At 43.3% G+C, this 72089-nt stretch overlaps 1 protein-coding gene across 6 annotated transcripts; it reads right to left on the minus strand.

The window, feature by feature from the left end:
• Positions 1-311: 311 nt before the first annotated feature.
• Positions 312-46364, minus strand: KREMEN2 (kringle containing transmembrane protein 2). Of its 6 annotated transcripts, none has more exons than XR_015696476.1 (9): positions 45164-46364; positions 30932-31198; positions 29562-29686; positions 25357-25510; positions 14999-15331; positions 12751-12879; positions 6991-7063; positions 2539-3707; positions 312-726 (listed from the first exon to the last, which is right to left on the minus strand). XR_015696476.1 is itself a non-coding variant. In XM_087713767.1 (8 exons), exons 1-8 carry the CDS (start codon positions 45228-45230, stop codon positions 3410-3412), a joined length of 1446 nt encoding a protein of 481 aa, XP_087569893.1. In that variant the 5' UTR covers positions 45231-46364; the 3' UTR covers positions 312-3409. The 6 variants fall into 6 exon arrangements, 1 of the variants encoding a protein (XP_087569893.1); XR_015696475.1 differs by having other exon boundaries at positions 312-769; XR_015696472.1 differs by having other exon boundaries at positions 312-2421.
• Between the last annotated feature and the right edge of the window lie 25725 nt (positions 46365-72089).

Raw genomic sequence — 72089 nt, forward strand, 5'->3', positions numbered from 1 at the left:
ATGACAAGAGGAGTCAGCCTGATAAAGCTTCGGATATGGATTCAATTCATTGAAACGACAGAACAAACACCAAATATATTTGAATGTAGACTCTGTAGTGAATGATTCTAAAATAAGGCCCTGGACATTCAGCAAACCTAAAAAAAAATAATGGAGAAGGAATGGGGCATTAACCCAAGTCCCTTTTTGTGGAAAAGGGCCCATTCCATGCATGTTATTGTACGTCTTCCCCTCCCATAAGTTGTTAGCCGCCCTGAGTCCCCTCAGGGAAAAGGGCGGCCTATAAATAAACGCAACTCCAACTCCATAGTTTGGTATTTAAAACTGTCCGATGGGCTGCTATCAATACTTCCTAGAATACCATTTCAGCATCCTTTCAGGAAATTGGAAATCGTGGCTTGTAATCTTTTCCAGTCGCCACAAAATTATTCTAAGATTGAGAGTTAACGAACATTGGGTGGGACCCATCAAGAGACAAATCTGCCAGCCCTTGTTTTACAGTGCTGCCCTAGGCACTTGATATAGTTCCTAATTGTTGAGGGAGAGCACTTTACTGATGTTCAGAGGCACTCTTTATTCTTTCACATACTTGAGGGCTGAAATCACAGCTCCAGGAGTCATGGTCTTAAGGTTTAGATTTAGTCTTGTTCTCTTTTCAGTCTTAAAAATTTCTGGACTCGTCTTCTTACAAGTCATTGAAGCGTTCCAACAACTGGTTTCTGGTACCTAATATTGACAAAAGGCACGTGGGTAAACAAGGTCGAAGATCCTGAAATTAAAATGATTGGAACTGAAACATTCCGTACATTCTGTTCATGAATTATACACACACACACACACAATACACACACACACACAAAGACACACACACACACACACACGTTTTCCCTAATTAGCACTGTTCCTCTCCTGGGACACACACAAAGGATGCCCATTCGAACAAATCCTTTATAAGCTGGGATACTCTAGAATTACTAGGACTGTAATTCCTGGTTTCCCTTAAACTTTATTTACAAGTTTGGCTATTAAATTATCGATTAATTTTATAATAATACACCTTGGGAAAAGCATGTAACAACGAGGATGTCAGTTGGAGGGCACCTGGTTGGGAAAATCTAGGACAGGGGTGTCAAATGTAAGGCTTGCAGGCTAAATCCAGCCTGTGCAGTGCTTAGATATGGCAGCACCACCTTGGAAACAGCGAAGGACTGACTCGTGTTGCCTCTGCCAGCGTGCACTCTGCCCGAGCTCCGTTTTCAGTTGCAACAGCCTCCTGCAACCCTCTGCCAGTTAAAACAGAGCTCGGGAGAGCCATGCATGTCCCCCCTGAGCTTTATTTTCGCTGGCAGAGTACTCAGGCCAACACATGAGTGATGTCGAGCTGGCCACGCCCACCCAGCCCCCTGAGATCAAACACAATCCTGATGCAGCCCTCAGTGAAATCAAGTTTGACCCCCCCTGATCTACGGGATATTGTTTTGAAGTTAACAGCTGGAGCAAACCCCCCCCTCTCCCCAAATTCCATTCTCAGCTGAAGAATTACAAAAGCTAATGGATCACACACTGCAAAAAGCTGGCCTTTATAGATGTTGAAAGAATAAAGTCTTCGCTCTCTCCTAAAATATAGTATATTATTTTTAAAAACCTGATAGGTTACATCAGGTTTTTCAAACTTGGCAATTTTAAGATATGTGGGCTTCAACTCCCAGAATCCTCTGGGAGTTGAAGTCCAGTCATATTACAATTGCCAAGTTTGAAACACACTGCATTAAATCAATGGCATAGTTCTGGATCCTGTTTCACATTGTGGCTAACCAGATGCTACTGGGTACTCCAAACAGGAAATGAAAACAATAGGCGATTACGCTGTCCTCTTCTTTTAAACAATTCTGCACTGGCAACCATTTTGACTAGAGAAAGAACACTGAAAGAATTTGGCACAAGGATCTGCCAATAGCCTCATCATCATCACCAATCTAGTCTATGATTCAATAAAATAACACACTATTTAGATGCAGCAGGTTTTGTCCCCTTAGCTAGGATTTGCTATGTGACATGAAAAATGCTGGTATTTCCTCTGTCAGTTCAGCTTCACTGCATATACTCATGTTATATTATTGGGGATTATTCCATTCAGAATAGTTTTATGCAGTTATTGCCTATCTTGCTCACCTTCTCCTCCTCATGAAATTCATCCCAGCATTGTAAAAAAAAAATAACAACAACCTTATTTGGGAATTGCTCAAGGCTCCTAAGGATTTTGGTTGCCACCCTATATTCTGTACCTTTTTTTTTTTAAGAACAGCATAGAGGCATAGCCATTCAAGCCTTGGCTATAACTGCAGGGCTCAGATCCTTAGGGACATCCCCACCACACCTTACCTCCCAAACACATTGCAGGTCCAGTAGGAAACCAGGAATCTGAAACCAGATTAGCAAAAGTCAGCAGAAAGTACCAATGCTCCTCACTTCCTTCCAGAACCTGTCCTCTTATTAAAGATCACTTGGTTCCCCCTCTACTAATGGCAAAATACTCACAGAAATGAGCCATGTTCAATGAAAAATGGACAATCCAGTGTATCTCCTACTCAGTCCAGGAAAGCAGAAAATGTACCAAGCTCTGAATTACAACCCAACAGAGCTGATGACTTATAACACAGAAGCATCCTTGGCAAAATGAAAATAATTTAATGAAGGCTTCGAGTTCCAAAATCCATCCTGTACCTGTGGCGCAAAGGACAGCTTCCTTTTCCTCGTTCTTTGGTGTCTCTAGAAAATTACCTGAAGCCAAGTAAATAATGTTTCCATGGGTCTCAAGGAGGGTTTGCAGCTAAATATCTCACCGATGATACAACCACAACATGAGAACCGGTTTTCCCTAGTCAAGTGTCCAAAAATTCATCAAGCATACTATACCCAGGCCTCCATTCCTTCCAAAGTTTTCCCCCTTCCATCAGTGATAAGGAACAGGTATGTCATCACACAGATCTACATTACGCCATAATGCCATTGTGGAATATTTCTGGTCTGATGGGAGTTTCTACCATTCCTCTTTGTCCAGCAGGACCTTTTTACAAAATGCCAAGCGCCATGAAGGCTGCTTTGAGATTAAATTAAGCTGACATATCTTCCCCAAGGAGACATGGCGAGAGCGTCTCTACTCCCTCAGGCTTTTCCTGCCTCAAAAAAAGCTGTGATGTGGGGGATATTGTTACGGAGCCTTGCTACCCAGTGAACTTTGGCTTTCCGGAATGTGGTTCTCAGCCTAAAAGCTTCGACTTCCACTTGTCATAGAGTCACAGCTGCCCATCTTGAGTGGCTAAACACTGTAAGGCCCCCAGTCTTTTTGTCCCTAACGAACCAAGGAAGGTCTGGCAGTAAAAGTCACAAACTGCAGGATCTGAACTCCTCAGATGGTGGAGATGAGGGACTTGAGAGAGGACTGGTTGGTGGAAGAAAGGTTCTCATAGCTGTGGCACAGGCACGAGCAGTCGGAGGATGTCTCGTCGTCTGCCCCGGCAACTCCACTCCCATTGTTCAGGGGACGGTGATGGGGGGCCCCACGTGTCGTGCAGATCACCACACGGGTATGTCGGTAGGCTACAGCCCACGCCTCACCCCCGAGACACTGGCAGCGATTCCGTGGCCCTTTGGAGGAAAATGGGACTAAAGAATTCCCCGTCTTCTTTTGTACAAAAAGGCAAGTCCTGGAAAAGAGGGAGAAACAGGTCATGTGACCAGCTAGCTCTTATAGCAAGAAGTCAGCAATAGCCATGCAATCATGCCCAATGCCCCTCCCAGAACACAATCATGAAAAATAACTTTTAATCACTTTCCTGGGCAATTGGTAATACAGGTAGATTTGTTTAACAACTGTCTTATTTAGCAACCGTTCATGGTTGCAATGGTGATGAAAAAATAATTGGCACCAGTGTTTGCATTTTTTTTTACCTTTGCAGGTCTGTAAAGCAAAGGAGGGGGTTGGGGTGAGGGGGTGAGGGAGCGGAGTTTACTAAGTTGCAGGAGGGGTGTTGGATTTTAAGGTATTATGATTGTACATGTATACTGCTATTTTTTCTTTTTTATGTATATTGAAATGGAATTATAAATACCATCAACACAAAAGGGAGTTTGCTCAGAAGCTGAAATACACCAAGTGAATTAGAGGAAGAGTGGGAAGCAGAGAAAGATAGGAAGAGAGGGATAGGAGAGAGGGTGAGGGGAGAAGATGAGGTGTAGAAGGAGGAGTGGTAAGGGGAGAGAGGAGAAGGAGAAAGGAAGGGGAAGTAGAGTAGAAAATGATGGTGGGAAGAAAGGATGTAGAAAGGGGGAGGAGAGAGGGGGAAGAAAGTGTTGGATAAGGTATAAATATGGTGTATGGGCAGAAGAGCCAATAACTGAGTTTTTTTTTCTTTGGTACTTGATGGTAAGATGAATTGATGTAATTACTTAATAATACAACATGATATTGACTATGTAATAGTATACATGTGATTATATGCTATGAAAATGGAAAATAAAAAAAATTCTATGAAAAAAAAAGCAAAGGAGAACTGAAATAAGATTATAAGCACAGTGGTGATTTTAGTTAGAGACCACTTAGTTTAACAACTGAATTGTGGGTCCCAATTGCAGTAACTAAGCACGGAACTATTTGTACATTTCTAAATTGCTTTTAAGCTGTCTTTTTCCGTATAAACCAACCGGCTTCAAAATTGTGTAAAATTGATAGCTTTGCGTTTTCCATTATCTGGAGATAAGGTCAACTGATGGGTTGCAGCAACGGAAGGAGTTTGGGGGAGATGTTGATATGCCTCCTCCCCTCTGATCATTTGTCATCCTCCATCTCGGCCTTTAATGCTCAGTTCTCTTCATTAACGCTTAGTTCCTTGAACTAAGTAAGTTTGGCTATAAATTAAGTGTGGGGGAGTGAGATGTCACCTGTTGGGTCATCTCTAGGGTAGGTGGGTCTTTTTTTTTAATCCTCCCTGGCTTTTTTTTTATTCTTTGGCTTGTGATGACAGTGAGAACAATTAATCAGTGGAACAAGTTGTTTCCAGAAGTTGGGGGTGCTCCAACAGTGGAGGTTTTTAAGAAGAGATTGGACAAGCCATTTGTCTGAAATGGTATAAGGTCTCCTGCTGGAACAGGGGGTTGACTAGAAGACCTCCAATATCCCTTCCAACTTTGTTATTCTGAACTTCTTTCATACCCACTACTTCCTGGAGCCTTATCTGAGGCTAACCTCAAAAATGGAGAGTAGAGGACAGCCACCTTCTAGTATTTTCTAGGAAAGAGAAGGTGGGGATATGTTTATCCCTGCTTGTTTTAGCTGTATTCTGAAACATGTCTTTATTTTAGCATGTAGAAATCTTGCTTTTCGTCATGCAAAGAAGAAAGGAGGAGGCTGAACTGGGCTTCTAGTGTTTATTTGCTAGTTTCCCTGTATTTGTCAGTTTTAATCATTTCTCTTTTCTGGAGGTTGCTCGACAATTAGTCTATCAGATCTTTTCTCTAGAAGACATCACTACTTGCAGTTTCATCTCTGAAACTATTTCTGTCCTGGTGTCTTCCATTCATTCACTCATTTATTTGTTCACTTATTTTACATTATTTTGATTTGGGAGATGCCAAATGGAGTAGGGCAGAAGTACCAGCTCTTCTCTGCACTATTTCTAGAGTCTCAACATCTTATTTACATTGTGGTGACCAAAACTGGATGCAGTATTCCAAGTATGGCCTTACCAAGCATTATAAAGTGGTATTAATACTTCATGTGATCTTGATTCTATCCCTCTGTTTATGCAGCCTAGAACTGTGTTGGCTTTTTTTTGGCAGCTGCTGCACACTGCTGGCTCATATTTAAATGGTTGTCCACTAGGATTCCAAGATCCCTCTCACAGTTGCTACTGTTGAGCGAGGTGCCACATATACTATACCTGAGCATTTTATTTTTCTTTCCTAAATGTAGAGCCTTACTTTTTTCACCACTGAATTTCATTTTGTTAGATAGCGCCCAATGTTCAAGTCTGTCAAGACCCTTCTTAAGCCTATTTTCCAGAGTGTTGGCTATTCCTGCTAGCTTGATGATTTCCTCATCTATCCCCTCATCCAAATAATTGATGAAGATGTTGAAGAGTACTGGGCCTAAAACAGAGCCTTGGGACTACATGTTGAATGTGGTTGGTCAGCCAGTTACGAATCCATCTGGTGGTGATGTTGTCTAACCCACATTTTTCTATTTTATCAAATATGGTCTACTTTATCAAATGCCTTACTGAAGTCCAAGTAAATTATATTGCAGCATTCATCTGGTACACTAATTTGTCACTTTGTCAAAAGAATGTAATAAGATTAGTCTGGCGTGATCTGTTTTTGATAAACCCATGTTTGCTTTTGGTTATTACTTTGTTTGCTTCTAGCTGTTCACTGATTTGTTGTTTGATTATCTTTTTCCAGAATCTTCCCTGCTATTGAGGTCAGATCTGTAGTTTCCTGGATCTATTTTTCTCCTTTTTTGAAGATGGAAACTACATCAGCCCTTTTTCAGTCCTCTGGTGGTTCCCCAGTGCTCCAGGTTCTTTGAAAGATATAATTCAGTGGTTCTGAGATCTCGTCTGCCAGTTCCTTCAGAATATTGGGGTGTAATTTATCCGGTCCTGGTGATTTGAACTTGTCTAGGGTAGACAGGTGCTCACTTACCATTTTCTTCCTTATTTTAAGTCATAAGTCATAAATGATCGTAAGTCAAGGACTTACATGTTTGATGACAACTTTTCTTTCATGGGGCTTAAGGAATTAGCCTGTACCCATGCAGCCTTCACACACCTTATTTTCAATCTCTGAGCCTTAACTTACTTTCTCCAAAATTTATTCCCTTTCGTCCTGCAAAACTGGAAGGGAAGCCACCACTCCTACTTCCAAGCAGGGATGCCTGGACTTCCATTATACAACAAATTACACAGCATCTCCCAATCAGCTTGAACCTACCTCTTGCGCAAATGATATGAGACAATGATGATGGCTAAGATGAAGGTCCCTGTGGCCGTGTACATCACCCAAGCTGTGTCACAAAAGAACAGAAGAAATCAATGGGTGTTCAACAAATGTTGGCTTGCTAAACATTTCATGCTAAACGCAACAGCCCTCCTCAACCTGGTGCCTGCTAAATGTATTTGAACTCAAGACCCCTAATTTCCTGCCACAAAAAAAAAAAAAAAGAAGAAGAAGTGGTCACAGAACCCCAAGCCAGGTTCACTTTGGTTTAACTGGGCCAGTTTTAAAACCCTCCATTGGCCTATCTGTAATGGCAAAGCCTCTGCCACTAGGTGGTGCCAAATTTAATTTACAGAATAGTACCAATGTCTTCCAGATGGGGTAGATACAGTGGTGGGTTACGATTAGTATGCCCCGGTACGGGCATACCAGTGCCTGCCGGGAGCACTGGTTACCATTCCGGTATGGTGCTCTGGAGGGCCCATCTGCCTGCCCACACTCCTTACCAGTATTTTTGCGCACGCTCACGGAGTGTACAACACCTGCGCGACACTCCGCCGAGCAGCTGGAGCATCGTAGAAGCATTGCAGAGCATCACAGGCGGTAAGTACGCATGCGCGCACTGCGCACGTTCATGTGGTGGACGCTGGGCCCTATTGCACCGTACCAGTTGCAACGGGATCCAGAACCTACCACTGGGTAGATAATGCAGAGCAACAACCTCATTATTCTGGAGGAGAAAGAAGTCTAGAAGATGACACCCAATTATATAAAATCCCAGCTAGCCTGATTGACAACAGGAGTGATTTACTGATGCCAATGTTCCTAAGAACATGGCACAAACTTCAGAAATGGAGATACTCGCCATGAAAATATGTGTCACCCGGTATACTTCTATGTATGGTATGTATATACAAACAGTTGCAGGTTTGCATGAACACAAGCCAACCAGAAACGTAGCCAAAGGAAGGCCCCTTCTATTGACAGCATGCATTCCATTCTTCTTTGACTGCGTCATGGAAGTATATGCCAAGCTGAGAAATGTTGGCTTCGGCTTGGTGTGCTCTTCTTAGTCCCTCTGGCTTAACAGACAGATTTGAAACTGGCAGAGCAACACTTAGTAGAACTGAAGTCAGGTAAGACAGAGGCTGAACAGAAGCCAAAAAGGGAGTTCTCCAAACGACTTTTCCCATTCTCATAAAGGCAGCAGAAAAAGATGTGCCAAATAAGCATATACCTACAAACTTGCTAACTTTGCATTCACCGTGCCCTGTTTTCTTGCACAGAGATCTGATTTATCTTGCTGTTGTTATTTTCCCATGCAATAGATTCAAAGTCTTGTCCCAAATACGTAAGAGGTTATCTGCTAGGATCCTGGGTGTGTTCATTCACCCAATTTGGAGTACAGAGAGTACTTATATACATATATACGTATGTACTTTATAGGTATATAAAGTATATATGTATATATAGTGCACAGAGAGCCAGTTTGATTCAATGATTAAGACACAAGGCTACAAAGCAGGAAATCGTGAATTCAAGTACTGCATTAGCCGTGAAAGACAGCTGGATGACTTTGGGCCACTCACACACTCTCTCTCTCTCTCTCAGCCTAACCCACCTCACAGGGTTGTTCTTGTGGGAAAAAGCAGGAGGAAGGTGTGTTGAATATGTTTGCCACCCTGAGTTATTTGTAAAAATAATAAAGGCAGGATAGAAGTAAAATAAAACAAAATAAATATCAGAATGAGAGTAAGAGTTATCCTCTAGTGCAGGGGTCAGCAACACGCGGCTCTGGAGCCACATGTGGCTCTTTTATCCCTATGTTGCAGCTCCCTGTCCCCAGTCGGCACCACAATTTTGAGAGGATTTTTCGATTGAGGAGTGGAGGGAGTACAGCACTATGAAGAGACTCTATGGCAGCAATGGCGAATTTTTTTGGCTCACATGCCAAAAATGGAGGGAGCACAGGGGGAGCGTGCGTGGGTGTGCTGCACCCGTAATGCGATGCGTGACCCCAGAGTGCATACACACATGACAGGCGCGACCCCCCTTTTTTGCATACTTTTTTTGCCCTCCCCAGGCTCCAGAGGCTTTATAGAAGCCTGGGGGGGGTGAAAACAGCCTCCCCCCACCGGAGGCTCCAGGAGCTTCCCTGAAGCCTCCGGAGTGCAAAAATATGGCCCTACAGGCAAATCGGACGTTCCGGGAACAGACTTCCAGTTTTCTCGTAGGACCAGCTTAAACCTTCCAGAGCCTTCAGGGAAGCCTCTGGAAGGCTCCTGAAGGCTTAAACCAGCCCTACAAGCAAACCGGAAGTGACTTCCGGTTTGCACCTAAGGTCGTTTTTTGTCCTCCAGAGCCTTCAGGGAAGCCTCCAGAAGGCCCCTGAAGGCTGCGGAGGGCTTAAATTGGCCCTCCGAGCAAACTGGAAGTCCGTTCCCGAACTTCCGGTTTGCCCATAGGACCAGGGAAGCCCCTGAAGCCTCCAGAGGGACACCAAGGTGGGTGGGTAGGCTGTTTTCACCCTCCCCAGGCTCTTACAAAGTCTCTGGAGCCTGGGGAGGGTAAAAATGGCCTCAAAAAAAGGCTAAAGTTAGCTGGCCAGCGCGCGCATGCATGCTGGCCAGCTGCTAGGGCAACGCCTTGTGTGCCCTGACAAATGGCTCCACGTGCCACTTGTGGCACGCGTGCCATAGGTTCGCTGTCCCAGCTCTATAGCAAGAAGCGGGTTTTCTGGTCAGCTCCACAATTGATAGGGCTTTCAGTTAGGACAGGTAGAGGAAAAAGGATGCCACACTAGGAGGAGACTCTATGGTGAGGGAACCAGATTTCCAGTCAGCTCTAGAATTGAATGGGGGGCTTCCGGTTAGGACCTTTGTGGCTCCCGGTGTTTTCTTTTCAGTGGGAAATGGGTTCAAATGGCTCTTTAAGTGTTAAAAGTTGCCGACCCCTGTTTTAGTGCAATGTTTCTCAATCCTGGCAATTTGAAAATGTGTAGACTTGAACTCCCAAGCTGGGGAGTTTTAGGAGTTGAACAGTCCACACATTTCCAAGATGCCAAGGTTGAGAAACATTACTGCAGTGCAAAGCTGTGCATTGCACAGACAAACCATTGCAAGAGTGTGATGCCCCAGTTTCACCCTTGCATAAGTTGACCAGACAGTCTCAGAATTAGGAGAGTTGCTATGCTGGCACATCTGGAGAAAAACCGTATTAGGAAAACTTGAGCTGCATATCAACCTGTTTCTTCTCCATAACACTATTACCTGTTTACAATGACTTTATCCCTATTCAGTGTGGGTTTTTTTGTTTATCCTGTGTCTAATTTTACAGAGCACTAGATATTTAAATAATTACATATTTTCTTTCAAATATTCCTTTACAGGCAGTCCTTGACTTATGACTGTAATGGAGCTGCCCATCATGGTCATAAGTCGTGACGGTTGTAAAAAATAATCTGTCACAAAACTGATCCGATTTTATGACCTTTTTTTCCCCCCTCTACTCATTGAGTGAAACACAATGGCCATTTAGTGAATTAATGGTTTACTATGGGTGCATTTTGGCCAAAAACCAAAGGAAAATTACTGGGTTTTGGCAAAATCACAGTTGCGCAACCACAATTTATGCAAAAACCATAAATGCAACCTGGTTGCTGAGCACCCAAAGGTGGATCACATGACCATGTGCGGGGGGGAACAATTGTCAGAACTTCGGTCATAAGTAGCCCCCTCTGGTAGGTCTATTGTAACTTCAAACAGTTGCTAACCAATCAGTCGCAAGTTGAGAACTATCTGGTACGAACTCATCTAGAAAAATATACATTCCAAATGTGTGGCAACGAGGGAATACACAGGTAGTCCTCAACTTACAACAGTTCATTTAGTGACCGTTCAAAGTTACAACGGCACTGAAAAAAGTGTCTTGTGACCGTTTTTCCACACAACTTTGTAGCATCCCCATGTGATCAAAATTCAGATTCTTGGCAGCTGTTTCATACTTATGTTTCATAAGTATGAAACAGCTGCCTTGCTGTGTCCCAAGGTCACGTGATCACCTTTTGCAACCTTTTGACAAGCAAAGTCAATGGGGAAGCCAGATTCGCTTAGCAGCTGTATTAATTACTAACTTATCAACTGCAGTGATTCCCTTAACAACCGTGGCAAGAAAGATTGCAAAATGGGGCAAACTCACTTGACAAATGTCTTACTTAACAAGCAAAATTTTGGGCTCAAAATTTTGGGTCGTAAGTCGAGGACTACCTGTAGATAGCCTTGCTTCAATTCAGCAGAAGAAGGAATGGTTTGTATTAAAATGTGAAAAGAACCCATTCCTCAAATGTTTCTTTTCTCCATTTGAAAAATACGTTTTAGATACATTTGGAAAAAGTTTTAGAGTCCCCCAGTGGGTTTCTGTTTCTTTGTTTCAGCCTGGAACTATTTATGGGAAAGAGAAATTCTGCAAAGAATCAATAGGGAGAATGCAAGGTTGGGGATCTGCTTTCCATCCATACTTATTGCTCCATTCCAAAATTATCAGCCTTTAAAGTATCCAAACATCATCACTGTGGGAGAAAATGCTGAAAGAATGCCCTGCTTAGAACAATATTTATCAATCTCAGCAACTTGAAGATGTATGGACTTCAACTCCCAGAATTCTCCAGCCAATGCTGTTGGCTGGGGAATTCTGGACATTGAAGTCCAAAAATCTTCAAAGTGCTGACATTGAGAAACACTGACTTAGAAGATGGATGTATAAATGTATTAATCCGTATTCAGTTGGGGGAGGGGATAATATGTGTTAATGTGATGAGTTTTTAAAAAAAAATCTTTTATCGACTTTTTAAATGTATTGATTGTTTTGGGTTTTTTGTCAAAGTACCTGGAATGCCCCAAATATATGCCTAGGAGCCTTCCAGGCCAAAACCATTTTTTATTAAATTTTTTGCTGATCAATAAATGAAGGGAGACTAGTATAGATCTATTTGAAGCTATTTAGCTCTCATCAGCTAGCCATAACCTTACTGGGATTTGAACATGGGCTATTTTACATGTTAGGCAGTTATAATCTCTGAACCACAAGCTCTCCTTCCTTATCAGATGAGCCAGAGGGGAAGACCTTGTGGCTCAGAGTTATTATAACTGCCTAACATGTAAAATAGCCCAAGTTCAAATCCCGGTAAAGCTATGGCTAAACCTTGGCATGCCTCATCTATTATGCATATTTTGAGAGCAAAATCAGGCCGGGCCAGTTTTAAGCACTTTGATCTGGTGATTCTTCTTTAAAAAGTCTGAAGATGCATGCCAACCAGTGCAATGGTGGGATTCCATTTTTTTTCTACTGGTTCACACGTGCGCACTCACGCCGCTTCTGCACATGTGCAGAAGCAACCAGGTGGGTTGGCGGAGCCTCACGCCACTGCTACTTCCGGTTTGTCCGATCCAGGCTAAACCGGGAGCAACCCACCTCTGAACCATTGGTACATACAGTTGGTTCACCCTAGATTCAGCAGAAAGAAACAGATAGGAAAAAGAATTAAGTACGGTTCATCATACGAATGAATTCTCTGCTTTGAATTCCCCTCTTTCAAATATTGTAAATTTAAGGCCACCCTGGTTCTCTTAGCAGTTATAACTAGAATGGCTCCAAAGGTTTCTTGATCCAGGGCAAATCAACACTGTCATAGAATCTGTTTATATAACATTTAACAGCTTCACAGTATAATATGCCCTCTCCGATCTAGTCCTTTACCTCCTACCCCAATGGCAGAGTCATTGGCACTGTAGGTCCAGGTTGAGTTCAGCCAATCAGAAGAGGTAGGGGTCAGACGGGATCCATCTCCTGGAAGGGTCCGTAAGTTGACCGAGGAAGCTTTCAATCCTGGAAGGAAATCAGAATCATTAATCATGAAGGACTTGATTATAGTGGACGTTCAACTTCACTTCTTATCAAAATCGCAGGCTTTCCTGATATGTTAAACAGTAACACCAGACTCAACCATTCTACCATGATGAGAGCTGTAGTGAGGGCAGATTGCACAAAAGCAATAATTGCAACAAATGCAGCTTATTGGTAATTTTTTTTGAACCCCTAGAGTCTTCCCCATACAGAGACCCATTTTTCAATCCTGGAAGGAAATCCAGGAAGCTGCTGCTTTAGAGAAAGGTTGAATGAAATACAAGAATTTAATTCATTCAACCAAGCAAAAACTTCACTGTAAAAGGGGGTAGATCAAAGCATCTTTAAGATTTGGAGATGCTCAACAGCAAAATATACACTGACCTTCTCAATGCATGATATATCAATTTAGGTATTCTTCCTCATTGAAATTAATGACCCCACAAATGTGAATATGTAGAGATATATTTTTACTTATTACTCAGATGAAAACTACTGATCCAACAACCACTCATTTCAAAGACCAAACCATACCTTGGGAAAGCCTGACACAATTGTGCCTCCTTAGCTTTGCAAATTCACCTCTGGTTATCTCTTTTTAAATAAATCTGGGGACGCAGCCAGATTACTGATCTGGGGCTACAGAAAGATTCAAAGGGATGTCAAGGGAAACTGGCCTACATTAACTCTTTGGGGATATTACAAAAATTAATTAAACTGAATGTAAAACGTAATTTTAAAAAAATGTAATTAAAAAATTTGGGGACATTACAAGAAGGATGTTGAGACTTTGGAAAAAGTGTAGAGAATGGCAGCTAGAATGATTAAAGGCCTGGAGACTAAAACATATGAAGAACAGTTGCAGGAACTGGGTATGGCTGCCCTGGAGAAAAGAAAGACTAGGGGTGGCATAATAGCAGTATTCCAGTATTTGAGGAGTTGCCATGAAGAAGAGATGGTCAACTTATTTTCCAAAGCACCAGAAGGCAAGACAAGAAACAATGGACGGAAACTAACCGAGGACAAGAAGCAATCTGGAAATGAGAAACTTCCCAACAGAAAGGACAATTAAGCAGTGGAAAAGCTTGCCTTCAGAAATTGTGAGTGCTCCATCACTGGAGGGTTTTAAGAAGAGATTGGACACCCATTTATCTAAAATGGTACAGGGTTTCCTGCTTGAGAAGGAAGTTGGAGTGGTCTCCAACCTTGGCAACTTTAAGACTTGTGGACTTCAACTCCCAGAGTTCCTCAGCCAGCAAAGCAAAGCTGGCTGAGGAACTCTGGGAGTTGAAGTTCACAAGTCTTAAAGTTGCCAAGGGTGGAGACCACTGGAGTAGATGACCTTTAAGGTTACCCTCCAACTCTATTCTGATTGATTGAGAAACATTTTTCATGTAGGCCAGGTAGCAATAAATTAAATAAATAAATTTGGTAATAGATTTCTGGCATTTCTCAAGGAATCCTAAAATATGTTCCAAAATAGAACACCTCTACTCTCTACTAAATTTATGAGGCATGGTGGTTAAAGTGCAGTACTGCAGGCTACTTCTGCTGATCACCGGCTGCCAGCAGTTTGGCAGATCGAATCTCACCAGGCTGCAGGCTGACTCAGTCTTCCATCCTTCCGAGGTCGGTAAATGGAGAACCCAGATTGTTGGGGGCAATATGCTGACTCTGTAAACCGCTTAGAGAGGGCTGTAAAACACTATGAAGTGGTCTTTAAGTCTAGGCGCTATTGCTATTGCTACTCCTAACGCACATGGATCTATAATCTACTAATTGGGGAAACAAGCACAAGGAAAAAGATTACATTGGAATAAGCCCAGAGTGCAAGGGTAAGATGTTACTAGTATAACTTGAGTAGAATTCACCAAAAAGGCCAAAGGTATCTACGGTTACACTGCCTGAAAAGTTGACTTCATTCATCTTGCTAAGATGGTCTCTCATTTCCCCCTCTGTAAGCAGGGACCACTTGGGAGACAGAAGGCGAGGGGAAAAGAGAAAGAGCTCCTGTGGAACATCATCATATAAGTTTTAGAACTTTCCTCTTAACATTTTAGTCAGGCGACCGCATCATCCAGGAAGCCAATTCAGTGCCTACCTCGATACAAGATGGCAAAGCCTTGGGCTTGCAGAAACTGGTCTGATTGGAAGGAGAGAGAAAGACAGTCCGTGGGGAACAGCAGAGGTGCAGTTGGCCTTCGGCGCCCATCAAAGTGGGCCAGTAAAAGATTGCTGTGTCCATCCCGGACCTCTAGGCGGTCATTTGGATCACGCACATCAAAGATCCGGAAGCTGAGTTCTATAGAATCATAACCTGCAGGATAAAGGACCCAGCTGCAGTTGCTGTTGGCCTCATAGTCATCTGGGAACTGCGGAGAGTAGATCACTCCAGACAGATCACTGAAGTTCCCCTGACAGGCCCCCATGGAGACTGGAACGGGAGGAGAAAAATCAGAACAGAATTGCAATCAATATTAAAGGAAAAAGCCTCTGATGAATCGAGCTCATCTTCAGGTTATGAAATTTAGATATTTTTAATTTTTTTAAAAAAATGATCAAATACTGAAATACAAAGAAGTGCAACATCAACATAAAAGGTACTGAATACCTAAGTTACGAAAACTCTGTATGTTGTATAATGATGAAAATAAACTAAATGGAACCGAACAGAAAATAAAAAGAGTTGATTTTAAAAGATCCAAATGCACGTAAAATCCATTTCATGTTGATATGAGATTATTTCAACCTTTAAATTTATCATTAAATCTAGATTATGCAGAAACATATTGCTTTGCTTTCTTATTTTTGGAATAAAAAGATTTCAAAGATAGATAACAGACTCATACCCATATCCTGAATTCTTAATATCAGGCAGATAAGTTTTATTTAAATTATATAAGATCATCCACCTTACCAAACCCTAGGTTTAGGATACAGCCAAACCTTCTCATTAATCACCAAATTCCTTGTTTTAGGAATATAACAAATATTTCATTTACACTCCATTTCTTTTCAAAGTGATGTTAAAAATATTTATAATGCCAGTACAAAAAAAAAATCGAATGTCCAACCTTTTAAAAACTTTATTTGAGGAGTCCGGTAGACATGAAATAATATGTTATGTTGAATTTCTTAAATTCTTAAAAATAATAATAAGTATTACATTTTTTTAAAAAAAAAAAAGCTGCACCCTTTGATTTTTCCAAAATTGGATATTCCAATTCTTCATTCCACAGTACAGATAATATAATTAAAGCTAGTCTTCCTTCTATTTTTTTAAATTCCATATAAAAGTGAATTGTTGGGTTCACTTTAAGTGCTGCATCTGTTAAGGGTTCTTAAGACTCCAGGTACATCTAAAACTGCTAAAAGCATCTGGGTTGTGCTGTTTTGTCAGTACATGTTTCAACAATATGTACTGCCAAACAGATGTTATGGGTAAATCATTTTCAGAATACCTCTGAAAATATTTAAAACAACTACTAAAAATCAAGTGACTTAAGATATTTATCCTTTGTTTGGCCCAGACATTCAAGCTGAAGAGCCTCATCTCTGTTTTCAAATTTAGATAATTCAGCAATAGTTTCAACTTCCTGGTTGTGTGTCAAAATATAAAAACTTTCCTATCTTCCAAATGCGTTTAGAGAGAAATCCACATAATGATTTAATATAATTTGTTACTTCAGACAATCACTCTTAAACTAATTGAAGGATTTTGAGCAACTGAAAATGTCTAATTAGATTAGAACCAGGAAAATTTCCTCAACAGAAACTGACAGGTGATTCTCTTTCAGACAATTTTTGGTGACTGCTATGGAAGTACAGTAGAATAGATTCTGCGATTTTTCTGGACCTTGAGTTTCTGGAGAAAACGTGAACTAGCCTCTTGGCTCTTTCTTCTTTGCCTACTGGAGAACACAGAACTTTGCCCAGCAATTTTTTCTTTTTTGATCAAAGAAATACCTCTACAACAGTTTGCTTAGTGACCGAAGTTACAACGGCACTAAAAAAATGTGACTTACAACCATTTTTCGCCCTTATGACTCATGGTCACATGATTTATATTCAGATGCTTGACCATTGACTCACATTTATGACAGTTGTAGTGTCCCCATGGTCATATGATTCCCTTTTGAGACCTCCTGACAAGCAATGGAGAAGCCAGATTCACTTAACAACCATGTTACTAATTTAACAACTGCAATGATTCAATTTACAAATGTGGCAAGAGAAATTGTAAAATGGGACAGTACTCACTTAGTCACAATTCTACTCGATTGTACTCACAATTCTACTCACAATTTCTCGCTTAGCAACATAAATTTTGAGTTCAATTACAGTCATAAGTTGAAGACTACCTGTAGTCTTTTTATAGTAAATAGAGGTTTGTATGTAGGTAGTCTTCACTTACCAACAGTAATTGGAATTGGGAACTCTGTTGTTAAGTGACTCAGTTGTAAAGTACATTACATGACCACACTGACTTGTGATATCAGTTCTGGCAATCCCAGTTGCTGTTGTTTGATGAATCTTGCAAAAGTTATAACGTCACGTGGTCATGTACTCAGCATTTGAGATCTCCTGCTGGCTTCCCCATTGACTTTGTTTTTTGGAAGTCAATAGTGAAAATCGCAAGTAGCAATAATGTGACCACAGTATGCTGTGACATGCAAACTGGTCCTCCTCATTCAGCCCCATCATAACTTTGAATAGTTGAATGAATGGTTTTTAAACAAGGACTATCTATTATCTATTATTACAATGACAGAATCTTGCAACTCTGAATACACCTGCCCCTTCCTCCTTTTATCTTCTTGAGAACTAGGGAGCGATTTGTCCGGTTCCTCTTGCACACATGTGCAAGTCGTTCCCGATTCTAGGGGGCGGTGCTTATCTCCCTTTCAAAGCCGAAGAACTAGCGCTGTTCGAAGATGTCTCTGTGGTCATGTGGCCGAAGGCACATGGACCGTTGTTATCTTCCCATCAAACGTGATCCCTACTTTTCTACTTGCACTTTTACATGCTTTCAAACTGCTAGGTTGGCAGAAGCTGGGATAAGTAACGGGAGCTCCCTCCGTTAAGTGGCACTAGGAATTCAAACTGCCAAACTGCCGATCTTTCTGATCAACAAGCTCAGCGTCTTAGCCACTGAGCCATAGGGGTTTATCTGAGACATTTATGCCCACTACATTCTTGATCTGGGCTGAGTCCTCTTTTATCTGCCTGTGGCCTTGGTAGCAGCTCTTCCTCCTTTCCCTCAAAGTCATCCCCTCTTCCCCCAATGGCCAGCAGGTTGCATTATAGAATTTAATTTTTTTTCATGATTGCTATTGCCAGCAACACAAGATCCTTTCACACACATAACAGGACTGTGAAGATGTCCATAAGGTATTGCTTGGGAAGCAGTGAGAATTGCCCAGCCACTATAAGTAGCAAGAGGTAAAGTCCAGGTATGAGTATCCCAGGAGAGAAGATGAGATTTCTAACATTTCCATGTTTCTGCTACACCTCTCTTAATAACTCTGTTGAGTTCTCATAAAACTGGAGAAGGGGGTTCCTCTCATTTTTAAATTTGCCCTGCCTCCCATTAGTGTATAATCAATATTCTTGCCCTGACATATCCTACTTTTTATTATTTATTAGATTTATACCTGATTTCACTCACATACAATTCCAGGAAAAGGTATTCACAACAAGTGCTATGGGCACCACCCATGTGTGCTCAAAATTCAGTGTAGACCTTTGAACCTGGATTGTTGCACAGCCTTAATGATTATAGAGGGCTGGTGAAAGCTGAATGGGAGCAACTTGCCTAAGGCTAAGCAGTAAGCACTTGGCTGAACTTAGATCTGAATCGAGCTTGTCAACAGCTACAGTACTACATCCCACATCGTAATGCTAAAAGCAATTAACAGGGAGTATTAAGCATTGCATCCAACTAGCGTGGAGTTGTTATAACCTGGCCAAAGGTAAGCGCCACCTACATGAAGAGTTGGATCTTTTCCTATGTAAGCAATATTCTTACATCTTGCAGCTGGCTCAGATTTAACCATTATGCTTCGTAAGCTCCATCAATTTCTGTGTGCAACCTCAGAGATAAGAGGGAGGTGGAACCCAGGAATGCAGGTGTTTAGAAGAATCATACGCATAAAATAATACTCTACATAGTTAGCTCTCTTTGGTGGGATGTACAGGTGCTTGATTAAACTACCTCAATTTTACAGAACTTTTGCAGGGGACCAATTCTACTTCCCAGTCCCATTCTCCCATACCCACCAAATTTGGAAAACAGACATGAGATTGTTCCACTCCTTGGAACTCCGAAGACAAGCAGGAATACAATAAAGCCAATCCAGTGGTGAGATTCAGTTTTTTTTAGTACCAGTTCTGTGGCTTGGTGGGTGTGGCTTGGTTGGCGTAGCAGGGGAAGGCTACTGCAAAATCCTCATTCCCTCCAGCTGGGACTCAGGAAGCAAAGAATAGATGGGGGCAGGGCTAGTCTGAGGTGGTATTTACCAATTCTCCAAACTACTCAAAATTTCCACTATCAGTTCCCCAGAATCGGTCAGAAGCTGCTGGATATACCACTTCTGACCCAATCCCTCAAACTAACCAAAAGATGAGCACAAAAAATACCATTTGGTCTTGATCTATGCCCTGAGCTAAAGCAGTTCCAGGAGCCACAAACTCCCCTTGCTTCTAAGCCAGGCATGTCCAAAGTCCAGCCAAGGGGCCCATTGCAGCCCGTTTTCAAATTTCAAGCAGCCCACTTTCTCCCCACCGGAATGATTTGTTTAGTCTTTCATAAAATAGTTCATTTGCATTTAATGTTAATGGTTCAAAGAATGTCAGGTTGGATGGTCGGCTCCACACATTTTCACCTCACCAAATCTGGCCCTCCTTGCAAAAAGTTTGGACACCCCTGCTCTAAGCCAAACTGAAATGGGGGGATTGCTAAGCCCACCCCAGTGTTTTCCATATCCAGTGTGTACTTTTGTGGTTTGGCATTTTTTGTAAAAACATCCTTAAACTCCTGGCATTAGGGAAAACTCCTTTTACAGGTAGTCCTCAACCTACAACCACCATTGACCCCAAAATCAATGTTGCTAAGTGAAAATAATTGTTAAGCAAGTTTTCCCCCATTTTACAACCTTTCTTGCCACCATTGTTAAGTGAATCACTGGAATTGTTTAATTAATAACACATTGCTAAGTGAATCTGGTTTTCCCCATTGACATTGCTTGTCAGGAGGTTGCAAAACAGCATCATACGACCCCGGGACACTGCAACCATCATAAATATGAATCATTTGCCAAACATCTGAATTTTGATCACGTGACCATGAGGATGCTGCAATAGTCAGAAGTGTGAAAAATGGTCCTAAGTCACTTTTTTTCAGTGCGGCTGTTAACTTTGAACGGTCACTAAACAAACTGTTGTAAGTCGAGGACTACCTGTGTATGCCTTTTTTTCCCCTCTGTCTATAAATTCTCAAAGTCAGCATAATGTTGTAGGGTGCTGCCTGCTCTTGTGTGGAAACTTCTTAAAGAAGGTGGAAAAATGTTGCAAGGCAGTTTTGAAGTATGGTGAAACTTGCTAGGAGAATTAAGATTGGGTTTGCTGATAAGGTTGGAAAATCCATTAGATCGTGGTTTCTCAACCAGGAGGACACATACCAACGGTGGCATGCAGAAGCAGTCAACATGGGATGCAATTCTCCTCCCCAAGTTGAGAAACAGCCTACAAGATAAAGGGGAGGATGCCGAAAAAAGAGCAAAACAGCCAGGCTCTAGATAAGATGAGGCAGGCTACCTAGAACTACCTTTAACGAATGTTCATAAGGAGAAGGGTTTCCAAGTAGCATAAAAGCTAAAGCTCTTGACAATTGGAGCCATTCTCTCCCAGGCAGTTGACTTGTTGAACTCAAGGGCTAGCAGAATGAGATTAAACCTGGCTAAATATCTGCAGCCATTGCAAAGTGAGGCACAACTAGATTGTCTGATTGTGGAGAAGCTGGACAAAGTTATGTTCTACTCACGCTAATCCCTTTTGGCTTCTTTTTAATCCCCCATGCAGTCACACAAGTATATTTGTGTGAAAATCAGAATGCTGTCAGAGATGATGGCACTAAAGAAAATCTACTCTTCTTTAGGATATCACCTAAGAATTGGCCATTAATTCATCCTGAATTTAGTTCCATGGATAACAATGTCCAGGAGGAGTTATTTTAATTTAATCTAATGCTAATCAAATCTGGAATTATTTAGAACTGGATCACCTTAAGCTACCTTTCCTAATTATATAGTAAGCAACTCATGAGTCCCTAATGACCAGGCAAAGGAATTGATCGAATATGTGACTCTCCCACCCCCAATATTTATGCCAATATATGCCAGATCTTGAGACAAACCTTCAAACATGGTACAAGTAGTCCTTGAGTCACAACCATTCATTTAGGATCTATTCAAAGTTATAATGGTACTGAAAAAAATGACATGACCAGTCCTCACACATACAACATCCAGCATCTCTACAATCATGTGACCAAATTTCAGGTGCTTGGCAACTGGCATGTTGCAACAATGCATTATCCTGAGGTCATGTAATTGACATTTGTGACTTTCCCAGCTGAAATGCCAAGTCAAAGCTGGGTGAATTTAAAAAAACTGCTGTGACTTGCTTAACAACTATAGCAAAAATGGTCCTAAAATAAAGTGTGACTCACTTAACCAACTGCCTTGCTTAGCAACAGAAATTCTGGTCCCAATCACAGTTTTAAATCAAAGACTATCTGATTGGGAATGGGATGACTCACAACAGTCAGGTGGCCATGACTGGGTGGGTGCAGCCATCTGGGCACTACCAGGTGGGCGTGGCTGGGTGGGTGTGGCCATCTTGATGCAGAGGATTAGGTGCAGCCAGCTCAGCATAGATGACTGGAGCAGCTGGATGGCACGGCCAGGTGAATGCAACCAGGTGGGTTCCGAACAAGTGGCCCCAGGAAATTGGACATTGAGCCAACTCGGGGCCCCACCAGAAAAAAAATCACCTGGAGACATGCTGGCAAATAGGAAGCAGGGAAGCGACAAAATTTGAAAGGCAATGGGTGGATTTATCCCCACCATCACCACCACTTGCAGAAACATTCTGTTTTTCTTTCTCCTTTACGAGGAAAGGTTTCTCTACAAAGTTTAAAAGGGAAAGGAAGAGGGGAGCTGGATGGATCGAGCTGCTTAATTTGATGAACCATGAAAAGAAGGATCCAACTGTCCTGTTATTTTTAAAAAAAATCAAAACTGCTCCCCACCCCACTATTCTGGTTAGGCTTTATTTTTATTTTTTTAATAAAAAAAAGTTTATAGGTGACACATGATATTTCAAAGCACTACTACTGATTTTACTTTTAGGATATTTTGGGTTAGAATCAGAGTGAATTTCATACGTCTTTGTCTAGTTTCATAATAAAATGACAGTCATGTGAAATTAACTAGATTAGGGTGAGTGTATAAAACTGATAGTAGAATAAGTGTTATCACTGTGAAAATGATAGATAGCAGCAGTCCTCATCACATTGCCCCTAGAAGATTCTGGTGATCTGGAAGATCTTTTTTTCTTTTCCTTTTTCAAATAAAACTATTAAATTTAAAGGAACAAAGAACAATTCAAAAGAGAAAAACAGATTTAAAAGGCCAAGCCGGCGTTGCAATTACAGAGCTATTAGTCATAAAAAACACATAACCTTTTTAGCACCTCCCACTTCTCCCACAATTACTCAGTGTGCATCTCACGCACATATTCTAGACAAAGCAAACACTATCTTGTTGTGTTTGCCATATGCCTTCTGTTGCAATTTTATTATGGAAAAACTATCAGTGCTCTATCTCACATATGGAAGGAGCTCCTACATAGTGATAGATCCCAACTTGCTATGGTTGTTAAAAACTAATTAAAATGGAAATAATACTAAGCTGCGAACAGCCTTTGTCAAGAGTCAAAATCAGGAAGGAAAAGAGTCCAGCTGCATCTTAAATAAACAGGAAGACAAAACAAAGTTCTTGAAAAGTAACACTAGTTAAAATAAATAAATAACTGCATTCCAGATGTTGGGAACATAAAACTAGCAGGATGGGAGCAAATTATAGCTAACGGCCAAAGAAAATACCATCCTTCTCTCCTGTACCAAAAAATGTGCAAGAGCTTGTTCCTAAAACGTCCTTCCTATTTATGATGAGGTTTATGGCACTTGCAAATGAAACTTGCAAATACACTCTCTGCTATGGCAAAATATGAACTCAAGCACACCCCTGCATCATTAACAATGGAAGTTTTCTAATCCCAGGTACAAAAGTGTTGTGTGGCAGCATCAGTTTCCGCAAAAGAAAACACAATTTACGCAGAAAAATCTGCAGGATTGGAGACTGTCGTCTTAAATGAGGAAAACAAAGACATACCTTCAACAATGCAAGCTCATCTCCTTTTGCCCATATGTGTAAGATCACGCAGTAAACACAAAAGAGTTCATCATGATAGCGTGACATTGGTTTTGTCATTTTTTCACCCTGCCTATCCTTCTTGCCTCAGATTCCTCTGAATCTATGAAAGTCTCTTCTCAGAATTTCATCACACTCAATTTCATGGAACTTTATCCTCTGATCCATAGCCATTAATTTACTCCTCCAAATGTAAGCAGCATTTCCATGCCAGTGTCCATGTTAAACGTTATCTGATGCCAGTGTGGTGGATTTAGCAAGAATTTTACCTTCCATGCTGTAAAGTGACTGGCACATCTTCCAACTCATTGTCATTGCCCTCCCGGTGTCCCCATGATTCTGTAAACTCTCTGTGAGGTTTTGAAAAGTGATCCAGTCCAATGAAAGACTGAAAAAAGGCAGGAAGCTGGCACTCTTCTACCTTTCTTCTTTCCTTTTCACGTTTTCAAGAGGAGAATTTTTAAAAACAGAAACAATGCTCACTAGCCATTACATGGTGCAACTACGGTAGATGAATGAATGGTGGCAAGGGGAGAAGAGGGAAAATTCCAGCATCTAGGAAGTGAAACAAGGAGAAATGTTTTCTCTGGAGGAGGAAATGAGCCACCAGTTAATTGGATCACTTTTCAAATTCTCACAGAGAATTCACAGTGTCATGGGTATACAGGGAGAAGCAATTACAATCTGAGACCCTAAACTACTGTACAACCTCAATACAGGGGTGAAATGCTACCGGTTTGGGCCAGTTCGACTGAACTGGTAGTAAAAAACACTACTGGTTCACAGAACTGGTAGTTTTAAAACTAAAAAAGTTTTTAAAAAACATTCCAACCATTGCATGTTGCACAGCTGATCTTCGGAACCTTTTTAAAAAAACTTTAAAAAATTTTTTTACTACAAGTTATCCGGAAACGTGGGGGGCGGGGGGGCTTCCCTGAAGCCTGCTTGGCCAAAAATGGGCCGTGGGGGTGCTGAGAAAGAAAGAAAGAAAGAAAGAAGGAAGGAAGGAAGGAAGGAAGGAAGGAAGGAAGGACAGAGGGGAGAAAGAGGGGAGAAAGAAAGAGAAAGAAAGAAAGAAAGAAAGAGAGGGAGGGAGGGAGGGAGGGAGGGGGAGAGGGAGGGAAAAAGGAGAGGAAAGAAGACTACAAAGCTGGCACTAGACACAGCTTCAGAGGATAATCCAGGGCTGGAAGGGACCTGGAGGTCATCTAGTCCAACCCTGCTGTAGCAGGACATTGTTAAAGTGAGTTTCTATCTTTTGATCCCCCAGTTACATGACTACATAGCCATGCCCACCCAGTCACATGACCCCACCAAGCCACACCCACAGAACCAGTAGTAAAAAAATTTAGATTTCACCACTGCCTCAATATGTGCATAGAACAAGGTTTCCCAACCTTTGCAGCTTGAAGCTGTATGGACTTCAACTCTCAAATGCTGGCTAGGGAATTCTGGAAGTCGAAATCCATACATTTTCAAGCTGCTGAAAAACGCCTTTATAAACAATATGAAACTTCTGAAAAACCCCATACAGTCTGAGGTAGTCCAATATGTGACCTAGGGCAGAGTTCCCCCAATCTTTCCGAGTTTGCGGATCTGCAGGGGGGGGGGCTGTTTCTGTGTGAACGGTGGGCAAGCACTCCCACACAGCTCCATTTGATCATACAAGTGGAGATGCACATATGTGCTCACCTACTTCCACGGTCCAATTCTGAATGGCTCAAGGACCGGTACAAGGGCACGGCCCATACCCTGACTTAGGGAGCCCTTGGATTCCAAATCCTTGAATACGAAGGTAACTTGCATTTTGTCTTTCTAAAAGTGTATTGAAGTTATTTCTAAACCCTACCAACTTCAATGGAAGACCTTCAATTAATATGCATAGGGAGGAAATTTCATCTGAATGCATTTGGCTGTACCAGATATGTCTTTTATCGAAGATGGGTGTGCACATTTTCACACCTACCATTGTAAATGCCGATCCGGCCATCTCCTCCGCACAGTTCACTGGACTTGCCAAAGCAGACTTGATCACATTCCACAGCACTCACTTGCTGACTGTGCCGGATATCCCCTTCATGGCCACAGAAACAGGCATAACCAGCTTCCACTCCAGCAAACTTTTCCAAAAAGGGAGAGGAAAATAAAAGACGATTTAAGATGGCACCATCGGTTTAAGTGCATGGCTAAAATGGTGAAACGTGAAATTTTGCAAGGAAACAAGGATAGGACAGGCAGTTGTCTTGAAGGAAATTTAAGACTTCCCATGACATACTCGTAGACTGAAAGCCGTGCCTGATTTAATCATGGTTTATTGAATAAGCCAAATTGGTTGGGTTCACTCAACATGCTAGACCATAAATCATGGTTTACAGACCGTAAGGACTGTATTTGCATGATAAACTATCGAGCCAGTTGTCCACTTTTAGAGCCAAAAGAAATGGTTTACTTTCTATAGAGCAATTATGCAGAGTAATACCAGCAGATTTGTTTCAATAAAATAAAAGGAGTGAAGAATATGGAAGATTATAGAAAAAGCCAACATTGTCTGTGAGAGCCCCAAATTCCTGCTATTTCCAAATGAGAAAGCTTAAACAGGGGCCATAATCAAGTCACCAGATTGAATAATGCTTTGCCAGGTTTTTAAAAAAATAGATTAATCTTCAAATTCAGTATCTCCAGAACAGAAGCATAACCATGAGGGCAGTCGTCTCAACCAAGTGTGACAAATGGATAACAACTGTGCATTTGTTGCGCTAATAAAAACCGATAGTCTGGAACGACAAAACAAATGCTGTTTGATGGCTGAGCTCTGTTTCACGGGGTGCCAAGAATTGGGCTGATGGGATGAAAATAGAGAAGGGGGATAATATGTGTCTACTCTACTCGCATCAGTTGTCTGAGAAGACTAGAAAGACCAATCCAAAAAAAGGGGGGGGGAATCAGATCAGAGGACACACATGCCCAGAGCAAGTGAAGAAAATCAGAATTCAGGCCCTCCATGTAAGCTAACTCTGCCTTATTCTGAGGTTCAATCAATCAATCAATCAGAATAGATCTGGAAGGACCTTGGAGGTCTTCTAGTCCTGCCTCCTGCTCAAGTAGGAGATCCTATACCATTTCAGAAAAGTGGCTGTCCAGTCTCTCCTTAAAAACCTCCAGTGATGAAGCACCCACAACTTCTGAAGGCAAGCTGGTCCACTGCTGAATTGTCCTCACTGTTAAGAAGTTTCTCCTTAATTCCAGGTTGCTTCTCTCTTTGGTTAGTTTCCATCTATTGTTTCCTATCCTGCCCTCTGGTGCTTTGGAAAAGTAAGTTAACCCACTTCTTTTTGTGGCAGTCTCTCAAATACTATCATGCCCCCCCCCCCCACCGGTCCTTCTCTAGACAGCCAAACCCAAATCCTGCAACCATTTTTTCACATTTTAGCCTCCAGGCCTTTAATCATCTTAGCTGCTCTTCTTTGCACTTTTTCCAAAGTCTCAGCATCTTTTTCTAATGTGGGGACCAAAGCTGGATGCAGCATTTCAGGTGTGGCCTTTCTAAAGCTTTATAAAGCAGTACTAATACTTCATGTGATTTTGATTCTATGCCTCTGTTTATACAACCAAGGGTTATATAGTATTAGTTTTTTTGTCTGCTGCCGCACACTGCTGGGGCATGTTTACACGATCGTCCATTAGGACTCCAAGATCCCTCTCACAGTTACTGTTTTTGAGCCAGGTTTCGCCTAATCTTTACTTGTACCTTTGGTTTTTCCTGCCTAATTGTAAAACCTTGCTTTCCTCCATGTCAAATTTCATGTTGTTGGATGGGGCCCATTGTTCAAGTCTGTCAAGATCTTTTTGGATCCTGAACTTGTCTTCCGGGATGTTGGTCATCATTTAATTTGCTTTTCAGATGTTGTACCCTGAATTTCAAATGAAGGGTAGAGAACTGGTTGCCTGCAAAGTGCTGATGGTGTCGTAATTGGCAAGCAAATCAACTGGGAAAGTTTTTTATGGCATGGAGATATGCACTGTTACCCATAAAATCGGTTCCACCACAAAACCGCGTTCGACTAAACTGCGCTTGACGAAACCACGTAGCTGACGTCATCAACAGGGCGACAACAGCGCAGAGACAGAAGCATGCTGTAAACGCTAAACCTAAAATTAACCCCTAAACCTAAACCTAACCCCCCTAAACCTAATCCTAAACCTAACCCTAAACCTCACCCTTAATCTAACCCTAAACTTAACCCTAAACCTAACCCTAAACCTAATCCTAACCCTTAACCTAACCCTAAACCTAACCCTAACCCTAACCCTTAACCTAACCCTAAACCTAACCCTAACCCTTAACCTAACCCTAAACCTAACCCTTACCTTAAGTTGAATCGGCTTGCTTTCAAAGCGCTATTTAAAGCGCCCTTCTTTCTCCACGCTGGCTGTTGTCGCCCTGTTGATGACGTCAGCGACGCGGTTTAATCGGGCGCGGCTTAGTCGAGCGCGGTTTTGACGGGTCACGATAAAATCATGCAGCAACTGCTCAAGGCCCAGTAGTTAAGATCAGTTCAAAAAAGCTGGCAAATAAACTATCCACATATCAATATTAAATAGATAGCTCTTTATTAAAAACCATGAATCAGCGGACAGCAAGACTTCTATAGCTGCTTTCATGCTATCTGTTGAAATATGAAAGATGAGTCATCTTGGCTACCCATTAATAGAAAAAAAAGAATGGTCATACTGTTCTTAATGGGAAATGTAAGTTTAATGGGGCATTAAGAGTACAAATGAAATAGAGGTTGAAATTACAAGTGGAGCTTCTCTATCAGATATTTTTTTATTCAGGGAACTAAAACTTTTTGGTTCCCAGACAGAGAAATAGTCAATTACCTGGACAATCACTTAAATATAAGTGTGCTGCAGCTGACAAAAAAGCCAACACAATTCAAGGCTGCATTGAAAGAGGGATAGAATCAAGATCACATGAAGTGTTAATACCACTTTATAATGCCTTGGTAAGGCCACACTTGGAATAACACATCCAGTTTTGGTTGCCACGATGTAAAAAAGATGTTGACACTTTAGAAAAAGTGCAGAGAAGAGCAAAGATGATTAGGGGACTGGAGGCTAAAACATACAGGGAACAGTTGCTGGAATTTGGTATGTCTTATTTAATGAAAGAAGGACTAGGAGGTGACATGACAACAGTGTTCCAATATCTCAGGGGCTGCCACAAAGAAGAGGGAGTCAAGCTATTCTCCAAAATACCTGAGAGTAGGACAAGAAGCAATGGGTGGAAACTAATTAAGGAGAGAAGCAACTTAGAATTAAGGAGAAATTTGCTGATAGAGCAATTAATCAGTGGAAGGACTTGCCTCCAGAAGTTGTGAATGCTCCAACACTGGAAGTTTTTAAAAAGGGATTGGACAACTATTTTTCTGAAATGTTGTGGGGACTAGAAGAAGGTCCTTTCCAATTCTGTTATTCTGTAGTCACTAAACTCTGTTGTGTTCCAAGTTTTTTTTATTTATCAATAATTATAAATCAATACATAAATTTAACAGTTATGTATTGAGAACTTCCTAATAGTTTCCAGTCCCACACTGGTAAAAATTTGTTAGCTGTGTCAGAGCAATGCTTTGTATCTCTTTGAACCAGGATAGATCCTTATATAGACCAATGTTAAAGATCATTAAATTAGCCTTCTCAAGCTTTACAAACCAAGTGAGAGGAAAGCCAAATCTATAAGGATATGGTATTTGAAACAACGTCAGGATTCTATGTTGAAATTAAAAACAAGCCCAGAGCTGCATCATACAACTCCAGTGTGGCAGATTAGAAAGAATGAAATCCTTCTCACTGGTGCTTTTCTCCTAGGCTGGAGAATAGAATGTGGGAACTGAGTGGAATCATTCCCTGACTTTTATTTATTATTTTATATTAAATCTATATGTCCCCTTTTCTCAACAAATGTCAGCTAATTGTATCTGGACTGTTCAAGAACTCAATTCCTGTCTTCTGAGTCCAGCCCAGAATTTTTAGCCAGCCTGTTATCTGGGAATTCTGGGAGATGTAGTTCTAACGCATAGAAAGCACCATGTTGGGAGGGCTGTTTGAAGAAACCTTTTCAATGGACTGTGAAGGCCTCCTGAGTTGAATGTAACAAAGAGATGGTTGTACCTTATAGCCTCGTTTACGGCAGAAACTGAGGCAAACTTGCACTGTAAGCTTGGTGGAGGTGCCACTGCTGCCACTTAGTGTTGGGGGAGTGCCAGAATCCAGGAAGCAGCCAACATAACCGGGCACTGAAAGAAACAATGAAAGATGTGGGGTAGAAATTTTAAATGTTTATTCAGGAAGATATCACAACACTACGCAGCTTTAGGACTCTACAAGTAGTCTTCATTTACCAACCACAGTTGGGATTTGCAACTCTGTAGTTAAGCGCCACAGTCACTAAGCATAAAAGTCATGTGATTGTGCTAAGCCTATGACATGGGTATCAAACTTGCGATGTCATATTGTCATCATGTGACGTATCACAACTTTCCCCACTTCGCTAAACTGGTGGGGGGGGGGCAGTGAGTGATGCATCCGGCCCATGGACCATGAGTTTGATACCCCTGGTCTATGATGTCACTTCTGCTTCCGTCATTACACAAATCATCATGGTCACTAACTGAAACATCACATGACTGCAACATTCACATTCTCCGTTAATTTTACTTGTTTCAAGGTGATTGTGAAGCTCACAAATGGCAACCACTTAACTATGGGTCATTGTATGGCTGTAAATGCAAAGACTGGTTGCAAAGCTGTTTTTCTTTTTCAACTGTCACAGATTCAAATAGTCACTAAACAAGGCAGTCAACAAGTGATGACCATCTGTGATGCAAACTAACCGCCTGATTCACAGCAGCTGCTGTGAATCATGGGAGTTGTAGTCTACCTATCTTGAAGTTGACAGGGTTGAGAAACAGTGCCATATTGCTTGGGGTGAAAGGGCTCAGGCAGCTGTCTTGAAATGGATTCTCTTCAGATAAAATAGATTTATTGCCAACTTTTGCCTTATGGTTTCTTTGAAATGTTTTCATCCTGTATTGTTTATGTTTTCCTGTATTTTTTTTTTCAGGGTCCTTGAATTTTGATTCAAATGTCTCTTCTTGATGTATTGGGTTTACAGTACAAGAGTGGTACGGCTGTATTTTGTTTCTTTCACTTCAAAGTTGCCCTTGCTGATCTTACTTCAAAATCTGAAAAGGGTCAATAGAATAACCACCCTTCCCCACTTTGGAAGACTGCCTTTGACTGAAGACCAAGAGTGGATTTTCATCCATACATCTTAGCTATCCCACAATAAAGATAAAACCACAACACGCAGTTTCTGAGAATTTCATTAAAATGTTAGAGTAGACCAGTGGTTCCCAAATTCTGGGAGTTGAAGTCCACAAGTCTTAAAGTTGCCAAGTTTGGGAACCACTGGAGTAGACCAAACTTTTTCATCCAACGTTGGCTGATTCCCCCACCTCAATGCAAAGTCCAACACTTACTATGGCAGGTTGGGATGTCACAATACTTCCAGTAGATCCCTTCTTCATTCTCTGAGATGTAGCACCAGGGCTGTACATCACCGTCCGGATTTCGGCAATAATTGTGACTGCCCAGCCCCCACTCGCCGTTGGGATATTTGGCCGTGTTGTAGGCATGTTCTCGTGTCTGGTTCCAGTAAAGGCAAAGCTTCCCAGAGGATCCAGGAGAAGTTCTATTCTGCAGTCCCCGATAATCAGCTCCATTCACCATAAAGCATTCAGATAATTCTGGGGAATAATCAGAGAGAAAAAGAGATGGTGGGGGACACCTTTGCTCCTGCTTATTTTATTTTCTATTTGGGTGCATTTCCTCCCCATTCATTGAAGAGCAAAGTCATACAAAGTAAAGATTATTTTGAGGCAAATCATCAACTCTTGAAGATTGCATGGATGTTCTTCAACCTATCAGGTCCAACTCTTAGCAAAGTCAGCAAAGCAATGCCTTATCTTCACACCTAAGCCATATTTGATTGCCTGCTTTATGACGAAATCTAAATGTTTGGTCACTTCCAACCGAAGACATACCTCTCTCTTACAGTCACAACAATCCTCTCTGTATCACTTACAACTGATAAACTGGATCGCAATGCATAAAAACTAAAGATACATCAGCCTTTGAAGTGGCATAAGAGTCTGTTTCGATTTTGTTGCAGAAGAGTAACCAGCTATCCCTAGGGAAGCTCTTATACACAAACAAATTTGTCCTCACAGCAACCCAGAGAGCTTTGTTAAACTGAGATATAGTAACCAACTCAAGGTCATCCAAGGAACTTATGGTAGCCTGCCAGGAAAACAATCCACAGTTCCTCATGGATGAAGAACTTGTGGCTCTCCTGGTATTGCTGAAACTCTAACTCCCAGCCATTGGCCATATCAGCTGGGACTGCTGGGAATTATAGTTCAGCAACATCTAGGCAGCTACCAGTTCCTGGTGAGACACATATAAACACCCACAAATATATGTACGGATACAAATTACATAATCAAGAAAATGAAGGGCTTTCAATTTTTTTAAAATAAAACCTAAGCCTTCTGGACTAGTGAATTTGTACTTGGTCAGAGATTAGTGGCCTGTTCATACAACAAGCTTCAGTCAGTCAATTAAAATATAGCAAATTCACATACCGGTTACTAACTCTTTTTGGTTTTAATCTCAGTTTTTGTGAGTTGACGTGTTGGGCGAATTCAACTTCTTTGATTAATGCATGATTCAGTGCATTGTGTAAACCAGGAAAATTCATGCAGATTAAGTTGTGTGAAGCCAGCTGAAGCTCCCAATTGGCTCAAATCAACAAGACAGCATGATTTTAGTCATTATAATTAGAGAGGGAGAGCTGTGGCATGGTAAGACTGGCACAGTGGAAAACTAGTCTTTAGTTTAGTCATTGTCTTGTTTAGGGACTGTCCACAGTTAACAACGGTGATGAAAAAATAAATTAATGACCATTCCTCATATTTAGGTCTGTAAAGCAAAGGGAAGTTCAAGTAAGTCATTTAGTTACCACTGCTCGGTTGTGAACATTAAACTAAAACTATCACCTGTACTTGATTCAAAAATTCAATCAGGGATAAATTATGCAGGATAGCTGTGACATCTACATAATCATGATTTATAGAATTTTATTTTTAGATGAGGAAGAGATCCCAAACTTTCAAACAATCTTAAAGCTAATCTCTTAGTCCTAGAGGAATCCTGATGGCTGGATTCAACCCTTGATTACTAATTAGTGGAGGAAACTCCCTCTGTTCCTTCACAGAAAGAGCTTCCGTCAAAACAAGTTATAATTTTGGGGAAGAAAATGTGAAAAGATAGTCCTGATTCCCTTTTACCAGTAATTGGGGGATTCGCTTTGGTCAAAAAGTTGAAGGAAACGACATCTTTGAAGGCCTGCAGCTGGAGAAGAGACCTTCTGGGAAATTCACAGAAGACCACCACCAGCTGCCCCTTCTTTCCTTCCCCTCCCAATCCTGAAATGTGGAGCTGGAGAAACATCAGAGCAAGCGTGACAAGACAAGCTTGGAAGAAGAGGGACTCCTCTCAAGGCTGCCTCCAGGGTGGGGGCCAAAAAACGAGATTAGAGATGCTAAATGTGTAATCAGTTAAAGCATGCAAGGGCTTTGAAGATTCAAAGGGAAATGGCGGAGGGTGTCCTGTGAGATTTGGCTGGAGGCAAGAGAAACACAGGAGACCCTTTTAGATCTCACATTTGGGAAGAGGAGGGATTGGAGGAGGATCAAAGAGTTCAAAGACACATTTAATCGCCCAAGCCAAGACAGTCAAGTGCGGGCAGAACACAAAGAAAGAATATTGGGTGGGGGGACAGTGAGATGGGCAGAGCCTCTGCTAAACCTCTGACCTCCACCAAGGTCAAAAACGAGTCTTTGTAAACCAAGGATGAACAATATTTGGGGAGGAGGGGTGAGTCACATTTGGTCTTTGAACAGAGTTACAGGTGGGGATAGATTCCCCAGAGATGGTAGAGACTACATAATGAACTGGGCAAAGCCAAGACAGAATTAAATTCAATTGGATTAAAATGGAATTGATGTATTTACACGCAGATGATAGGATTATTCCTATGTATTTAATTTTCCTGTTTAGGCTTATCGTTTATCTTTATTTGTTGATTGGTGTCATCTCCATTCTTGTCTTCCTAAAGAGGTTTAGAATTGTCTACCTCAAAACCTAATTAATGTTATTAAAACAAATATACATGCAACCAAGGACACATGTTCAAGTATTTAACACTACAGGTGATCCTTGACTTACGACCACCATAAGAACCAGAAAATGTGTTAAACAGTGCAGTCGTTGAGTGAGACATCACATGCCCACACCTGATTTTTTTCCCCTATGGTCACTAAGCCAGACATCACTTGTCTGCAACTTGTGACTTTTGCTAAGGGTTTCTCCGTTGAGTTTGCTTGTCCAAAGCCAACTGGGAAGGTTAGAAATAGTGATTACATGAATGCAGGATATTGTAACCACCGTAAATTTGCAAGTTGCCAAGTATCCAAATCACAATCACATAACCACTGGGATGCTACAACAATCATAAGTGTGAAGAATGATCAGGTCACTTTTTTAAGGACTACCTATATTAATTCATTAAGAATTAGAAATTGTAGAAGGGCTCCAAGTAGTTCAACCAAGGCTTTTAGGGTTGATGGGTGATCATAGGATCCCTTAGTAAGCACCTTGTCCCACTGTGGAGTGACAGTGTTTCCTGCTCACATCAGAAGCACTAATCCCAGGGGAAAGATTTGTCTTTCTAGGCCAGTGGTTCTCAATCCTGGCCCTTTTAAGATGTGTGGACGTCAACTCTCAGAATGCTAGCTGGAGAATTCTGGGAGTGAAGTCCACTCAGAATTACTACTCTAGGCAGCTGATTGAAGTGATAGAAATGTGAAAATGATGGGAGGAATGCACCACATCAGGTTCCAAGTTAGTATGTCATTTCTAAATGCATATAAAACAAAACACACAAAACCTATACTCCCTTTCACCCAAGTAAAAACTGACATATCAAGGAAAAAAGTTCTAGCCCAGCCCAGCCCTGGCTTTGCTTGTATTCTCTTTCAAAGTCATACAAGCATATTCCTCACTGCATTCATATGTGTCTACATACCAAGAACCTCCACAAGTTAGTTCTGTCATCCAGAGTCTGAAGTATATGCTTTGTACAAATATTGGAACCCTGCCACTTATTTCCATTACAGCTTTAGGCAAAGAAACTAGCATTCTGGATCAGAAGAGGCATCTGAGACAGAAAACCAAGCCCAGTGGCCCCTGCCATTTTGAAGATTGCCCTGGCATCTAACTGCCCCACAAGGGGTGCAAAAGCAGAATGTTGTCTCAGAATAGCACTTCAAGGAAGCAAAAGGATCATAGGCAGCCATAAGGGCAATTTGCACAACCGTGTATATCTGCTGAAAAAGTAGGAGCAAAAACATTCGTCTGTGCTACTTTGGCACGGCACGAAGCAGGTTGCAGAAGTGGCAGAAGGCCGTTTTCCTTGCAGAATCCAATCTGTAGTTCTCCCCCCACACACCTTTTTTTTTTTTATTCTGGAAAAATGGCACAGATTCAGCAAGTGATCCTTCAGTCTAAATAATGCCGAATGCCGGGTGGTAGAACTCACAAGAGTGAACAAAGGGGGAAGGGAGGCTGCGTTCTGGGCTGGCAAGGAGATCAGACATCCAGCGGCTGCCCCTCACCCCCGCCAAGAACTTGAGAGCGTTGGCTCCCCCAGCCTGCCTTGTTTTATCCCAGACATAGTAACGTCCTTCCACAGCTGGGAATAACCCATGACTTGTGCTTCTCTTCACTTGCCTCCTGCCATCAATCCATCCAGCCGCCTACCTTCCAAGCCCAAACTTCTCCTGGTGTAACCAGATGCCTTTCCAACCATCAGACATAAGCCCCAGGGGGATGGGACCCACCTGTTGTTGGAGATGGAAATAGCTGGGAACATAATAAACAGGTGGTCAATATGAAGCAAGAGGACTAGGCTAGACTAGGAAGGGGAGGGTAGCAAAGTGAGCTCTTCCTGGGAGGATGTGGAAGCCCACAGAGGCCGGAGACTGGATGTCTAGCAGGTGGCGGGTGTTGGCAGCTGGTCCTTTAGAAGATGCTTATGACCAGTGGGGTGCTATCTGGGGGGCACGAATGTGAGATGGCCCTGGGGAGGTGAGGGAGGGGGAGTAAAAATCAGGAGTGAGGCATTAGACAAATGCTACAGGAGGCCTCGGTGTTACCGCACTGTTGAATTGCTGAAGAATTGCGACATGAACGCACACAGGCGGGCCGGGAGGCTCATAGCTCTGTTTCAACAAACGTGGGATTAGCTATTTTGGTACCATTGTGGAAAGCTTCCTCCTGCTGGGGTTGCAGCTGTCGAAAGACCAACAGGCTGTGGAGAAAGGACGACAAATAGGACAGGCAAGAATGTCAGAAATTTCTGTAATGCCTTTCTTTAAAAAGAAATCAAGGGTATATTCACACCTTTATTCTGTATCTCTGGGACTTGCATCTGTGTTCCGGATACTCTAGAGATCCTTGGGATACTTACCAGGCCCCCTTAGTGAGAATAGCAGTCACATTAGATCAGCTGCTTTGGGTGTTGTCCCCAAATTCGGGTCTTAGCCTGGCGCCGAAGCCAATGAAGAAAACCAGACGCGAAGTGCAGGGTTGATTTCCTTTTATTGAAGTGCTTCCGAAAAAGGGGTCCCAGCCATCAAAACGCCAGGACCCAGAAACAAGGATTGAACGAACTTTTATACAGTTTTTCAAGGTGGGATAAAGAAACATTGTCTAATAGGCTTTTTGAAAATTATCTAAAAGGTCATATATTGGTTCCACACCATCTCTATTTCTAAATCTTAACTAATAAACACTTCAAAAGTTATCTAACAAGTATTCTGTGGTCTCTACTTCAACCATATTCCTAAAAATTAATTAATGGGCATCCCAGAAGATTTTGAGTAACTCGTCTATTGCAGAGTTCCCCAAGTTTGGCGGCCCGGAGCAGAGGGGGAGGAAGGAGAGACGGGATGGTTTTGTGAGGGGGGCAGAGCCGTGCATGCATGCGCATGAGCTCACGTTGCTTGTATGAATGGGGCAGAGAATGCCCATGACCTTCACATAAGTGGGGCCGCGAGTGCCTGTCATGCTCTTGCAAGTGGGACCATGAGTTCCCACAACACTAGTGCAAGTGAAACCATAAGCACCCATGATGCTAACACGAGTGTCTGTGATGCTCACACAAGTGGCGCCCTGAGTGACTGAGGTGCTCATGTGAGTGGGTCTATGTCTGCTCATGCACCAACCGGCTGCCCGCGGGGCCCGATTGCAAATAGGCCACGGCCCAGTAGTGGGCAACAGCCCATAGACTGTGAACCTCTGTTCTATTGGCTGTCTTACCCCTATTCCTTATCTTAGCAATGCCTTGTATGATTTGTCTGACAGTCAGCTCCTGTTTTCTACTATGAAAGGGGCCCCACCTGTCCACACTCCCTCTTCCATTATTTTTGTTATGTAGGCTTTGCAAATACGCATCTCCTCCCTTCTTTCTGAGTTCCTGCCATAACCTTGCATTTTTACAGCAAATGGTCTCACAGCAAATGGCCCATCGTTTGCGACAGCTGCTCCACCCCCGGGATCTTCCCCTTCCCCATCAAGCAGGCCGAGGGAGGACCAGGGATGTTTTGGGGCCATCATTCACATGTTCACACAGTTCACAAAGAACTGGGTATGTCTAGTTTAATGAAAAGAAGGACTAGGGAAGTCATGATAGCAGTGTTCCGATATCTCAGGGGTTGCCACAAAGAAGAGGGAGTCAAACTATTCTCCAAGGCACCTGAGAGTAGAACAAGAAGCAATGGGTGGAAACTAACCAAGGAGAGAAGCAACTTAGAACTGAGGAGAAATTTCCTGACAGTTAGAACAATTAATCAGTGGAACATCTTTCCTCCAGAAGTTGTGAATGCCCCAACACTGGAAGTCTTTAAGAAGGTGTTGGATAGCCATTTGTCTGGAACGGTATAGGGTTTCCTGCCTAGGCAGGGGGTTGGACTAGAAGACCTCCAAAGTCCCTTCCAACTCTGCTATTGTATTTTATTGTATTAAGTAGCCAAGTGTAAAGGGAACATGTTAGAGAAGCACCATTGCTTTGGATTTCAGTCTATCTCTCTGTTTTTCTAGCTGCATCATTCTCTTTTCAATTCAAAGATAGCGAGATGGAAGTGAGATGGAAAAGGAATGGAGAAACACTGTTTATGGATTGGAGAGGTAGCAAGGCCCAGAAATCCTGAAGGGCTTGGGGTTCCCCTCCTTCAGTACCATTTATATAGTTAAGTAAAACTATCTACACTCTCTGCTCCTCATTGTACATGTCAGTGGACAAAAATTGTGAAGGGATCTGGGTTTATTGCAACTGCCACATCCAGTTTGGCCTTCAGGGCCCAGAGTCAACAATGGTGCTGTCAAACAAATCCTTAGGGCAGCCCCCCTGATTCACTCAAAGGGTCTGTGGCAAGTAGCCTGTGGGAGATTTGGAAACAATATGAACCCTGAGAAACCTGAGACAATTTAAAAAAATGAAACAAAAGTGATGTACTTCTTGATGCTTCATGTACAAATGTGAACATTAAAAAAGCTCAAATGAGAGGTAGGTAAGGAAAGAATAAGGATATGAGGAGAAAAGAAGGAACAGTTTTCTACCTTGCCATTTATAACTCTTCCATGATATCCCATTCCGCTCCTCTTTACACCTAATTTTCCATCTCCCCACCTCCCAAAATATCAGTATGAACCAGACACTTCGGAGAAAGGAGTTCCCCTCTTGGTTTTTGTTGCTTTAATTGTATGATAAGCGTTAAGAAACCTATGCATATATTTAGGTATATTTAAGGATGCATATATAAATATATATAAGAACTGATGGCAGACCAAGGCTGTCTGTTCTGACTTAGGCTTCCCAAGAGCATGAAGCAAACTCCTTGTCCCGACAAAAACCCCTTTTATTAATTGACTGTGAATTCTGCTCATTCACATCCAGCAAAGCCTTTCAAGGGAGGATTTACAGTCACAGACTTTATCTGGCTTGGAGAGCTGACAGACCGATATATGCAAAACTTGGCAAGGAGTCTCGGAGAGTCACAAACCAAGTAAGCAACTAATTGTCTCCTGCAAACTCCACTCCCCTTTCGCTCTTCCTTTATTTCCTCTGGGAAGGCCCTTACTCCGGAGTCAACCCCTGTTCTTTAGCTGATTCCTTCATCTGGCAACTCTGTGCATGTGAACACTGGGAAAAACTCCAGCTGTTTGTCTGCCTCACTGATGTCTGACTCTGAAGGCAGCTGATAACTGGCATACGGCTCTGTCCCCCTCTCTGCCTCCGACACAGAGCCCTCATCAGATCCTTCCCCAGACTCCAGGACTGGCCCATGTTCCTCCTCAACCTCCTCACTATCCGAATCTGCTGCCAGCTCTGCTTGCGGGCCACAACACAGTCATAGAATGGATCCCACTTGATAAAAAGCTTCTGTGAAAGAGGCTTAAAACAAAATGGATCGAATATAACAGAAGTATTGTGGACCCAAAAAATGCTGAGGATTGTATTGATTGAAAACATGCGGAAGAGGCCTTCATCCTGCAGTGGAAAGACAATGGCTAAATGATGGTGATGATGATGATGACAACAATGATGATGATACTTACACACTTTCACACAAATATCATCTGTCAGAGTAAGTTGAAGTTCAGCATTTGCCATAATGTCATTACTGATAAAATCAGTGCTGTTATGTCTCTGTTCAATGACATTAAGCGGTATTTTTCTAAATATTTCAGGATAATAATTCCTGTGCATAATTTTGAAACCATTACCAAGGGATCAATAAAAGCATAGAAGAGATAAAAAAGTGGGATGATTTTTTGATTTCCAGCACATACCATTTACATGCATGTTATTGGGCTGCTATACCTCAGGCAGCCATAAAATGAAGGTCACTTTTTTTAAATTGCCTTTTCCTTCTATTTTTTTCCACCAACCAGATGCCCTCTTTGCTTGCAACTAGCACAATTCAGCATGGATGCAAAGTCATTTATTGCTGCAAATTAAATAAATATACCAAGCAGCAGTGTTCCTTAATCTAATGCTCTCCAGCAGCGTTAGAAATCTAATATCCCATCATCCTACCCTATTTTAGGGGTGGTGGGGAGATTAACCAATTAAAGTGAAAAGCTGAAGAAAAGCATGACCTTTTCAAACAGGGAATGTACAAGCTCCATAAAAATTCAGTTAAAATATTCAACACTTTGAAAAGACAGTTAAGAAGAGAATTGAGAAACAGAGGAGAATCACTAGATTAGGAAAGTAAGTCCTTTGAAGGAGGAAAGAGAGAGCTGAGTATATTTAACCCTAAGAAGAGAAGATTGAGCAAACACATGGCAATAGTCTTAAATTTCTGAAGGATTGTCACATATAAAGTGGAGCTAAGTTCCCAGGTGTAGTTCAGAGACCTGGACTGGAAGCCATGGGTAGGAAAAGAAAAATGCAAGGAAATGTCTGCTTCTGGCTAACTTCTTAGAAGTCATTTCCTAATGGTCGTCATCTATTCACAATGGCCTTGGCAGTTTCTTCTGCTGTAGGGCATGGAGCAGCTATTGTCTGGGCTGATGTCATATTGTGGTACATCACATCTGGAGGGCACCAGGTTCAGAAGCTGATGTCCCTTCCAGCTTTTCAACATTTCACAAATGGGCCCCAGAAACCTGCCAGCATGATGCACTGATCAGAGGAGACCCAGGCAACATTTCCATGCTCAGCTATATTACACACTAAATGACCTTGTGCTAATTGCTGTCTCTCTGATTGACTTGCCTGCCAGAGGAATGGCGGGGAGGAAGTGGGAGGCGGCAGGGAGGAAAATCCTATTTGCTGCCTTGAACGTCTCTGGGAAAAGGTGGGATAGAAACAGAACTCAAGTTTCCCTACCATGAACCGATGCTCGAACACATCTGTTACACATTGCTGAATTTTCTATCCTGCCTGGTCTTCATTTAGCCTGCAATACTGTAGTCTGTCCGCCCTTGATTTAAACAGAGTGCACTTTTTTTTTTTCAGTTGAAGAGTTCCTTGAAAAACCTAATTCAGAGTAAGCCTTCCCAGCCACGGTCTTTGCAGGGCTGGGGCTACGGGTCCCCTCATGTTTGTGCATTTGTATGTGGAAACAAAGACATACAACCCCTTGCTGAGACCTAATTTGTAGCTGACTGGAGGAGGAAACTGAACTTGGAAAGACTGACAGCTGCAGCCTACTGCATGTACGTCGGAAAGAAGGGTAGACTGCAGCTCTGGCGTCAGAATAATGGGTTTTACAAGTATAGGAACGTCTCTAGTTTACTTGTGAGAAACTGAAAGGCGTGCGCTTTTGATACAAGCCCTTTGGCTTAAGCCTTTTGGCAAGAGTTCTTGCTCATAAATTAATAAATCCTGGCTTAGCCAAAATCCACACAACAGCATAATGAAATGACTGGGTATTCCTACGGCAAGATGTGAGAATGCCGCTAATTCAGATAACTCTTTAATTTTGGAGCGCGGATTATGTACTAAGGTCACGCCTCTGCGTTCTACACTCTTAACTACTCTGCATTCCACAAAACTGGAAAATTGCCTTATTGTTTTCTTTTGTGTCTCTCTTCCTGAGTCTCATCTTTGAACAGGTTTCCAAAATGAAATTCAGCAGGTAATTAAGGCAACTGTGTTTTCAGGGACAGTGAGACTTGCAGAGGCATTATTAAAGATCGTACCCAGGAGATTAAAAACTAAAAAAGTCAAAATAGCGTCGGGCCATTCTGAAAATTGTCTGGAACAAAAGGAAGCAAACAAACTTGTCTAACTGCCTCTGTGACCACAGTGCCCCCTTAAGGAGCCCGAAGCTTCAAAACTGGCTTTTTCTGCCTTATTGTTCAGAACATAGAAAAACAGAAAGAAGCTACTTTGAAAGAGACTAACTGGCATTTCCTGTTACAAAAGAAATTATAATTGATTCAAGCAAAACAACAAAGAGAAAATGGAGTATTTCATGATCTGCAACCATCAGAGTTGTCAACACCAATAACCCCACCTTTGCTAACTGCACCAAAGGCCAGAGGTTCAATAGGTGATCTACTACAGCTTCAGTGCAGGTATTCATATATCATCTGCTGAATTGCTGCTTTACCCTGAACATGTCAATGTACGAGAGCATAAACAGCAGAGGAGGTTTCAGGAAAAGTTGGATAACATGATAGGTAAAACCTTCTTTCTCCAACAGGTAAACTCTGGGTAAATTAAATGTTCCAACTTCCCCCCAAAAGCCCCAACAAGCTGAATGCCCCATCATTTTCTTTTAACAGATTAAGAGAAGCTCAAAAAGAATGAATGGATGTTCCCAAGTCATTTAATGGATGTGCTCTAGATTTAATCAAGCCAACAAAAAAGCTGTGGTGGTTGCATTCACATGACATGCTAAACTGAACAATGACTAATGGGTGGAGAAATATTGATGGTGATGTGGGGGGGAGGGCAAAATAAAAGTGGATTGGTGGGGAGGGCCCAAAGAAGAGTGGGTAGAGCCCAAAACTAACAGTGGCTGGAGCCAGTGAGTAGAGTTTGAAAAACTGGAAGACTTAATCTCACTTCTCTTCTTTGTGCCCCCCCCCCCATCCTTTCCATTGCCGTTCTGATTTTGGCATCTCTCTTTGGCTGTTTCTGTGCTTCTCAAGGCACACATTTCCCTATCCAAGTGACATCTAACTACTCTGAAGGAGGCCCAAGATGGGAAGAAGAAAAATGGAAGAGTTGTTCATCTTCTTGGATGAGTCTTCCATTCCTCAACCATTTTAAAAGCCCTATTCTGAACCTCTCCGAATAATGGCACCCACCAAGCACACCTGCGCATGGATCAACCATACCACCCAAGAGTTTCCACACCACTTGTCCACGAAAGAGAACAAAGAGCCTCCAAACAGAGGAATAAGTAGAGATGTAGGATGACTTCAGGAAAGTATTACATTAAAGGCACTGAAGGACAGCCAAGGTATGTTTGGGGGGGAGGGGAAAGGGGGAGAATATTGGCAGCCTTAGTAACTGTCAGATCTCAAGGATTAATATCCAGCTCCATGATATAAGTCCTTGCCTGGCTGGGAAAGTAGCCAGACATCTTTCCCTCTCCCTGGGAGATACAATTAAAGGAGGTGTGGAATAGAAATGTCTTCTTACTGCATACCTGGACAGCATTTGTTATTTGGTCTTCAGCCCAGAACATATCTATATTGGCTGGGTTGTGAATATATGAAGCCGTCTCATGCGGAGATGAACTGGTCCTCTGAGGCAAGGGCAGCCTGCTCTTCCAGAAGGCCATCTCCAGAGGATAAAATAGAGATGCTTTCCTTCACCTGCTGTAATTGGATTTTTCCAATGGAATCCAGCCTCTAGCATGCCAAGCAGGTACTTTAGCACGCTGCCACGATCCCTTCCCAAAGAGAAGCTCACTCTGGAATGTGTGCAAGAACACCACTGAATATGTACAAAAGTGCATGATGGATACAAAGTGCACATGGGAGGGATCACAATCCTGGTTAGGTTCTTTCAACATCAAGGGTCAGATTTCCCACTTAAATTGCACAGTGGTAGTGACTTTGTTTTATTTATTTACACCCTGCCTTTATATTTTTTATAAATAACTCAAGGTGGGGAACATACCTAATACTCATTCCTTCCTTCTCCTATTTTCTCCAAAACAACCTGAGGTGGGCTGGGCTGAGAGAGAGAGAGAGAGAGAGTGGCCAAAAGGCACCCAGTTCAGTCTCCTGGTTTCTAGCCTGGAGCCTTAACCACTACACCAAACTAACTCTAGTGATGATGGATACAAACACACCTTTCACTAGGCTATTCCTCCCATTTAATTACTTTAATTAATCCACCATACGTCTGGAATTCTCTGCAGTTCCTTGCATCCAATTTCAGCTTTCCCCAATCTGGAGTTTTTCCTTGAGGGTTTAACAACCCCCACCATCCCAAACCGGTATGTCAATCGCTTGAGATGAGTGGGAGCTGTAATACAACATATCCCAAAAGGCACCAGCCTGTGTAAAGCAGTCCTGACTACAGCTAAAAACATGGAGCTGTTTCCCCAGAACTGCTCTTCTCCGTCTCTCTCCAGTTTTCCTTTCTTACAGCCCCTTTGGGGGCAGCGTCCTGTCCCTCATTCTTCATCCAGTGCTGTGAGTGCTGAAAACAAAAGCCTGACGTCTCATCAAGATCACAAACCCCCCCTTGCTGGAGAAACTACCCTGGCAGAGATCCTGCCCTCACCCCCTGCAGCCCCTCTGAGCTGAAGCATCCTCTGCCCCTCCAGATGTGCTTGACTGGAGTCGAGAAACCCTAACAACACCCAGGTTCAATAGACAGCAAGCAATTCCCATTGCTACTCTTACAGCCAGCCCCACCCCCCCCACCCCACCCCAAAGCTTTGCCATACCTCAAATAACCATCTTTGCAAATAACTGAAAAGGGGATCAGCTTGTTTGGAGAGGAGAAAAAGGAAGAACTGGGAAAACCGCCACTGAAGCTGCTATCATTCTAGTAGCATGGGAATGTTTTGGGGGTGTAGGTGAGGCTCATCCCTTCCTGCCACTACAGTCTTTTTCTCAATAATCAATAGTCTCGCCCAACCCTCTCCAGTCACTTGGGATCCCCATTTCACAGGAATCCTGGACTCCAGTCAAGCACATCTGGAAGGCCAGAGGATGCTTCAGCTCAGAAGGGCTGCAGGGGGAGAGGGCAGGATCTCTGCCAGGGTATTCTCTTCCCATCCCACTACCATCCGTGCTGCCGTGTTTGTGGTCCAGCAGCTGTCTGGTCTGCCAGGGTGAGGGAGAAATTGGTGAGGCTCATCTGTCTGCAGTTGGGCAGGACAGGTGGTCCAGACGGGGTGCTTCTGAGGCCGAGGGCTCCTCGGGCCAAGCAGAGGCACCAAGTGAAAGAGGCAGGAGCGTCCTCCCAGGCCAAAAGCAGAGGGAAAGTTTACCCACACCACTTAAGTGGCTCTCCTTCTTCTCTTCCCAGTCTCTGGCGTGTCCACAGGCTACGGCTGTGTTCCAGCTGTCACTTTCTGCATCTTGTGTGGCTAACACTCTCACAACAAGCTCCACAGGCACATGTGGAGTAAATAGATGCATGTTCGCACAACAACTTAGTTCTGGAGCGATTCCATTTGGGAGGGGGTGCCACAACCCTGTAAGCCAGGAGCAGACAAACCAAGCTCAAAACTAAACCAGCTGGGCACCTTTGCAAATGCTGCTGGTAGATCTTCAATTGATAAGATGTGTGAATGCTGCCTGCATGTGAGACGGAGGGCATGTTTGCTCAGCTCTCTATCAAACCTGGTACTCAATCTTGTGATTCTAGAACTCCCATGATGCTGGTAGGGAGTGCATGGAAAGATGATGGCCACTGTGATTGGGGATGATGGGCTTTGTAGTCTGAATTGCCTGGGTAACACGGTTTAGGAAAGCAGAGATGGCCAAGTCAGGATGTCTGCTCCTCATCCCCGGCCAATACAGACTCTTTGTCCCACCTCCCAGGTTTTAAGTCCTGGGTCTTATGGACCCCACTCCCAACCTCGTCCTCCCAGTTCACTTACCTGCTTTCTGCAGAGTCCAGGACCGTTGAAGGAGCACCAGCAGGAAACCAACGACTTCCCAGGGCATCTCTGGACAGTGTCACCCCTGCTCTGGGCATCAAGGCTGCCCCGCAGCTGGAGGGTGTGGGAACCGCCAGGATCCCAACTGACAGCTAGAGCTGACAATTGGGGTTGCAAAACCCTCTCTGAAATGTCACCGTGACGGCCAAGAGAGGAGGGATCAAGGGGTCATGTGGATCAGTGGGCAATGTTTGCCATGGTCCCCAGGACCTGATTTCAGGGTAGGGTTTTTTGTTTGTTTGTTTGTTGTTGTTGTTGTTTGCAACTATGATCTTCCTCTGGGTTTCTAGAGCCTCGGAGGCTGCTTTCTCCCGATCTGAAGGAGCAGCCGTCGACGCGCACCTGGAGTTTTCACTCGGGGGTCAGGAGCCCAAGAGGCGCCCTCCCAACGCAGCCACAGATTAGGCTCGTCTTCCCGGAGACATTTGGGATTTCTCCGGGTCGGAGATCATTCTGGCGGCGGGATTGAAGAAGCGTCTCGGAGACGGGATTGCGCCTCGCCCTTCTCGGCTTCGCTCCCAAACTTCAGATCTCGAATCGGCTGGGTCTCCTCCTGCCAGAAACGGGATGCTTAGGGATGGTTCCCGGTCTCTTTCTCTCCGCCTCCTTTCCCCGCCTCTCTTGGCTTCCGACCAATCCCTCCTGCTCCCCTCTCGCTCCTGGGATGAAATCCGGATAACTCCGGACCCTCCCCTCTTCAGACCGGTCAGGCCCAGTTCCCGCCAGGTCTCATCCTCAGGTGGGCTTCTTCTATCCCTCGAGGAATGTCGTTCGGCGTCTAATGGACTGTGGCGCCCAGAGCGATCCTGCCAGCCGCAGCCGCCTGCGGAGCCGGCGGATCCCCGAAGAACTAAATGCGAGGGGAGTAAGAGCCGTGGCGCTTGTTTACATCGGTCGGGTGACGCAGCTCGGGCAACCCGAGTTGTGGTCCTCTCGGCTGGGCAGCGGAGAGGTCGGGCCCTTCAGTTAGCCGTCCTAAAGCAAGACGACCACCTGTCGCAGGCGCGCGCCCCGGCTCGACGACGCTTGGCCAGACGGCTCCGTTCTCGGGCGCCGCAGCTACCGCTGCTGCTGCCTCCGCCGCCGTGCTCCGTTCCCCCAGCCCGCTCCCCTGGCAGCCAGAGGCAGAAGGGAAGGCGGCTCCCCCGCCATCCCCACCCCACTCCCAGCAGATCTCCCCGCCCTGGCCGGCGGCCGCCCCTGGGACGTCCCATCCCGGAGAGGGAGGGCCGAGGGAGGGGAGGGAGAAGAAGCGGCTCTTCGACGGCGTCGGTTTTGCAAGCGAGTCGCTGCCTTTTCTCAGCGTTGCGCGCAGCCTTGGAAATCCGAGACGGGGCGGAGCCAAGGAAGGAGGCGGCGGTTCGTAATGAGAAAACGGGAGTTTTGGGGACGCGGGCGTGGGGTGATGGAAGTTGCTGGATGGCCAGGACGGGAGCTATGGATTGCACCCCGCCCGGCAGCTTTTGTTCAACACCCGCCCTGCGTCAGCAAGAGAAAGCCAACCAGATGAAGATCACAGATGAGATACCGGGCGATCGGCTAGTAAGAACAAAAATAACACCACGAATACTACAGAATAGTTCATTAAACAACAGAATCAATGAATCAGCCCTTTTAACAAACACAGACCCGCGTTTTAAAAAAACCACGTAATTTTAAAAAGGGCTCTGGCAATCCTCCCAGAAGCAAAGCGGGTGGGTGGATATGCATTCATCTGCCAGAATGCCGTTTCTCATAAGCTGGGTCGGTGGTAACTAGAAAACAAGATTGTCTACTGGAGTGAATAACAGACAAGGTCATAGAATATGGGCAATCGGTCACATAGCCGGGATCAACCACATAAACCTTTATAGGTAAATGTTCTCCAGTCATTCCCGACTCTAGGGGGCGGTGCTCATCTTCGTTTCAAAGCCGAAGACATCTCCCTGGTCATGTGGCCAGCATGACTAAACGCTCAGAAGGCGCAGGGAATGCTGTTACCTTCCTAACAAAGGTGGTTCCTATTTTTCTGCTTGCATTTTTAACGTATTTTCAAAGGTTGGCAGAAGCTGGGACAAGTAACAGGAGCTCACTCTGTTAAGCAGCACTAGGGATTCAAACCATCAAACTGCCGACCTTTCTGATTGACAAGCTCAGCGTCTTAGCCACTAAGCCACCGCATCCCTAGAAGCTTTTATAGGTTAATAAATTAAACTGTGTCAGAAAAGCAATGGCCCCTAGCAGAGATATTCCAGTGACAAGGATATAATCGGGGTACCCCGCCCCAATAAATACTCTAACTGCAACTTTTCACACCTTCTGGATTCTTTTCAAGGGTAGCCCTACCTAGAGCTCACTGCAGTAGTCCAGTCATGGTGGCTAAAGTATGGAGGAAAGAAAACTTTACAGCTGATGCACTGCACTTAATTGTTGAAGAATTCCCTTCTACTGCTGCCACTCAAAATCTGGAAGCCAAGAGGAGCAAAGAAGCATTTCCAAGAAACCTGTAACTCTTTCTGGAACAATTTGAAATCTAAACCTGGGCCAAGCTATCTCTTCATCAATAGCAGCTTCAAATTAGCTTTGCTTGTTCACACTCGTTCAACCCAAAACTAAGCCAGCCCAAGTGACAGTCCAAGATATCAACTATTTCCTCAGGGTGACCGATATGCTGATGACACTCCAAATCTCACCTTGTGGTTTCAAATTGATGCCATAAAAAACCAGAGAAAATGCTTCTCTGATTTTACATAGTCCAAAGGTTGTGTTGGACCCAACTTTGAAAGGCAGAAAGAGCTAAGCTTAGGGGCTATCCAAGAGGATTTTCCCGTGGTGGGATTCAGCCAGTTTGCACCACTTTGGGAGAACCGGTTGTTAACTTTCTGAGTAGTTTGGTGAACTGATTGTTGGAAGAAATTATTAGGGCAGAGGGTTGTTAAATTATTTGAATCCCACCACTGGGATTTTCTACCCAGTGTTTCCATGGATCAATACTTGCTAGAAATTCACAGTAAAAGCCTGATCTCACTGGTTATTAATTTAAGTAGAAATGTTGTCAGTTTATATTCAAATGCTTTTCTTTTTTTATTATAGTGATGTGTATGTCATCTAATTCACTAGACTGATGCATACTATTAAATAAAATATTTCGGCTATAAAAAGAGATTCAAGGTGTGAACCTGGGGTGAATTTGTACGATGCCCTGCTGCATCTCCTTGCAATAATGTTGGGGTAAAAATACTAAGACACTCCAAGGTGAAAGAGAGATGAGCCTGTGCTGAGTTAATGGTTAGAGCAGTCCTCCCCAAAATGGCCTCTCCCTCCAGGTGCTGCAGATTTGTTGCCTTTCATCTCCACCTAAATCGTTCTCTTAATAATTCTCAATTGATCAAAATGCATTTCTGACTCCCAGTTATTTAGCAAAAGCAACAGGATCAAATTCTGTTCCCCCTCAGAACAATGAGATGTAAGAAAATGAAACAAAAAATAATCAGAATTGGGGTTTCATGTGAAAGGGCTGTCATTTGAACACTAAAAACTACATTCAGAGATTCTTCTGCTTCTTAATTACCCCCCCCCCCAATCCTGATTCATCTCCTGAGCCACTGTTTGTTACCTACCCTCCAAACAGAGGTGGTATTCAGCAGGTTCTGACCAGTTCTGGAGAACCGATAGTGGAAATTTTGAGTAGTTGAGAAGAACCGGTAAATACCACCTCTGACTGCCCCCTCCACCATCTATTCTCTGCCTCCCAAGTCCCAGCTGATTGGGAGGAAATGGGGATTTTGCAGTAATCTTCCCCTGGAGTGGGGAAGGAGTGGAGATTTTACAGTATCCTGCTCCTTCCACACCCACTAAGCCATGCCCACAGAACCAGTAGTAAAAAAAAAATTGAATCCCACTACTGCCTCCTGGTAGATGGATTTGGAGGATCTAGCAAAGACAATAAATCCAGAAAACCTAAGTCTGACCATCTCTGGGTTGAAGAAAGTTGACAATGCAATATTCAATTGGTTTAAGAAAATGTTTCAATTGGTTTAAGAAACTGGTTTAGCTATTGTGCACTTCCTTCAAAGATTCTTAGGATCCATAACACAATTTGTTCAAATGAGTCTGAAACTTTCCAGGATTATTTGTTGGGCAGGTGACAAGAACCGAGTTGACTCAAAGCACACCACCCAACGTCAGAACTTCAAAACGGAGTCATTAGTAGCTTTAGAGGGGTCCATTGTAACTCTGAACAGTTATTAAGTGGAGGACTGTCTGTAAACAATGCTTCCCCCCCCCCACACAAAAAAAACCTTCACAACCATCAGCCTAATTGCTCTTATAGGGTTATTGTGAAATAAAAACTCAGAGTCTAGGTACTTGGCACAGTCACTGTGCTGGCTATATGATGTTCCCTGGTTCCTCTGCCTGTTAGCCAAACTGCTTTTGGGTACTTTCAAAAGGTAGCAAGGTTGTGGCTAATCTAATCTTGGGGGAGTGGGGGAGAGTTGATGTTCCACAGTACAGATGCCACGGCAAAAAAATATGCCTTACAAGCAGTTTCTCAACCTCAGAAATTTTAAGATGTGTGGACCAAAACCAAAAATTGCCTTAGTTTTCTCAACGTTAACAATTTTATTTATAATTTAGTTAGTTTGTCAAAACATGAACAAGATAGCAGGTATAAGTATGAACATGGACATGAGAAAGAAAATGAGTACAAATAAATGGGGACAGTAGGACAGGGATGGTAGGCATACTGGTGCGTTTATGCACACCCACTTTTACAGACCTCTTAGGAATGGGGAGAAGTCCACTGTAGACAGCTTAAGGTTGAAGCTGTGAGGGTTAGAGGATGTAACAACAGAGTCAGGTAGAGCATTCCAGGCATTGACCACTCTGTTGCTGTAGTCGTATTTTCTGCAATCGAGTTTGGAGCAGTTAATCTTGAGTTTGTATCTATTGTTTGCCCATGTATTATTGAGGTTGAAGCTGAAGTAGTCGTTGACAGGTAGAATGTTGTAGTGGACAATTTTGTGCACTGTGCCTAGGTCACACCATAGGCACAGTTCCAGATTGTCCAAGCCCAAAATTTCAAGCCTGGTAGCATAAGGGATTCTATTGTAAGCAGACGCATGTAGACTTCAACTCTCAGAATTCTGTGAGTTGAAGTCCACAAATCTTAACCCTGCCTGAGAGTGTTAACTCTCTGAGGTACATGGTGTGAAAGAGGGCTTTTGTTCTACTCTGTTTCTCAAATAGGGACTAGTAGTAATCTTGCCACATTTCAGGGGACCAGTAATGACCCCAACCTACATAAAATTAGGTCAATGTGTGCCAAGGTAGATGTGCAGAGATGGAAGGGCATAGCTCCAGATGCGGTTTCCTAGGGAGGCTAAGAGTGGAGAAACAATGAGATGGCAGAAAAGAATGCCAGGATTAGCAAGCTGTGGGTGGAAGGGACAAAACAGTGTCAGAACGGGTTCTTGTGGGTTGGCATTGTGGCTTATCAGTCCCAGAACACCACACCTTTTTTCTTCTCCTCCTTTTCATCTGCCTTTTTCTTTCAGGTTCAAAGCTATCAAGGGGGAGGGGGCAGGGGGAAACAATTTTGTGGGGATCAAGGGGGGGATTAGGTGTGATGTGGCTTGCTTTGGTGTCTCTTGGCAGCTCCCCTTGCTGGCTGAGGGGGTTTCCGTGCAGGGAGGAGAAGAAGCCAGCTCAGATTTTGGGGCCTGCAGGAACCTGCCCCCTTTGAAGGGGGCTTGGAATCCCCCCCAGGCTTGGAGAAGGGGGGCAGGGAGTGGCCCCAGGTGGTAGCTGAAATAGCGGTGCATATTGGGGAGGGGGATGAGAAGGAGGCCGTGGAGGCATCAATCATACCTCGACTACAAAAGCTTCTGTGAACACTCAAGCATAGAAAAATCCAGACTTTGAAATGCAACCAAGTCCCTCAAATGCTGAGGCAAGCTCCAAAACGTTCCCCTTGCAACCACACACACATTCCTTGCCAGTAGCGCAGCACCCAGGTAGCCACATGGAAGAGTGTACAAGTGCATACAGGCACGCACAAGGGGGATGGGGGAGAGAGAGAGAGAGAGAGAGCAAAGGCAGATAGTCCGTGACCCAGGAAAATTTGAAGTACTGCAATACTCCCACAATTATCTTCCCTACCAGCCATGCTGGCTGGGGCTGGTGGGAGTGGGAGAGTTATGGCGCGCGGAGTCTGGCAGATGCCTAGCATCTCTTTGAACAGTCAGCCATTTTTCTGAAGCTGGACAGTTGAGAAGAGTTCACCCCAGATGATTAATGGTGAGTGCATATCGTTCACCAATGTTTCTTGCCAAATAACTTAAACTTGCAATATCTTTAAGGCCAGAAAACTGGGTTTTCCCCAAAACGGCTGTAAGACACACTAAAGCCCCAGCAGAGGTCTGTGATGAGGCCCCACACAGATGAAGGCCCCGTATGGTCGCTCCAAACCAGAGGTCTGCAACCTTAAACACTTAAAGAGCCACAAAGGTCCTAACCAGAAACCCTCCATTCAATTCTGGAGCTGACTGGAAATCCAGTTCCCCCATCATAGAGTCTCCTCCTAGCGCAGCATCCTTTTTCCACTGCCCACCAGAAGTCCAGTTCCTCCACCATAGAGTCTTCTCCTAGCATGGCGTCATTTTTCCTTTTACTGACTGGCGACAGGGAGCCACAGCAGAGGGATGAAAGAGCCAAATGAAGCTCCAGAGCTGCGGGTTGCTGACCCCTGCTCCAAACCAACCATGGTTGGGAGTTTCTTTGACTCTGGAAGTCACAGTCAAAGCTCCAGGGAGAGTTTGGAGTACTCTTGTCTTCCTCAGGTGTTTTATATTTAATAAGAAGAAAAGGAAATCCTCAACTTACAACCACAAATTGCCCAAAATTTCTTTTTGTAAGGGAGACAGTGAATTTTGTCTCGTTTTACAATCTTTCTTGCCACAGTTAAGTGAATCACTGCAGTTGTTGAGCTAGTAACATAATTGTTAAGGGAATGTGGCTTCCCCGTTGGCTTTGCTTGCCAGAAGGTTGCAAAAGATGATCACTTGAACTCAGGACATTGCAACCGTCATAAATATGAGTCAGTGGCCAAGCGTCTGAATTTTGATCACGTGACCATGGGGATGATGCAAAGATCATAACTGTGAAAAATGGTCATTAGTCACTTTTTTTTCAGTGCTGTTGTAACTTTGAACGGTTACTAAACGAACTGTTATAAGTTGAGAACCACCTGTAAAAATCAAATACGGGTTTGCTCCATCTGTCCTTTCAATATAGCAATAGCAATAGCAGTAGACTTATATACCGCTTCATAGGCCTTTCAGGCCTCTCTAAGCAGTTTACAGAGAGTCAGCATATTGCCCCCAACAATCTGGGTCCTCATTTTACCCACCTCGGAAGGATGGAAGGCTGAGTCAACCCTGAGCCGGTGAGATTTGAACCGCTGACCTGCTGATCTAGCAGTAGCCTGCAGTGCTGCATTTAACCACTGCGCCACCTTGGCTCTCATTCAGCATCTTCTTTCCATCAGAGGCAGCCCAATATTTTCAAAACTTTCTCAATAAATTATAATAAGGAAATGATATAGGGAAGAGTGAGGATCCATCCATTTCACTTGTAGAGAGGTTGAGGGGACAAGTGGTGACTGAACTAGGTTATTTCACAAAAGGATGGTAGCCAGCTGAATGGAAAGGACTATCAAATTCAAATACTTACAGACTTTAATGATACTAAATTCAGCCATTTCAGATGGCGAAGTGTGTGCGATTTCAAATATCAGGGTGCATGGGAAGAGACCTCAAGTCATATGGACACTGTCCAAGCTTTGGGCGCAGACCACAAAATCTGGAATGGGAATTTGAGACTTCCCTCAAAAATTGCCACTCACTTTTGGCAACATGATTGAAGGAGAAAATGTCAGGCAGTCCTCACTTGGTGACCATAATTGGGACTAGCAGTTGGGTCATTAAGCAAAATGGCTGCTTAGGACTGCGTGGTGCATGCAATGGTGCACCGTAGTGACTCAATGGTTAGAATGCAGTATTGCAGGCTAATTCTGGCCACAGCTAGGCATTTGATCCTCACTGGCTCAAGGTTGATTCAGCCTTCCATCCTTTTGAGGTCAATAAAATGACCCAGATTGTTGGGGGCGATATGCTGACTCTATAAACTGCTTAGAGAGTGTTGTAAAGCACTGTGAAGCGGCGTATAAGTGTAATTGCTATTGCTATAGCTAAGTAAAACTGAGACTGTGCTTATGACCTTACGTCAGCTGTACAGTTCTGCAAAAGTCATAAATGTGAGGATCAGAGGTGGTATTCAATATTATAAGATTTGAGATAAATTTTATTGATGGTTGGAACAAAAAAGAAAAGACCTAAAATACGCAATGGCTAAGATTGATAGAATGGAGACTAGAATTATGTATGAAACTATAATAGTGAGAATATATAAGATAAATGCAAAGCAACATGGTTGGAAATAGGATATTTCTATATTTGTAAATACCAGTGACGAGGAGAAGTGAGGCAGCAGCGGTGGCTCCTCAGGGACGGTGATAGAAGGGGTTCCAGATGCCTGCGCCATCTCCTGCCCGTCTTCCAGGACTTGCCCAGCCCAGTGCGCGGCACTTTAAAGTGCATGCCGCCGCCCCAGCCATACAGCAGGACCTGCTTTATGGCTGGAAGGCACGCCGGCACTTTAAAGTGCACGCCGCCGCCACGGCCATACAGTGAGCTCTATGGCTGGACCCGGGGCGGTGGCATGCACTTTAAAGTGCCAGCACGCCTCCCGGCCATAAACCAGGACATATTTTGCTCTATGGCGGGACACGGCAGCATGCACTTTAAAATGCATGCCACCTCGCTCTGCCATAGAGTGAAACGTCCTGCTTTATGGCCAGGAGGCATGCTGGCACTTTAAAGTGCACGCCGCCGCCACGGCCATACAGTGAGCTCTATGGCTGGACCCGGGGCGGTGGCATGCACTTTAAAGTGCCAGCACGCCTCCCGGCCATAAACCAGGACATATTTTGCTCTATGGCGGGACACGGCAGCATGCACTTTAAAATGCATGCCACCTCGCTCTGCCATAGAGTGAAACGTCCTGCTTTATGGCCAGGAGGCATGCTGGCACTTTAAAGTGCATGCCACCGCCCCGGGCCTGGCCATACAGCCCACCGGCCCTTTAAAGTGCATGCTGCCGCCCCGGCCAAACAACGGGACCCACTGTATGCCCAGAAGCCGGTGTGTCCCGCTCTATGGCGAGGCACGGTGGCATGGCTTTAAAAAATAAAAAATAAAAAAGTGCCAGCCCGCGCACCAGCAGAGGCGGGTAAAACACACACACACACACACACGCATACAAATTACTTATTACTTATCATAAAGTTACATTTTTATCACCGTCATAAGTATGAAAGGCTGCTAAACAAGACCGTTGCTGAAGATTACCTGTATTAAAAACATGGCATAATCAGAAAACCTGTCTTTAAAACCTCCCTCAAATTCTTTCCCAGTTTTAGGAAGCAGCTCTTTAAAATGACAGCTGAAAACCCCCTATTCTGTGGAAGAAATAGTAAGATTCTTGCATGGTAACCTTTTCCTCGGGTAAGTTCTTGATATATGGCCATAATGGAGCCTGGAATTTCTGTAATAAGTCATGACAGTTGTAAGTTGAAGTACATACCAGAACTGGTATTCAGTCAGTTCTAAGAGGTTCTGGAGAACTGATAGTGGAATTTTTGAGAATGGGGATTTTGCAGTATCCTTCCCCTGAAATGCCCACAAAGGCACACCCACAGAACCCGTACTAAAAAAAAATTGAATCCCACCACTGGTACCCAACCAACCAGACCTGATTTTATGACTATTTTTGTGGTGATCATTCATTGAACATGGCAGCCATTAAGTGAATCAATGTATTCTTATAAGTATTTTTTTGCCAAAAATCAACCCAAAAGGCCAGAAACTGGTAAAAACGTAAATTGCGGTCACATGAATACAACTCTTCATAAAGTTTGGGGAATTGCCAACTACCCAAAATTCAGCCATGTGACTGTGGGGTTATGTACTGTCACTGGAACTCTACAATCGGGTCATAAATAGTTTTTGGTGGATCCATTGCAATTTAGAATAGTCACTTAATAGACATTAAGCGAGGACTACCTGTATTGGAATCAATATACTCAGGAATCTGAATGTGAGTAGGGAGCATTAATACCCAGTTTAAAGGAGTTAGTCTATCAGTTTTATTCATTATGGATTTCTCCTTATTGCAAACGGTTTGATTCAGACAAAAAAAAATTTGAGCTAACACCAGTTTTATTTTGGTGCACATTTCTTTGAATATCCTGACCCTCATTTCTTTGCAATTGTTAGTACAGTCAAATACATTTTTTCACTAGCAAACTCCTTTGGTATCTTATTTGCATTCAATAATTGCATTATTTATTTATTTTTTTCTAATATGCTCCTCTTCCACAATTTATTTTAAACTGTTACCAAACCACACTGCAGAATTTGGAGAATAGCTGCTTTTAAACATTTCAATGCAGACTAGTTTGGAAATGCAAGATGATTACATTCTAAAGAAATTTAACAAAGAGATACATTCAGGTAGTCCTCAACTTATGACCAGAATTGAGCCCCAAATTTATGTTGCTAAGCAGGGAATTTGTTAAGTGAGTTTTGCCCCACTTTATGACTTTTCTCACCACATTTGTTAAGTGTATTGGCGCAGTTTTTAGAATAGTAACACTAATCTAAGTGAATCTGGTTTCCCCATTGACTTTGCTTGTCGGAAGGTCACAAAAGACGATCACATGACCCTGGGACACTGCAATTATCATAAATGTGAGTGAATTGTCAAGCATCTGAATGTAAATCACGTGACTAAGGCTGGGTGGAGGGGTAGAGGGAGCCCTTTCCCAATGGTAGGATGAGGCATGGCATCATTCACAAGTCTGGCCAGGCAAACCGAGAGGCCATCTCTCTGGGGCCATGGGGTCAAGAATGTGAGCAGGACAGGACATGTGAACCTGAAAGCTTCAGTCAAGAAAAGCAAACCACTTCCTTACCTTTTCAAACCATCGAGTAATTAATGCCAGAATTGGTATTAAAACGTCAGACAAGGTCTGCTATTTGGATTTTGTACCTCAGGTGCCCTAACGCAGGGGTGTCAAACTCTATTTCATTGAGGGCAATATCAGGGTTGTGTTTTATCTCACAGGACCGGAGTGGCCATCGCCAGTTCGACATCACTCATGATGGAATAGAATAGAATAGAATAGAATAGATTTATTTGGCCATATGCTTACTGTATTTTTTGCACTATAAGACACACTCCCCCCCCCCACAAAAAAAGTGGGTGGAAATGTCTGTGTGTCTTGTAGAGTGAATATTGCGGTGGGGGGAGGGGATTGGTGCTGCAGCATGTCACCGCTGCTGCCGCCGCCTGTCGCCACTGTCAACAGGGGAATGCTGGAGCCTTTGCTGCCGAGCAGCTGATTGTCGGTTGGACCGGCCTCCTGGAATACCGATGGTCAGCTGTTCTAGGCAGCAGCGGCTGCCGTTTGCCACTGTCATTATTTGCTGCTGATCTCCGTGCAGCAATGGCGGCGAACGGTGGCGATTGGTGGAAAACAGCGGCAAACAGCAGCTACAAACAGTGGTGACGGCAATCTCCGCTGCCTAGAACAATTGATCAGTGGTATTCTGGGAGGCTGATCCAATCACCAATCAGCTGCTTGGCAGTGAAGGCCCCAGCATTCCCCACCGGCGACAGCAGCTCAGGTCAATTGACCAGTAGTGGGCACCACAGAGCAGAGCCCTGATGAGCCACATGCTAGGGCTGTAATAATGCACTGAGGCTGACCAGGCTGTTTGCTGTTTACTGCTAGGATGTTAGCCAGATGAATATCTGATGGATGCTGAGAGGCAGAGGCAGATTTTTTTTACTTGTTTTCTTCCTCTAAAGCTAATGTGTGTCTTATGGTCCGGGGCATCTTATATTGCGACAAATATAGTAGATATACAAAAATTTGTCTCTGGTGCACAAACTCTTAGAGTATATGCAAAACAGCAATGCAATAATAATCATAATAATACTAATAAGGAGGGTAGTAGAAGGGATGAGAAGATTAAAAGTAATACTGCCATACTACATGGATAAATATACTTAGATATAAGACAGTACTGTGGGAATTAGGTATTCAGCAAAATGACAGCACAAGGGGAAAAACTGTCTCTATATCTAGTTTTTGGTATGCAATATCCAGTAGCAGAGCCCAGATGGTAGGAGTTGAAACAGTTTGTGTCCAGGATGTGAGGGGTTTGTAGATATTTTCACAGCCCACTTTCTGACACACGCAATATACAAGTCCTCAATGGAAGACAGGGTGGTTGCAATAGTTTTTTCTGCAGTCCTAACCACACACTGAAGTCTGTATCTGTCCTGTTTGGTTGCTGTACCAAACCAGACACTTATAGAAGTACAAATGACACTCGATAATTCCTCTACAGAAGTGTATTGGTAGCTCCTTGGGCGGTCTGCAGTTTTTGAGTTTACACAGGAAGAACATTCTTTGTTGTGCAAGGTGGCAAGATGGGAATATGCAGCTCTGCCTTTTAAGAGGGGATGATGAAAACAGACACACACATACACATATGCAAAGCCCATCAGTATGCACCATCACAAGCAGTTACTATTATTAAGGTAAACCCAACCTCAAGCTCTGAACATAGAACCTCCATATTTGGAAGCTTGTTATTGTTGTTTAACCATTCAGTTGTGTCCTACTCTTAGCAACTTTACAGGCAAGTGACCTCCATGCTACCATGTCAAGTACAGCTTCTATCAATTGTTGGGTGTTGATTTTTGTATCAGATTTGATATTATCAAGCTGGTGTGTTCTTTGCTTGCTCCTTCTTCTTGTTCCACTATCTATTCCTAGCACCATTGACTTCTCCAATGAATTTGCACATATGACATGACCAGGGGTGGGTTCCTGCCAGTTCTAACCTCTTATATAGAAGAGGTTCCACAAATCTACAGTGCCATTTAGAACCGGTTCCAGCTCCCTCCCCCCACCCGTCCACACATCATCAAGATGAAGAGCGAGAAAAGGAATTCTGGGAGTTGAAGTCCACTAGTCTTAAAGCTGTCAAGTTTGAATACCCCTGGGGTTTTTTCCTAAAGGGTTAGGGGTGCAAGGGTCTTGTAATTTGACAGCTTTAAGACTTGCATGCTTCAAATGCCAGAGTTTCTGAGCCAACATTTTGGTTGCTAAGCAAGAGCGTTGTTAAGTGAGTTTCACCACATTTTACAAGTTGGCTACGCCCACCCAAACATATGGCTGGCAAGCCACTCCCACCCAGCCACATGGCTGGCAAGCCACTCCCACCTGGTCGCATGGCTGGCAAGCCACTTCCACAAAGCAGGCCACACCTACAGAAGAGGTCCTAAAAAAATTTGAAACCCACCATTGGACATGACCAAAGTAAATCAGACCGTAGTCTTGTGATTTTAGTTCCATGATGTCTCTGGTTTCATATTATTTAACACCTCTCTGTTAGTTACTCTGGCTGTCCGTTTGGAAGCAGTATACTTGTAATTAGTAAGTGTTCCTGAGGCAGTAAACTGCAAGCAGTCACTGCCCCCTTCACTGCAGCATGCCATTCTACTGTTCCTCCTGCTCCCCCCGAGTGAAAAGAGGCCCCAGTGAAAAAAAGGGGATTTCCCAGAAGTGATATGACCAGTCTGGGCTGCTTGCCTTGTTACACAGAACCAGTGCTTCAAAATGTCCCATCTGAAGATCTTCCAGCTTGGTGCTGCTGAGGAGCAAGCATCCCCACCAGATTTGAGTCCTGGATCCTGTTTGCAAGAGTACCCCTGAGCATTGCAGAATGCATGCCTTCTGTTGTATTCAGTAAGCACAGCCTAGCATAATGAGCTCCTGAGATGATGGGGTGGAGCTTGGATCCTGGTGTTTCTTGGTAAAGGAATCAATCAGGGAAGACAAACATTACTAAATAAATACACACCCACCCTATAGCTGGTGTATCCAACGTCTACAGACAACCCCTCCAACTAGTTAGCCAATGAACAGCTTCTGGAGAACCGGTAGTAGAAATTTTGAGTAGTTTGGAGAACTGGTAAATACCACCTCTGACTGGCTCCGCCCCCTTCTATTCTCTGCCTCGTGAGTCCCAGCTTATTGGGAGGGAATGGGAATTTTGCTGTAACCTTCCCCTGGAGTGAGATGGTAATGGAGATTTTATCGTATCCTTCTCCTGCCACGCCCACAAAGCGATGCCCACAGAACCAGTAGTAAAAAATTTGAATCCCACCACTGGTTGGCACCCAGTTCAGCCTTCTCAGGAGTCCAGTGGATGTTGCTTGCTATCAGATAGAACCACTGGTCTATTTCATCCAGAGGTTTTTTTAAAAAGTGTGTTGTAAGAACCCCCCAGAGGGGGGTTATGATGTCCTTCGAGACACTTTCAGGGCTCTGCAAAATCAAAATTATTGGCTAGATACTGAAGATGTTTGCAAAAAAAATTAAAACAATTTATAAGCCACAGACATGATATGGCAGCATATAAATTTAATCACTAAGTAAAGTAACAGTAATATAATAAGTGAAATAAATAAATGAATAAAATAAGAATCTCACCCTTTTCATTTTTATTTTTTGTTAAAAATATAGGGATTTTTCATGAAAAATATGTTATTTATATTGATCTCTAATGAGGGCCACATTGAGTGAAGATGAATTGTCTTGGATTACATATAAAATATACAAAATAGTTAATGTGTATAAATATTGCAAAAATACCACATAATCTTAAAAGTTTACAATCTTATGGGGCTGCATTATTCGCTGTCCAGGCACACATATGGCCCATGTGCCACAAGTTGGACATGCCTGATCTCATCGGTTTAATATTGTTGTTTTAAAATGATTTGGTAAATAAACATTCTATAAATGTATCCATTTTAATTGTGAAATATTGATGTATTTATGCATATAATATCAATCTGTCTATCTATCTACCTCTGTCTGACTGTCTGTCCGTCCGTCCATCCATATCTATCTATCTATCTATCTATCTATCTATCTATCTATCTATCTATCTATCTATCTATCTATCTATCTATCTATCTATCTATCTATCTCCCTTGCAGACAAAAACTCTTTAGGAATTATCTGTATTTTTAAAAAAGTGGGAACAGGTCCCCAAAGCACAAAAAGTGGACTGATCTGATCGGCAGTGGCTGACCAGGTTTTTAGGCAGAAGAGTTTCTCAGGATCTCCTGCTCAAGTTTCTTATTATTGGCCCAAGGAACAACTTCAGAACAGCTGCATGAAAATACATGGACTCACCCCCAAATTACAGTCCCTATCCTAATTGTTTTTTTTTTTAAAGCAGACATTTCTAGCCATTAACGTCTGCTTTGTGGGGCTCTGAAAAATGATGAACAAGGCTTCTTGAAATCTACCGCTGATAATTAGCAATAGATTTCAAAGCTAGGTTTGGAGGAATGTGGGCTGAACACTTGAATGGAGAGCCAGCCAGCCAGCCAGCCAACCACCAACCAACCAACTTCAATGTTCAAGTTGTCCAAAACGGAATTCTATTCTCAAATTTCTCTTCTTCCAGATCATGGAACATGTGATCATGGCTCCCCTTCATCTTTTGTGTCCCTTCCAGCAATCAGCATCTTGGAAACAGAACTGGATATGTGGGAAAGGAGGGCTGGCAAGTGCCTATTTGGGGCAGGGGGAAGGAAAAGACTGGTTTTTATGCACACAAGATTGAGTGAGGGTTTTCCCATTCTTTGCCAAACCACTGGGAAGTTAGCCCTCAAGTATCCAAGGATCATTTTCCCTTTTATGAGTGAGGGACCTAGAGTGAGAGACTCACACGAGACAAGTTTGGTTTCCCATATTTAATATATGATTACTGCAGAATAGCTCACAATTGTCTCAGGGCCCAACATGCAGGAAATTTCACATCCCCCCCTAAAGAACATACAGCAGTGGTTTTGCTGGCATTCCAGTTGATGGATGGGTGGATGGCAAGAAGCCAAGCCTCTTCCTTCTCCTTCCACTCACTTGCTGACTCTAGAATAACTCCCAAATTGGTACTGCAATAATCCAAATCAGCCTTTCAGGAGACTGTAGCTTTTTTAAAAAAACAAAAAGGAAAACAGAACAAGAAGTCGCTTCCAGCAATAAAAATGGCAAAGGCAATAATTGGGCCCATTGGATGTTTACCTGAAGGACAGATCTTTTCAATGGGAGGAAACTTTTAGGGGCACGTCGTAGCTCCCTCCACCGCTTAATCACGTGGCCTTAAGTGGGGGCCCAGACAACAACACAGCAGCTGCTACACCTGAAACACCGGCCCAGATGAGGTCATATTGGGAAGGAAGCCAACTAGATTCCCCTGCAGATATCTGCCCCTTCCCCCCCTCCCACCCCAAACACTGGTGTGGCCCATCTTCTCATTCTGTGGCTGTGAAGGATTTATTTTGCTAGCCCAGCAGAGACCTCAGTGGGTCTGTGGGTATCTGGTTTTGTCCCGTCCTCTTAAAGGCTGCTTCAGCAATGAAGCCCATCAGTTAATTACACATCCGCAGAGTTCCCACAGTATCCTAGATGAGGCTAATTAGAGCTGGGTAGTTTGTGGTTCTCTGAGTTGTGGGAATCCAGACAACATCTTAGCACATTTTCTGAAGCTGGCCATCATGTTAAATGGCTTGTTTGGGAGGGGGAGGGAGAGAAATAACATGTTTATGTGAGCTCAACAATTATGTGTTTTGGTTGGATTTAAGATTGAACATAGTCTTGGAATCTATCCAGTATGTGTGGAAAGATTGTCCTATAAAAGACTGACAGTAATGCAACAGCCTATGGCCTATAAAGGTGGGGGCCATGGGTGACTGTGGATTGTGGAAAGGGGGGGAAGGCAGCTTTTTTTAAAAAAAAAGTCAACATTTTTTTGAAGCTGCCTCCCCCCCTCCCCACAACCCATACCAGTTGCAATTGTATGATTGAAGCCACACAGATTTTTATGTGCACATACAAAGAAACAAGGTTCAATTGCAATGTTTAGGCTGCCATTTTGAGGGTTTTTTTCTGCAGATGTCTCTGAGTGGCATGCGTGTGTATGTGAGTGTGTAGGAAGTTAATACCCACCCCTCTCCCTGGAAAAATGAAATATTTTAAGAAATATTCAAAGGGCAGAATAAAAGGGAGGCAGAAACTCAGCCCCCTCCACCTTTGTCAATGGGCCATTAAGGCCTGGGTCAGTCTATTCTACATATCAAAGATATCTACCTCCTTCAGGCAAAGCCATAGTAGGAATTGCCCAAAGCCCTTTCATTACATCATCACCCAGCAAGAGTCAACCAAGCCTGGGGATCAAAAGACAACTTACAAAGATTGCCCCTGCATGGCCACATGGGAGTCTGACAACCAATCAGAACACAAAATCAAATTCAAAGCCCGAGAGGGCTTAAAACTTCCAACAATTGCACATGTGTTTGTGTGGAGAGAGTGTTAGATTTGGGCAAAATAACCCAAATGATACATTTTATTTTACCCTTGTTCATAAAGTTAAGATTTGGGGTCATCCAGTCGAATAGTTTGGCAGGAAACTGCCAAAAAAAGGGGGGGGGGAATCCCATACACACAACACGTCATTAATTTGTGGAATTTGCTACCACAGGATGTGGTGGTGGTCAATAGTTTGGAGGCCTTTAAAAGGGAATGAGGCAAATCCACAGAGGCAAACTACATGATAACTATACATTTTCCCTGTGATTCAGATTCACTACCCCTCCAAATGTTGAGGGGGAATTGTAACTTTTCACCAAAAAGTTGTGGCCTAAGGATAGATAATATATGCCTTGCGTATGGAAGGCCTCTAACCATCTGCAGACATGGAAAGCTCTGAAAAGCTTTGGCTGTCCTCCCACAACACACTCCACCACTGCGGCTTGCCAGTTTATGTCTCAGAGCTATATGAATCCATCCAATGGGTGACTTCATGGTTCATTGTCTTCTGTAAACCATTGGCTGAGTCGTGGGATAACTCTCAAATATTTTGTGAACACAACCAGGGTATACATGGGTTTTCTCATGCTAGTCAGGGGTGGGTTCCTGCCACCATTACTACCAGTTCATCGACCGAAAAATTTTGTGCGCACACCAAATGTGCGCTCCGCTCACATTTGCACTTAAAACAGTCTGCGCATTCGCCCAACATTTAAAAAGTGGGGGAGAATTATAATTTTTCAATGAAGATTGTTCTGCGCATGTGCAGAACAGAAAATCAAGATGGCGCCGCTGAGGATAGAACTGGTAGGGTCATGTGTCTTGCCGGAGTTACTCCCTGAGGATAGAACTGGAACGTACCAGTAGGAACCCACCTCTGATGCTAGTGCCCTATAGACGTGTCAAGATGATATACCTAAATTTTCAGGGGAGCTGAAATACTGGCAGTTGCAGCCCCAAATCACAATGAGGACAACGGATGGGGAAGAGTTTTGGGAGAAGTTAATGGAAATCAGGTTAGATTTTGTGGTTGTGTTTTGGCACAAAATGCTAACTAATCCAGGAGAAGATGGACTTTTGATCATCCCAAGGCTTCCTGGCCCAATGCAGATAGTTGTTGACTCACAACAGTTCATTTAGTGACCATTCAAAGTCACTAAATGAACTTTGTGTGTTCATTTAGGCACCGAAAAAACTCACCATTTTTTACGCTTACGACCACTGCTGCATCTTCATGGTCACAGATCAAAATTCAGAAGCTTGGCAACTGACTCGTATTCATGACGGTTGCAGTGTTCCCGGGTCGTGTGTTCCCCTTTCGCGACCTTCTGGGTAGCAAAGTCAAAAGGGAAGTCTGATTCATTTAACAACACTATTGCTAATTTAACAACTGTAGTGATTCACATGACAGCTGGGGCAAGAAAGTTAATAAAACAGGACAAGATTCCCTTAACTGTCTCAATTAACGACAGGTTGGGCTCAGTTGGGGTCGTACGTCGAGGACTACCTGTACACAGTTGGAAGAATCCAACAGGGTCCACTGGACCATCGGATTCCAGCTCCCATCTGTTCCAGCCATCCTGGTCAATGTCAAACGACTGTGGGAACTGAAGATCAAAACATCTCCAGCCTTATCTTGTGAGCTGGGAACGGGAGCTATTCTGGGCTAGCCTTTGTGCAACCCAAGCAGAGGGCCATTCCGTGCGAGATTGTTTCCTAACCCATGTGGGACACAGGACACTGCCCTGGGGAAGCTCCCTCTTAATCAAACAGGTGGTTCCGGAGGGGAGGACAAGTGTGGGGTGCGGAGCGGGTGGCAATTTCTGCCTCTTCCTGTCCATTAATTAAGGATTAAGAAGAATGCAAATCAAATGGTGACAGTGTGACAGGCCTTGTCTTCATCTGGCCTCCAGCTGCAAGAACCGGCCTCAAAAATCTCCACTTCCCACCCACTCAATGCCACATCCCTTTTCTTTTAATTTGGCCCTGATGAGTCCCAGAACCGATGCTGCAGAGTAGAGGGACACCCCCTTCCTCTCCCACTGCTGAAGGCCACCCCTGGACTAGGGTGCCATGTGGAAATCAAAGAAAAACTGGGGCTAGAGTTGCTCAAACACAGTAATGATAAATCCAGTGCATCCGGTAGGTTCCGGATCCCATTGCACCGGTACAGTGCAATGTAGCCCGACGTCCACCACATGAACGTGCGCAGCACGCACTCACAGGCCGCAAGCGTACTTACCCTCTGCGATTCTCCAGCTGCCTGGCGGAGAGTCACGCAGGTGCCGTACGCTCCATGCATGGAAGCCCGGAAGAGGTCAAATACCAGTAAGGAGTGAGGGCAGGCAGGCAGGCCCTCCAGAGCACCGTACTGGAACTATTCCCAGTGCTCCCGGCAGGCACCGGTGCGTACCGGTGCGTACCAGTCATAAACCACCACTGATCCAATGTCTCTGTATGTATCAGTCTTCTCTAGTCTGGCAGCCTCCAGTTACAGTAGTGGCCAAAATTGTGGAAAGCTTTTGGGAAAAGTATACATAATTTTTGAGGTTTGATGGCTAATAGCACCACCACCACCACCACCTCCTCCTCCTCCTCCTCCTCCTCCTCTTCTTCTTCTTCTTTTTAGAGTAGTACCATAAAATTATATATCAATGGAAAGATAATCTAATCAAGAATGTAATGCAGTAACTTTTATAAAGGATTTGCTAATAGTGTAGCAGTTATAAGAAAGAAAAGTGAAACATGTAGAAAACGAGATATATAAAAATTATCACCACGTCAGTTAATACTTAATTGGGTAACCTTTAGCATTGAATTACAGCCTTGCCATGTCTTCCCTTGGAGTGAACCAAGTCTTTTAGTTCTGCAGCTGTTATAATGTGAAACCAAGATTGAATGATTGCTTTTTATTAAGCTAGTTTTATTGCTGACTATATTTTGCTATAGCTTTTCATAGAATGCAGATAATTGAACAAACCTTGTTGCATCACATTCCTGATTAAAGCATCGTTCCATTGATATATAATTGTATGGTACTCCTACTGCAAAAAAAAGTGGTGTTTTTAGTCATCAAACCTCAAAAATATACTTTTTCCAAAAGGTTTCCACAATTTTTGGCCGCTGCTGTATGTTGGGATTGCAACTCCCAGAATTCCCCAGCTGGCAGATTGCTTTGAATGATGGAACATACAGCATAGCAGCTGTGGAACTCTGGATGTCGCAGTCCCAACACTTGGGCCCCAGATTGGGCAAGGCTTCCTATATTTATGAATGGCTATGGAGATTCTCAGTCATCTAGTTGTCCCAAAGGTGCTTTTACAAAAGGCAACTGGACTTCGTTTTCTTGAAGACATTTCGCTTCTCATCTAAGAAGTTGTTTATAGAATATATTTATGATATAACAGTTCTGAGTAGTGCAAAGAGCCATGGAAAGATACATGCTTGGCAGAGGTGGGTTCCTACCAGTTTGGCCTGGTTCGGCTGAACCGGTAGTGGTATGACAGCCTAGAACTGGCAGCAACCCAGGCTTGCCATGCCCCCGAACCGATTCCCTGGCCGTCGCCGCTATCTTGTTTTTGAGTTCTCTGCATGCGCAGAGCAATTTTAATTAGACTGGGCATGCGCGCGTGTGCAAAGCGTGTGCATGAGTGAACTGGCAGTAAAGCCAGCCGGAACCCACGTGACCCGTCAAAACCGCGGACGACAAAATCGCACTCGATGAAAGCGCGCATTTGACGTCATCACAGCGCGACGAAAAAAATCAAAAATTGAAATAAAAATAAAATTAAAGCAAGCCAATTCACATAAAGGTAAGGGTTAGGTTTAGGGTTAGGGTTAGGGTTAGGTTAAGGGTTAGGGTTAGGTTTAGAGTGTTAGGGCTACGTTTAGTGTTAGGTTAAGGGTTAGCGTTAGGTTTAGCGTTAGGTTAAGGGTTACGTTTAGGGTTAGATTTAGGGTTAGGTTAAGAGTTAGGTTTAGGGTTAGGTTTAGGGTTAGGTTTAGGGTTAGGTTTAGGGTTAGGTTTAGGGTTAGGTTTAGGGTTAGGTTTGGGGGGCTTAGGGTAAGGTTTTCGCTTTATTTTTACATTTTTCGATCACAGCGCGATGTTTTCGTCGCGCTGTGATGATGTCAAATGTGCGCTTTCGTCGAGCGCAATTTTGTCATCCGCGGTTTTGTGGTGGAACCGGAACCCACCCCTGATGCTCAGCATTACAAGACAAGATAGAAAGACCTGAATGTGGATTAGAGAACAAACCAAATGATGTGATATAATCAAGAGAGTAAAAGAATTGAAATGGAAATTTCATTTCAAGAACTGATGGCAAGTGGACCAAAGCAGCCAGAGAATAGAGCTCACTTGATAAAAAGTGAGAGAGTCCATGAAAGAAACCTAAACCAAGATCGATCGAAGACATCAGCAAGTATTGTGGGCCAAATTGGCAAAAGAAAGCTCAGGACCATATTGGTTGGAAACATGAGGAAGCGGCTTTCATCCTGCAGTGGATAGACCATGGCTAAAATGATGATTTCTCCACAGACTATTATACATGTTTTCAGGCTACTCAACAAGTAACTACAGTCCACTTGCCATAAACAGACGATCATGCCAGCATTTTTCTCTTTTCACTCAAACTGGTATCCTAACACAGCACGTCATATTCAGCCATTCAGAAGTAGAGAAAGCAAAGACGAAAGTCAGATACATTATGTTATTCTTTACATCAGTTTCTAAGCAGAAATGCTTTGGTTGAATGGTGACAAGGTTTTTTTTTTGTAACCAGAGTTCTTAGACATGCATAACTATAAATTAACAATGTCAACTGCATATAATATTTTCTTTGTATAAGATGTTTTATAGATGGTATTTTGCACCAGCGAGGTTGACAAAGATGTTTAAAGATAAGTGGGCTAAATGTTGGAAGTGCCACCAGATCCTGGGTCATATCATATCATGTGGACATGCTCAGAGGCAAAAAAATATTGGACAAAAATACATATGTGGCTGGGAAAAAAAGATAAAGCAGCACATTGACTTAAAGCCAGAAATATTCTTGTTGGGGATTTCACCCGAAAAATATATGGGCAATGCATATCTAATTATTCATATATTAACTGAAGCTAGAATCATATTTGCACAAAATTGGAAATGTGAAGTGATTCCCACACATGAGAATGTGATCAGTAAAATATTAGAATGTGATGAAATGAATAGACTAATGTTAGCAATTAAGAAAAAGAACAAACTGAATATAACATGACATAGGACTTATTTTATCAACGGTTAGATAATAAAAATGGAAGCTAGAAACAGGGAAACAAAAGATATTTGTACCCAGATGACACACTGTTTAATTAAAGATGGAATTGCTATATTAACATACATATATATATATATATATATATATATATGTGTGTGTGTGTGTGTGTGTGTGTGTGTGTGTGTGTGTGTGTGTGTGTGTGTGTGTGTTATTTGTGCTGATAAATAAATAAAGGGAGACTAGTATAGATCTATTTCAAGCTGTTTAGCTCTCATCAGCTAGCCATACCCTTACTGGGATTTGAACCTGGGCTATATTACATACTAGGCAGACTTCTTAGCCATTAGGCCATAGGCTCTTATCCGTTATCAGCAAAGCCAGGGTGAAAGGTATCTATTAGATTTTTACAACCCCTGGTAAGCCCCAATTATGGGAGGAAGCTAACTGCTTCCATCATCTGTTAATCGGCTCGTCACAAGAGCCCATCACGACAGAAACCCAATGTTTTTTTTATTGTTGCCTTTGTTATATTTGTGTTTTTTGTTTTTTTTATTTGTGCTGATAAATAAATAAAGGGAGACTAGTATAGATCTATTTCAAGCTGTTTAGCTCTCATCAGCTAGCCATACCCTTACTGGGATTTGAACTTGGGCTATATTACATACTAGGCAGACTTCTTAGCCATTAGGCCATAGGCTCTTATCCGTTATCAGCGAAGCCAGGGTGAAAGGTATCTATTAGATTTTTACAACCCCTGGTAAGCCCCAATTATGGGAGGAAGCTAACTGCTTCCATCATCTGTCAATAGGCTCGTCACAAGAGTCCATCACGACAGAAACCCAATGTTTTTTTTTACTGTTGCCTTTGTTATATTTGTGTTTTTTTATTTGTGCTGATAAATAAATAAAGGGAGACTAGTATAGATCTATTTCAAGCTGTTTAGCTCTCATCAGCTAGCCATACCCTTACTGGGATTTGAACCTGGGCTATATTACATACTAGGCAGACTTCTTAGCCATTAGGCCACAGGCTCAAGAAGCTATTCTCAAAAGCTTCTGAAGGCAGGACAAGAAGCAATGGGTGGAAACTAATCAAGGAGAGAAGCAACCTAGAACTATGGAGAAATTTCCTGACAGAACAATTAATCAGTGGAATGACTTGCCTCCAGAAGTTATGAATTCTTCAACACTGGAAGTTTTAAAGAGATTGCACAACTATGTGTCCGAAATGGTATAGGGAGCAGGGGGTTGGACTAGAAGACCTCCAAGGTTCCTTCCAACTCTGTTATTCTATTCTATTCTATTCTAATCTAATCTAAATTCCCCAAAACCAGTAGTACAACCTTCCAACCATAGCTCTATTGTTCCTCGTGTTCCCCAGAACTAATGTTCAGGCTACATAAATGACATTCAAGGATTTTTCAGTACGAGTCATCCTAGACTTACAACAGTTCGTTTAATGTCCGTTTGAAGTTACAAGGCACTGAAAAAAGTGACTTGTGACTACTTTTCACATTTACGACTCTTGCAGCATCCTCATGGTCATGTGAATTCAAAATGCTTGTCAAGTGGTTCATATTTACGACGCTTGGAGTGTCCCAGAGGTCATGGGATCCCCTTTTGCAACTTCTGACACGCAAAGTCAATGGGGAAGCCAGATTCACTTAACAACCGCGTTACTAAACTTAACAACCTCAGGGGTTCACTTAACAAATGTGGCAAGCAAAATCGTAAAATGGGGCAAAACTCACTGGACAATTTTCTCACTTAGCAACATGCATTTTGGGCTCAATTTTGGTCCTAAAATGAGGGCTATCTATACCTCTTCGGCGACATCAGGGATAGCAGAGCGTTTCTGAAATCTACAACCTGAAAAAAAATTCTGGGATGATCTAAAACAAAGACTTTGCAAATGGTCCATTTAATTGCACCGGGATTGGGATCTCTCTGCCCCATGGGATTTCTCTGCTGCTCCCTCTTTACCCTCTCCCTCTCCAGTGGCCCCCTCCCCAGCTTCCGAGTAACCCAATCCTTCAAGCGTATCAGCCAGGAATGGCTTTCTTCCCGCCACCCCCTCTGTGCTCAGATCTGCCTCCAGCTGCACCTGGCAAATGTTGAGCCTGCTCTGATCCGGCTCCTGTTTGAAGCAGGGTGCCTGAGATTCCAGGCGTGCTGCCTTTTGTTCCTCTCATCCTATAGTCTACCAGGCGCAGCTATTTCTGTCTCCTGCTCTTGGCATCCAGCTACCAAAGGGAATGGCAACAAATGTCTGAAGAGGAGTGGATGGATGCTTGGGGATCGGTCAGGGGTGACCGGAGGTGGGGGGGGAGGCAAAACGGTTGTGTGTGGGAGGGAAGATACTGCACAGATGGGTCCCCTGGGGAGCAATTCTCCAAAGAGCCACCAGGGGAGCCAGAGGGCATTCCTAGCCCTCCGCCACCGTAGTGTTCCTGCATGACAGTGTGCCATTTAGCCAATGGTACCCTTTTGAGTGTCGTGTCCTCAGGAAAGTGGTGGGTGGGAGGAAAGGAGACCTTAAGATGGTTCTTCTTTCATTTCATTTCATACACATTTAAAAGCAGTTCATAATATGAATGGTAATTAAGTACGCTAACGGGGTAATTCAGTTCAGCTCTTTCCTGGTATTAGAAAGATCAGCTGATAAGTTTCGCATTGCCTATGAAAGTACAGGGAGTCCTCAACGTACAACCGCAATTGAGCCCAACATTTCTGTTGTTAGGTGAGACATTGGTTAAGTTGAGTTTTGCCCCCTTTTATGACATTTCTTGCCACAGTTATTAAGTGAATCAGTGCAGTTGATAAGTTAGTAACCTGGTTGTTAAGTGAATCTGGTTTTCCAGTTGACTTTGCTTGTCAGAAGGTTGCCAGAGGTGATATAACCTGACCCCAGGACGCTGCAACGGTCATAAGTAGGAACCAATTGCCAAGCATCTGAATTTGGGGATGGCTGCAAAGGTTGTAACTGTGAAAAATGTTCATCACTTTTTTCAATGCTGTTGTAATTTTTGAGTGATCACTAAATGAACTTCGAATGGCCACTAAATGAACCGTAACTTGTTGGATCTTTGTAAATGGAGCTTGATTCAAGAAGCAGCAGCTGCTTTTCTGGTTTTGTTTTGTTTTTGTTTGCTATGAAGACTTGTGAATGCAAGTTGTTATCATGGACCAAATATTCTCACACAACGTAGGTTTGCTCTGTTTATTGGCATACATTTTATTGGTTTAATGAGCTTCGTTTCAATCTGCAAGCCACTCTTGTTGCTTTTCATTAGACTTTTTTGGGGGGGGGATCGGTGACCACAATGAACGATCAATAGCTCTGAGCTTCCCTGGAGCTTTGGATGTGGTCAACAGGCTCCAGATCCTGCACATCCGCTATGTAAAAATGTTGCTTCAGTAATTCCACACCACAGGCCTGCAACCCCTCTGCTTTTGCCTCCCACTCTTGCATGGGCCTCTGGGCCCTACCCACCATGCATGGAGGGGCTTCAAAGCACCCGCTTTAGACTTGTCTTTTCGGTGCTGTCACATCCCTATAGGTACAACCACAAGTACCTCTCCAGCAGAGGTGGGTGTGGGAACAGCTAGTTCACAGTCTCAAGAATGTACATTACACAACCCTCCAGATGGAGTAACATAACCCTTCTGCCAGATGTGCATCAAACATCCCTCATGTGTCACTCAACAGAGGAGGGAGATAGCAAACATTGTCAAGCATGTGCCTCTCTCTGCATCAGTGTATCTATCAGTGGCACGGAGCAGGAGCTACTGGTGCACCACAATGGGGACATCTGCTTATTTGGAGTTTCTTGCAGTTGGGCAAATTTGTTAAGTGCCCCCTGTCAGCAAACAGAGAATTATGCATGCAAGTGAGTGTTAGGAGTGGACATACTGATTGATAAAGTGATAAGAGTTGTCCTTTTTAAGCTTTGTTTGATCCCACTGAAATCTATCTCATCCAGCAGCTTACAGATGATCAGTCCCAAAGCCGCATTTGATGCTTACAAGCCACCTCATTATCGCCC

Source organism: Thamnophis sirtalis, unplaced genomic scaffold (assembly GCF_051295495.1).
Source record: "Thamnophis sirtalis isolate CommonGarterSnake01/CBP01778 unplaced genomic scaffold, rThaSir2_p1.2 scaffold_4, whole genome shotgun sequence".
Lineage (NCBI taxonomy): Eukaryota > Metazoa > Chordata > Lepidosauria > Squamata > Natricidae > Thamnophis > Thamnophis sirtalis.

Excerpts from the sequence above, each read along its gene's own strand:
- KREMEN2 (XM_087713767.1), bottom strand. The coding sequence starts at position 45,230 with ATGCCCTGGGAAGTCGTTGGTTTCCTGCTGGTGCTCCTTCAACGGTCC. Across the intron at positions 12,880-14,998 it reads CTTTGCCATCTTGTATCGAG|GATTGAAAGCTTCCTCGGTC; the intron begins GTAGGCACTGAA and ends ATTTCCTTCCAG. Across the intron at positions 3,708-6,990 it reads TCATATCATTTGCGCAAGAG|GACTTGCCTTTTTGTACAAA; the intron begins GTAGGTTCAAGC and ends CCTCTTTTCCAG.